Source organism: Spermophilus citellus (genome assembly GCF_964194105.1).
Source record: "Spermophilus citellus genome assembly, chromosome: 8".
NCBI classification, from domain to species: Eukaryota; Metazoa; Chordata; class Mammalia; order Rodentia; family Sciuridae; genus Spermophilus; species Spermophilus citellus.
Genome location: NC_138189.1, coordinates 136,284,675 through 136,356,763, shown reverse-complemented (window position 1 = coordinate 136,356,763; position 72,089 = coordinate 136,284,675).

Below are 72,089 nucleotides of genomic sequence, written 5' to 3'. Positions count from 1 at the left end.
GTAAGTTAAGCTCACAGAAATAAACAATAACTTGTCAAGACTACATATTAAGAAAAATAAATTATGAGTGTTATAATGACCTTCAATAACTGAAGAACAGTACTTACTACACAATTTCTCTGATCAATAACCCTACCCCAGTTTATCTAATATTCACATCAAAATACTAAAACAGATGGATCCATGAATCAGCTTATAAATTCAGCTCCCAAATCAACCCTCCCAAACACACAAAGTCAGGATCGCCTGTCGTCGTCTGATACTTTCCATTTGTACCCACAGGTGCTGGATATCTAACTCAAACATCTCATTGGAGACGGCAACAGAAAAATGATCACACAGTGTATGTTCTCCTTTTTTCTCTTCTTCTTCTTCTTTTAATAAAACCCAAAAAAATTCCTGCTCAGCACGTAACCCACCCAGACAGTAGGTATCTGTCTAGCCTCCTAGAAGTGAGGTGTGACTAACAGTAATATCAGCTGAAGATGTAGAGCGTGAGTGAGATATATGAAATATCTAGTTCATCTCCTTAGAGTCAATATTGCTCACTCTGAACATTTCTCTTTACCCTTCTCATTTCCTTAGAGACTGAGAATACTTGGACGAGGTTGGAAGACACAGAGGGAGAAAGATAGAGCCTTTTCTATTAGCAATAAACTCCTGTGCACTGGATAATTATATTAGAAATAAAGTTCTCTTTTGATGAAGTTGATGTATCTGAGGTGTCTTGGTTGCAACAATGTGGCCTGTGTTAACAGAACATCATCAAATGGAGAAAAATTGAAAGAATTCCCTCTAAAAACTGGAACAAAACAGGGATGTCCTCTTTCACCACTTCTATTTAACATTTAAAATTCTAGCCAGACCAATTGGACAGACAAAAGAAATTAAAGGAATACAGATAGGAAAAGAAGAACTCAAAGTAGCACTATTTTCCAACAATATGATTCTATACCTAGAAGACCTAAAAAATCCACCAGAAATCTTCTAGAACTAATAAATGAATTCAGCAAAGTAGCAGGATATAAAATCAACACCCATAAATCAAAGGCATTTCTGTACATCAGTGACAAATCCTTAGGAAGAGAAACTAGGAAAACACCCCATTTACAATAGCCTCAAAAAATATGGGAATCAATGAAAGAGGTGAAAGATCTGTACAATAAAAACTACAGAACACTAAAGAAAGAGTTTAAAGAAGAACTCAGAAGATGGAAAGATCTACCTTGTTCTTAGATAGGCAGAATTAATATTGTCAAAATGACTATACTACCAAAAGCACTATACAGATTCAATACAACTAAAATCCCAATGGCATTCTTCATATAAATAGAAAAAGCAATCATGAAATTCATCTGAAAAAATAAGAATCCCAGAATAGTCAAAGCAATCCTTAGCAAGAAGAGTGAAGCTGGTGGCATTACTATTCCGGACCTTAAACTATACTACTATACTACAGAGCAATAGTAACAAAAACAGCATGATATTGGCACCTATAGACCAATGGTACAGAATAGAGGACACAGAGACTAACCCAATTACAGTTATCATATATTAGACAAAGACACCAAAAACATATATTGGAGAAAAGATAGCCTCTTCAACAAATGGTACTGGGAAAACTGAAAATCCACATGTAACAAAATGAAATCAAACCCCTATTTCTCACCATGCACAAAACACAACTCAAAGTGGATCAAGGACCTAGGAATTAAATCAGAGATTTTGAGCCTAATGGAAGAAAAAGTAGGCCCAAATCTCTATCATGTCAGATTAGGTCCCAACTTCCTTAAGACTCCTATAGCACAAGAATTAAAACCAAGAATCAATAAATTGGATGGATTCAAACTAAAAAGCTTCTTCTCAGCAAAAGAAACAACCAGTAAGGTGAATAGGGAGCCTGCAGAATTGGAGAAAATCTTTACCACAAGCACATCAGATAGAGCCCTAATCTCTGGGATATATAAAGAACTCAAAAACCTTAAAACCAAAAAAATCAAATAACCCAATTAATATGGGCCAAGGAACTGAACAGACAGTTCTCAGAAGAGGGTATATAATCAATCAATAAATATATGAAAAAATGTTCAACATCTCTAGCAATTAGAGAAATGCAAATAAATACTACTCTAAGATTTCATCTCACTCCAGTCAGAATGGCAGCTATTAAGAACACAAACAACAATACGTGTTGGTGAGGATGTGGGGGAAAAGGCACACTCATACATTGCTAGTGGGATTGAGAATTGGTGCAGCCAATCTGGAAAGCAGTATGGAGATTTCTTGGAAAGCTGGGAATGGAACCACCATTTGGCCCACTCCTCTATCTATACCCAAAGGACTTAAAAACAGCATAGTACAGGGACTCAGGCTCATCAATGTTTATAGTAGCACAATTCACAATAACTAAATTGTGGAACCAACCTAGACGCTCTTCAGTAGATGAATGGATAAAGAAACTGTGGTACATTGGAGAAAATGTAATACACAATGAAATATTACTCAGCAATAAAAGAGAATAAAATCATGGCATTTGCAGGTAAATGAATGGAGTTAGAGAATATAATGCTAAGTGAAGTTAGCCAATTCCAAAACACCAAATGCCAAATGTTTTCTCTTATATAAGGAGGCTGATTCATAGTGGGGTTGGGAGGGGAGCTTGGGAGGATTAGATGAACTCTAGATAGGGCAGAGGGATGGAAGGGAAGGGGAGGATGCTGGGCGTAGAAAAGAGGGTGGAATGAGAAGGACAGCATTACACTAAGTACATGTATGAAGACACGAATGGTGTGAATATACTTTGTGTACAACCAGAGATATGAAAAATTTTATTCTATGTGTTTAATATGAATTGTTGTGTATTCTACTGCCATGTATAATAAATTGGAATAAAAATTAATTATAAAAATAGAACATCATTAACTTCAGAAAATAGAATAAATGAGGATTGAGTGTATAAATCAGTGGTTTTCTAAAAGGAATTAATTTTTCTCTTTCCAAAAATTTAATTGAACAAATTTTAAAAAATAGTTCTCATTCTTCTAATCCTTCAGGAGGGCTTCTACCTGACCACAAGACCTCAACCAATCCAAGTTTTAAGATTTCTAGTTTGGGAATATTTGCAGATACAGAATGAGATATCTTGGAGACCCAATCTAAATGTAAAACTCATTTATATTTCATCTATACACATAGCCTGAAGGTAATCTTATGCAATATTTTAGTGCACCTGTGTTCTGACCCATCACATGAAATCAGGTTTGAATTTTCCACTGTGGCATTAGATTAGTGCTCAAAAGTTTCAGATTTTTTCAAAACTACACTGAGATTCTATCTCACCCCAGTCAGAATTGCAATTATCAAGAATACAAGCAATAATAAATGTTGACAAGAATGTGGGGGGAAAGGTCCACTTATATATTGCTGGTGAGTTTGCAAATTGATACAACCATTATAGAGGCAGTATGAAGATTCCTCAGAAAACTTGGAATGGAACCACCAATGGACTTGGTTATCTCACAACTCAGTTTATACTCAAAGGACTTAAAATCTGCATACTATAGTGACACAGCCGCATCAGCTTTTATAGCTGCTCAACACAATAGCTAAACTATGAAACCAACCTAGGTGCCCTTCAACAGATGAATGGATGAAGAAAATGTGGTGTATATACACAATGGAATATTACTCAACCTTAAAAAATGAAATCATGTCATTTGCCAGTAAATGGATGGAACTGAAGGCTATTGTGCTAAGTGAAATGAATCAATCCCAAAGAACCAAAAGCCGAATGTTTTCTCTGATATGCAAATACTAATTCACAATAAGGGCAGAAGCTAGGGAAAAATAGAGGTACTTTGGGTTAGACAGAGGAGAGTGAAGGGAGGAGAAGAGGGATGGGGTAGGAATGATAGTAGAATGAATCAGACACTCTATATTGTGTACAACCAGAAGAATGAGAAGTTATACTCCATTTATGTATGATGTGTCAAAATGCATTCTACTGTCATGTGTAACTAATTAGAACAAATTTAAAACTTAAAAATTAAAAATTCAGATTTTTTAATGCTTTGTATTTTAGATTTTTGGGTTAGCCTGTAGTAGAATGACAACAGATACATGCAGAAAAATGGAGTAAAAAAATCATCAGCGAATGCTGATAGTAGGAAGAGAAAATTTGACTAAGGAATATTTTTATATATTAATATAATATCTTCCTATAAATTACTTAATTACAAAAAATAGAAAATTTACAGTGGAAAAAAAACTCTCATCAAACTGACATCATGACATTCATGGTACAATGGCTTAAGAAGTAGCCAGATAACCAGCATCTCTTTATTTGCTTTCTTGCCAAAAATGAATATATAAAAATATCTAAAAATGAGGAACAGCAAATTAAATGCTGTTCTACAAAATAATTAAATAACCAAATTAAATGTCATTTTACCAAATAATAAAATTATCAAAGTCAAGACAAACAAAGGCAGGCTGAGGAACAATCTAGAAAGATTAAAACTAGAGATGCAGGCACTACCAAGGTCCTAGGTTAGATCCTAGACAGGAAAAAGAAAAAACTATAAAGAACATGGATGATAAAATCAATGAAATTTGAATAGGCTGTAGATTAGGTACTACAATAGTATTAAGTTTCTTGATTTTGATAATAAAGATGAAGAAAATGTTCTATTTCTTAGGAAATAGGCACTGAATAATTTAGGGATACAGAGATACAATGACTCAACTTACTATCAAAGGGCTAAGAAGAAAAATCTGTGTGTGTGTGTGTGTGTGTGTGTGTGTGTGTGTGAGTGTGTGTAAGAGAGAGGGTGGAAGATGGGGCTAAATATATACCACTGATGAATCTGGGTCAGGTCAAATATACACCAGTGCATCTTATACAAGTCACACATTTTTCATAATGTTTGAAATTATATAAATAATCTCTTCTGCTTTTCATTAGTTTGCCTCTGACTCCAGAAATATTCTGGAATATATGTCTTTAGAGCAATCTCCATGTGTACCTGATTACATCCAATCATCATATCTAACCTCCCTGTTGGTAAATTCCTCTCCCTATTTCTCAAAAACCCATATATACAAGACCCAGACCAGGACAACTTTTCAATGTTGTTAATCTTTTCCTTTCCTTTAGCACCATCATATTCCACGATGTTACTATCTCCACTGACTTAGTATTTATACTCCTCTCTTTCCTTAATGCAGAAGGCTGTTTCATTGAGGGGAGGAGAATCTATAAATTACTGCTGGTGGACACAAAAGGGGACCTATGAGCCAAAATGGAAGCTTGAATTCACAGTCTGATTCTCAGGGCACAGGGCTCAAGAAAAGATCCAGTTGATTTCAGTTTAATGAAAAACATCTTAAAGAGTTGAAAGTAAGTGAGGACAGGGCTGTGGTATTATCTCCCTGAAATCTTCCCTGCCGGTTTGCTCTGCACAGGATGTTACCTCAACAAAAGGACCCAGCTCCTCATAGGTGGCCATCCCTATATAGCTTTCTCTGTGCCACCTGCTGACCGCTAGACGCCTAAAATTGGAAAAATGCCCTTTCTCGATTAGCCTTAGAGTAGTGCACTATCCTTAGTATTTTCCCTACACCCTACCCAACCAATCCTTAAATGATCCTTTTAAAAATGTTCTTCCAATTACCTAATTATAACTTGAAAAATTCTGGAAAGATGGTTAGCAGAACTGCATCAGTAATTAAATGGTGAACACTTCCAAATGTTAGGCCCTAATAACATAAGAGAAAGGGATGGGACCCTGAGATATGGGGTAGGATATTTGAACAGTTAAAAGTGAGGCTGGGGATTTTGAACCCCCAACCCTTAGAAAAATCCCTTGAAAATTTCAGAGAATTCTTTCCTTCAAAAGCATGCTCTCATTCTCCCTCTGAGGCAACTGGCTTAATTCTGAATAAAAGCCTTTCAGTGACTGACGAGGGAGAGTTACCTTCTCCTCAGAAACTAATGTGTCTTCTCAGGACCCACCCCAACCTCTCCTCAATGACTCTGGACCCGAACAAGAGTAAGAGCTCTACACATTCCACACTGAATGATACAAGGCCAACTCCAAAGGAGATGGTCCACACAGTAAAAAAAGACACAGCATATTCTGGCAGAGCTGGGAGCATGTCTGGAAGTAGATTCTAAGAATATTAGATCAAGAAGAATGAAGCATATGATTCAACACAGCTGAGTTGATTTACAAGTCTCTTCACTCAAGATTCAGGAATAATGTATGAGATCATAAGCATGGCAGAGGTGTTCAGTCTGCTAAGTTGGTTAATTGAAACAGGATTCAAATGTTATCAACATCAGGGGTCAGCCAGCCTTGGCCTGTGGGTCAAATCTGATTTTTTTGAATTTAAAGTTTAGCGGAACATAACTAAATTGATTGATTTCACTTTTATCCAAAGTTGCTTTTGAGCTAAAATAGTACAACTGAGCTGTTGAGACGGGGCCACAGGGTTCTTATTGCCTAAGATATTTACTATCCAGCCCTTTACTGAAAAGTTTGCTGACCCCTATGCTGAATCCTAGGGAGAAAGAAGTATCACTGGTAAATGGGAAGTTGGAATGGATCCACCTGTGATTTGCTCATTGTTCCTCGTCATATGCCATGGGCAGCCCAGAGAATGCTTCCTTTACCAGGGCATTGACAAAAAGGGCACCAAGATGAAACACCCTGCGCTGGCTGTGCTCTGTAAGCCAGAGATAACGATGGAGGAGGCTGCATTAAAATGTGGCTTTCGGATCTCAGTGGAAATAATGGAATCCCAGAGGGCTAGAGGCCAGATGTTGGCACTTCACCATCAATGATAAGGCGTTTGCAGCTCAACAATAAACCTCTGGGAAAAATGGAGCCAGACTATTTTGGTCCGGAGGGAATTGTGGGGATGGTGAGGTGATCATAAGATCCCTATAAATGTAGCAGATGGGCTGTAAATGAAGCTACTTCTATGCGTGTATCAGCGAAAATATTCTAGATCTGGGTGTCAGAATTCAGCTCAATGGAATGGGATCTATGGTCCCTGACTCAACCATACTAAATCCAGTACAAGCCCACAGGCCCTTTCTTGACTGACAGAGCGTCAAGAGCCCTTGGGAAAGGACTGTGTACCACAGCCAGAAGCAGTGGCCTTCCAGAGGAACCTGTGGCCATTTTACCACTTTGTGCAAAAGGAAAGTTACAGACCCTCTGAGGCTTATTAGAGCTTGGTTCTGACCAATCACTGTACACCACACTGTCCAGAGAGGGTATCTGTGACATCTTGGCCCAAGTTTTTCTAACAACTGGTCCAGTGGGGAGAGTGAGAATACCGTATTTTTTCCCCAACTCCTTGCCTAGAGTGTAAGCACAGGCTGCCCTCTCTTAACTCAAGTTCACAACTCTGGTCTTCAAATTCTTTCTCTTTCCCTAAGTTCCAGTATTCACTTTCTCCTCACTTCAGGCATAGGCATGGTTAATGCACCTGCCATTACTACAACTAAACTCTCACTTACCTAAACTATACCCACATTCATAACAGCACACCTTTGTAAAAAGCCCCCAATATAAATTCTCATGTTATCGTCACAATACCATATAGAAAACTCCACAAAACATTAACAGCACCCAACAATACATGTAATTTCTTGAATGTCCAGTATCAGCTGGACAGTCAGCTAGTCAATCCTTGGTCAAGTTCACATATATGTTTGACAGCTGGGTGATGGGTGATCTCAGACAGCCTCAACTTTGTTCCTCATGTGTCTCCATCTTCAGAAGGTGATCCTAAGCCTACTCCCATGATGCTGTTGAAAACACAAGAAAGGAAGCCCAAACACAAGTGCATTCCAAGCTTCCACTTGTATCTCTCTTGCTAATGTTTCATTGGCCAAAACTAATCACATAGTGTTTAGCCCGGAGCCAAAAGGCAGGTTGAGTGGGTGTGGCAGGTCACTCTGCCTAGAAAGGAAAAATTCTACACATCAAAGAAAACAAGGAGAAGAAAATGAAAAATAGAATCCATTATTTCATTAGTGCACTCAAATTAGCCAATTTGAATGTGCTATCTCTTCTAATTCTTGTAGAGAGGTTAAGAAAGTTTTTGAGCTTACTCACTATCAATTCAGTGTGGGCAAATAAACCAAGAAGTCTCTCTGGAGGTATCCATCATAGTAACCATCCCTTGTGCTGGGTACTAATACAGACAGAAGTAAGTATAGTTCAAGAACAAAGGCAAACAGCTTTGAACACTGGATAAGTTACACTTAGTGTCAGGTTCAATAGAGGAACATGGGAAATAAAATAGAAAATGAGGTGGTATCCTCATTTAAATGTGCATCCTCAGATTAATGTAGAATCAGGATATGAATAGAGAATAGAGCTATAAAATTGTTCTGGACTAAAGAATGTGAAACATTGAATGTACACCGGAGAAGTCCCAGAATTTATATTTATTGTCTCTAGCTCCATGTTGGTTCTTTCTGATCTAAAGTTCCAGGCTTATGTTGGACAATAAGAAATAGCCAAATTGAAAAGCACTATGAAGGTTTCAGAAAATCATTGTACCCATGGTTACTGGCTTGCTTCTTTATTATCCCTCTCTAACACTCCACTCTGTCTTGTGGACCTCTCTTCTCCTTGATGACCTTTCTTGTCCATGTTCTCATCTACTAGCCCTAAAGATACAACTAAAGTGAAGTAATGGGTGTGTTCCTGTCTTTATTTATATATCTCAGACACTATCCTGGTTGGTTGCCACCAGTTTCAATGAGTTCTTTTCTATTTTCTCATTAGATTGGAGAACTAGTCTAAGATTTCTTGTTAATCACTGTTGCCAAAAAGAGCCAAAGAGGCCAAGTGTGGTGGCATATGCCTATAATCTCAGGGCTTGGGAGGCTGAGGCAGCCTCAGCAACAGTGAGGCACTAAGCGACTCAATAAGACCCTGTCACTAAATAAAATACAAAATAGGTCTGGGGATGTGGCTCAGTGGCTGAGTGTCCCCAAGTTCAATCCCCGGTACCCCCCAAAAAAAATAAAGAGGCAAAGAAACAGAAGCCAAGCTGAACACAAGGAAAGAATAGTGTATACAATCACTGCTTTAGTACAGAGAAAATTCCTATGTAAGTACTATCTCACTTCTTATTATGGTAAACTGAGGAAAAATATGTATGTCCATGTTTGGATCAAAGTAAAAAGAAAACAATACCATCCTCTGCCCTTCTGGGTCAGAAGGGGTGGAAAGTGGAAATAGCAAGAGAAGTTGAGTAAGGCAGTATACCACTCACTACACATTACAAAAATGCAAACTGTAGAATTTTGGAGACGGCTTACATGAAGGTTTCTAAATTTCCTTTCATCATCAGAAAAACATACCTCTGCAAACATAACAGGCTACCATTCTCTCCAAGTCCTTGTTAATGTTTGACTTTTAACAGAATGCCAGGCACAAACTTCAATGAAATGTCACCTTTAACAATATAATGAGATTTAAAATCCTGTAGAATGCCTACATGATGGATCAACCTTCCTATGAAATCTCCTCTATAACAACAGTCTAGATGGTGTGGAATAGTGCATAATTTGCATTCCACAGTCAGTGTAACCCATTGGCAGTCAGAAAAACAGTAAAAATATTGCCAGCCATTAAACTTTTCCGGATACAAATGACCTCCTTTATTAACAAAATAAATCCCAGAACATTCGAGGCTGGGATTAGAAGAAGGTGCTTTGTGTAAATCAAACAGCTGGACATCACACCGCACATCTGTTTCCCCTGGAATCATCTCTTCCTTTTCTTAATTCCAGTGCCACCTCTATCCTGGGCTGGGGCATAAAACATTGTCCCCCATTTAATCTCTGGTCCAAACCCAGTGGTCTAAACCACAGCTGAAATCACATGGAGACAGTTAAATAAAAATTTTATGAAAGTTGAATATCACAAAAGGGAAATCTACTCAGAAAGTAGCATTAAACTAGATACATGTGTAATGGCTATAATATTTTGAAAATACTGTAACCATGTATTTTTAACTCCCTGTGGCTCTCTCAGGCATTGAATCAAAGGCTTTCATTGCTTTAGTGGAAAAGCCTATAATACCTAGAAAAAGGAATTGTCCAGCATTGAGTTTTCAATCAGATTTTTTAAGTTTAGTGAGAAAATTGTCTCAGATGCCTGGTTAATTTGAGCCAGAGCATTTTCTTCTCACAAGCCACGCCACACATATACCTCCACTCCCACCCCTTAATTTTCAAAAGCTTAATTTGCAAATACTAAGAAACCTAGCAAAAAAAAATTTTTTTGAGATACTGAGGGATTGAACCCAGGGGTGCTCTAGACTGAGTTCCATCCCCAGCCTTGCCTTCTATTTACATTTTTTTTAATTTTGAGACAAGGTCTCAATAAGTTGCCCAGGCTAGCCTGAAACTTGCAATCCTCCTGCCTAGCCTCCTAAGTCACTAGGATTATAGGCATGCACCTAGCAAATTGTTAAGCAGAAAATCAAGATGTGTACTAAGAAAAGTTCCCACCCAATGGCTAGACATACCTTTGGAGAAAAGGAAGAGGAGAGAAATGCAGGGTGAATAATTTTGAAGGGTCTTTCTCCCCCTCCCCTACCATTGAGGACAAACCTACTCTCTAATGAAAAAGTCCTTGGTGAAGGGACAGTGGCTGGAAAACTCACAGGAGATAAGGGACTTGTCAGAGTGGGAGGCAGCTTTGCTTCCCCTGCATACACGCCCCTCGGGGAAACCCTGGCTTCTTCCCAGTGAAGCTTCCAACACAGCTTCGTAGCAAAAGTGTAGCAATAGCTGAGGAAAGCTCCTGCAGTCCTCGTGGTGGACAGAAGATGCTTTTCACCAAGGAAGGGGAAACATCCCTGAGGATGTTAACTGGCACACCTGCTATGGGGTAGGGATGAGGAATCTCATCCACTTGGAAGAATGAAGTTCACTCTAGAGCAGACATCCTGGGAAAACTGCCTGGAGATTCCTGGCCACGCCACACAGGGTCAGTAACATCAGGAGAATAAAAGAAGAGGCTCAATCAGCAAGCAGGGAGCTTGGGCCTTGGTCACATCAAAAGGAAGACCTACCCCAGCCAAAAACATTCCGCAAAGGGCCTGCTGCCTTGCCATCCGAGGACACCCGAGATTCCTGCCTGGGGAAGCAGAAGGCAGAGAAACGTTCAATAGGGTGGAACCAACTTTTACAGGTAGTATGAGGTTTGCCATAAACAAATATTACCTGCAAGACCATAATACCTCAGTGGCTCCTAGTGAAAGGGGTTCACAACTCTCAGCCATGAATAGGAACAAGGAAGAGAGAGACATTGAGCCCAGAGACAGGAAACAAAGCTCCACTGTTTGCACACTCTTATTTATAAGTGTTAAATTTAGACTCTCTAACATAAAGAATGTGTGGCATGTGGCTTTTTAATGTGTAGCTTACATGCTACAGAAAATGTGGTAGTTTCCTCAGAGTATGCTACATGGTTCTTGGCTGGCCTGAATTGTCCTTTGGCCAGTCTCCTGGATCCCTTAAGAGAGCAAATAGCTAAGAGCATTGGTTTTGGATTCATGCAGACCTGAGCCCAAACCCTAGTTATCTCACATCAAACAGTTTGGTCTTCAGTTACCTTAACATATCAGACCCGAGTCTTTTGGGGGGGATGGTGGCAGTTACTGGGGATTGAACTCAGGGGCACTCGGCCACTGAGCCACATCCCCAGAACAATTTTGTATTTTATTTAGAGTCAGGATCTCACTGAGTTGCTCAGTGCCTCACTGTTGCTGAGGCTGCCTTTGAACTTGCGATCCTCCTGTCTCAGCTTCCCAAGCTTCTGGGATTACCGGTGTGTGCCATTGTGCCCAGTCAGAGTCTTCAACTTTAAAACAAAGATAATAATTGGGCTTGCCGAAAAGGCCAGGATCGCTGGAGTGGTGGCGCAGCTGTTTCCTTCGGATATACATCAAATTTTAAGAAGAAAGAAAATCAGGAGCTAAGGATTCTGTTTAAACCTATAGTTGCTGCTCAGAAAATAAGGATGCAGACTCCAAATTGTTGGTTTACATGTGCTTCAAGCAAGAGCAGTATACTAAAGGAGAGAAGTCTGTGTTGATCAGTGACTTTGGTGAAAACTGAGATAACTGAAACGAAATTGCAGATGATACATGACTTCTAAGGTAAGATAATATAATAAAGCTCAAGATCACAATTATTGCCAGGTGTGGTGGTACACACCTGTAATCCCAGTGACCTGGAAATCTGAGGCAAGAGGATCACAAGTTTGAGGCCAATTTCAGCAACTTAACAATGCCCTGAGCACTTATTGAGGCCTTATCTCAAAATAAAAATAAAAGGTCTTTGGTATTGCTCCATGGTACAGTACCCTTGTATTTCCCAGTACCACAAAAAAGAAAAATAATCATAAAACGTAACAAGGGGAAAAATCAAAATACTATGAGCAAGAGCTAAACAACAAACTGTACCATATCTACAGAGATTTCAGCTATAATAAATATCTAATACGTAAAATCAATATATTGAGGAGAGAAGATGGCGGCGGGAAGTGAGTAAGCCGCTCTGTGCTCCGCGCCGCCGCGTCTGAAAAGATGAGGTAAAGATCATTAAAGGAGATCTGTCGACAAAAACCCAGCACCGTGTCAAGAAAGGGGCCTAGGTGGAGTGAATCCGCCACTAATCCAGCCAAGGTGGAGGGAGTCCATCACGACCTCAGCGCGAGCAGTAAGGCTGCAGCCCCAGCTGCACGGCTCTATCGGCCCCATCTCCTTCTCCTCTCCGCCTCTCCGCCTTGCTTCTCCCCAGCTGTCTCTCCTCCCAAGCTCAGTCTCTAAATCTAGATCTCAATTTCTTTCCCCCACCCCGCCCGCTCTCCCGGGTGTCCGGTACCCAGCCGGCACGGCCCCGAGGCGCCGCCTCCCCTCCCCCAACCCACACCCCCTCCCCGGGGGTTCCAAAGGCCGCTGCTGCCGCCGCCGCCTCCCGCGGAGCACCATAGAGCAGACTCTTCACCGCTCGAATAAGCTGCCGAATTAAATGAAACAGCTGATAAGATGAGTGACAATTTAAAATCCAAGTGATCCGAGAACACGCACTGAGCCCTGATCCGCTGAATTCAAACTCCCGGTCACCTGCTTCCCACAGACAAACAGCCATGACTCGGCATTAATTCATCCGGCTGAAACAACTGGTCAGCCCTTCCCATCATCCGAAGGTAAATGCCTACCGAGCCTTCATAAGTAGTGGCCACAGGTTTGAAACGGGGCTTGGGAGAGAAGGACCCACCCATTGAATTGGTCGCCCGGCAAAGGGAAACGATGTCATCAGACTGCTGTGGAGGAGATAACTTCGTTGAAACCGGCAGATACAGGTGTGTGATCCCATAGCCTTCCCTCTCCACACATCAGGAAAACCTTAAGGGCCCCTCCCAGCTCTCCCGTGAGTGCTACAGCCAGCCCGAGGGAATCAGAGGTGGTGCGGACCCGCCTACCGCTCCCACCAGGGCTGACTACTGAGGTCTCTTGCACCAGCTACTGGGAAGTGGATACTGGAGGGCAAGTAAAATCCGCTGAGGATTCTCAGCCCCAAGCTCTACAAACTTAAGGTCTGAGGGAATGGAAAACTGGAAGGTTGTGCCCAGTCGTTCATGAAAACAGGGCTCCCGGGAGCAGCAGACCTGGCGTGTAGCCAGTATTGTGGTGAGAGGGGCCTGGCCAAAGAAAAAGTGGGAAGTGACTAGACACAAGAGGAGACCCTAGACACTCAGGAGTGGAGACTCGCCTAGTCTGGGAGGAGCTGCTGCACAGTGATTGGTTCCCGCGTATGGACAGGAGAAACTTGACCTGGTGGGCACAGCACCATCTACTGGAAGAGAAGTTAATCAAACTCTAAGACTGCATTTATTAGGTTTTTTTTTTTTCTTTTTTTTTGATTTGGGTTTTTCGTTCATTTTCATTTTTTTCTTTCTTGTTGTTTTATTAATTTTTTTTACAAAATATTTTTTTTAATTTTTTTTCTACTAATTTTAATTTAATTTTTTTAATTATTATTATTTTATTTTTTTTTATTATTTTTTGTTTTTTGTTAATTTTTTTCTTTTTTAGTTCCTATTTTTTTCTTCTTTAGTCTTTTCATTTTTCTTATTCCCCTTTCCTTGAATTCTACCTGCCTACTCTCATTCTCTTTAGAGACTTCTTCCCTTCCCTTCAAATACCTTTCCTCCCAAACATCAAATTAATTTACAGGAGTAAACAGTAACTCAGCAGTCAAACAGAACAAGAAGTAACATGAGCAGCTTCAAAAAACAAGGAAGAAAAGGAGTACAAACAATACAGGACAGCCTAAATATTCAGGAGGACCTAGAGTCATCAGAAAAATGGTCATATAAAGAACTCAAGGAACACCTTAGACAGATGGAATGGAACCTTAAAGAGGATACAAGACAGCAAATCCAAGCAGTGAAAGAACACATTGAAAATGAAATTCATAAACAAATAAAAGAAGAAGTTAAGCATCTTTATCAGGAGATAGAGATTATAAAAAATAATCAAACAATAATTCTAGAAATGAAGGAAATGATAAACCAAATTAAAAACTCAATTGAGAGTATAACTAACAGAGTGGAGCAAGTAGAAACCAGAACGTCAGATAATGAAGACAAAATATACCATCTTGAAAAGAGTCTAGCCAACTCAGAAAGGCTGGTAAAAAATCACGAGAAAAACATCCAAGAGTTATGGGATAACATGAAGAAACCAAACTTACGAGTCATCGGGATAGAAGAAGGTACAGAGATTCAAACCAAGGGAATGAGAAACCTGCTGAATGAAATAATTACAGAAAACTTTCCAGAAATAAAAAAGGAAACAGATATACAAATTGAAGATGCATACAGGACACCGAGCACACAAAATCACAGTAGACCAACGCCGAGACACATTGTTATGAAGATATCCAATATACAGAACAAAGAGAAAATATTAAAAGCTACAAGAGAAAGGAGACAGATTACATTTAGGGGTAAACCAATACGGTTAACAACGGATTTTTCATCACAGACACTGAAAGCAAGAAGGTCATGGAACAATGTATTTCAAACACTGAAAGACAATGGATGCCAACCAAGAATTCTGTATCCAGCAAAATTAAGCTTCAGGTATGACAACAAAATAAAAATCTTTCATGATAAACAAAAGTTAAAAGAATTTGCAGCCAGAAAACCAGCATTGCAAAGCATTTTGAGCAAAACACTACAAGAAGAAGAATTGAAAAACAATAACCAAAACCATCAGTGGGAAGTGCCTCAGTAAAGACAGAGGGCGAGGGGAAAGACAATCATGGAGAAACAAACTAAAAAATTTTTTTAAAAAAAGGATATACAATCAAACATGGATGGAAGTTCAAACCACATATCAATAGTAACTCTGAATGTTAATGGCTTAAACTCTCCAATAAAGCGACATAGGCTGGTATCATGGATTAAAAAAACAAATCCAACAATATGCTGCCTCCAGGAGACACATCTGATGGGAAAAGACATACACAGGCTGAAGGTGAAAGGATGGGAAAAAATATACCACGCACACGGTCCTCGCAAGCAAGCAGGGGTGGCCATCCTCATATCGAATAAAATCGACTTCAAGACTAAGTTAATCAAAAGAGATAAAGAAGGTAATTATATACTGTTAAAAGGAACCATTCACCAACAAGACATAACAATTATCAATATTTACGCACCAAATAATGGTGCTGCGACATTCATAAAACAAATTCTCCTTAAATTCAAGAATCAAATAGACCACAACACAATAATTATGGGAGACTTCAACACACCTCTCTCACCATTGGATAGATCCCCCAAACAAAAATTGAATAAAGAAACTATAGAACTCAATACCACAATCAATAACCTAGACTTAACTGACTTATATAGACTATATCAACCATCATCATATGGATATACTTTTTTCTCAGCAGCACATGGATCCTTCTCAAAAATAGACCATATATTATGCCATAGGGCAACCCTCAGTAAATATAAAGGGGTGGAGATAATACCATGCATTTTATCTGATCATAATGGAATGAAACTGGAAATCAATGATAAAAGAAGGAAGCAAAAATCCTACATCACATGGAAAATGAACAATATATTACTGAATGATCAATGGGTTACAGAAGACATAAAGGAGGAAATCAAAAAATTCTTAGAGATAAACGAAAATACAGACACAACATATCGGAATCTATGGGACACAATGAAAGCAGTTTTAAGAGGAAAATTCATCGCCTGGTGGTTATTCTTCAAAAAAAGAAGAAACCAACAAATAAATGAGCTCACACTCCAACTCAAAGCCCTAGAAAAGGAAGAGAAAAACAACAGCAAATGTAGCAGAAGGCAAGAAATAATTAAAATCAGAGCGGAAATCAATGAAATTGAAACAAAAGAAACTATTGAAAAAATTAACAAAACTAAAAGTTGGTTCTTTGAAAAAATAAATAAGATCGACAGACCTTTAGCGATGCTAACGAAGAGAAGAAGAGAGAGAACTCAAATTACTAACATACGGGATGAAAAAGGCAATATCACAACAGATGCTACAGAAATAGAGAAGACAATTAGAAATTATTTGGAAAACCTATATTCCAATAAAATAGAGGATAGTGAAGACATCGATAAATTTCTTAAGTCATATGATTTGCCCAGACTGAGTCAGGAGGATACACACAATCTGAACAGACCAATATCAATGGATGAAATTGAAGAAGCCATCAAAAGACTACCAACCAAGAAAAGCCCAGGACCGGATGGGTATACAGCGGAGTTTTACAAAACCTTTAAAGAAGAATTAATACCAATACTTTTCAAGTTATTTCAGGAAATAGAAAAAGAGGGAGCCCTTCCAAATTCATTCTATGAGGCCAACATCACCCTGATCCCGAAACCAGACAAAGACACCTTAAAGAAAGAAAACTACAGACCAATATCTCTAATGAACCTAGATGCAAAAATCCTCAATAAAATTCTGGCGAATCGAATACAAAAACACATCAAAAAAATAGTGCACCATGATCAAGTAGGATTCATCCCTGGGATGCAAGGATGGTTCAACATATGGAAATCAATAAATGTTATTCACCACATCAATAGACTTAAAGATAAGAACCATATGATCATCTCGATAGATGCAGAGAAAGCATTCGACAAAGTACAGCATGCCTTTATGTTCAAAACATTAGAAAAACTAGGGATAACAGGAATTTACCTTGACATTGTAAAAGCTATCTATGCTAAGCCTCAGGCTAGCATCATTCTGAATGGACAAAAGTTGAAGGCATTCCCTCTAAAATCTGGAACAAGACAGGGATGCCCTCTATCTCCACTTCTATTCAATATAGTTCTCGAAACACTGGCCAGAGCAATTAGACAGACGAAAGAAATTAAAGGCATAAAAATTGGAAAAGAAGAACTTAAATTATCACTATTTGCAGATGACATGATTCTATACCTAGAAGACCCAAAAGGGTCTACAAAGAAACTACTAGAACTAATAAATGAATTCAGCAAAGTGGCAGGATATAAAATCAACACGCATAAATCAAAGGCATTTCTGTATATCAGCGACAAAACTTCTGAAATGGAAATGAGGAAAAACACTCCATTCACAATATCCTCAAAAAAAAATAAAATACTTGGGAATCAACCTAACAAAAGAGGTGAAAGATTTATACAATGAAAACTACAGAACCCTAAAGAGAGAAGTAGAAGAAGATCTTAGAAGATGGAAAAATATACCCTGTTCATGGATAGGCAGAACTAACATCATCAAAATGGCGATATTACCAAAAGTTCTCTATAGATTTAATGCAATGCCAATCAAAATCCCAATGGCATTTCTTGTAGAAATAGATAAAGCAATCATGAAATTCATATGGAAAAATAAAAGACCCAGAATAGCAAAAGCAATTCTAAGCAGAAAGTGTGAATCAGGCGGTATAGCGATACCAGATTTCAAACTATATTACAGAGCAATAGTGACAAAAACAGCATGGTATTGGTACCAAAACAGGCGGGTGGACCAATGGTATAAAATAGAGGACACAGAGACTAATCCACAAAGTTACAACTATCTTATATTTGATAAGGGGGCTATAAGCATGCAATGGAGGAAGGATAGCATCTTCAACAAATGGTGTTGGGAAAACTGGAAATCCATATGCAACAAAATGAAACTGAATCCCTTTCTCTCGCCATGCACAAAAGTTAACTCAAAATGGATCAAGGAGCTTGATATCAAATCAGAAACTCTGCGTCTGATAGAAGAAAAAGTTGGCTCTGATCTACAGATTGTGGGGTCGGGCTCCAAATTCCTTAATAGGACACCCATAGCACAAGAGTTAACAACTAGAATCAACAAATGGGACTTAATTAAACTTAAAAGTTTTTTCTCAGCAAAAGAAACAATAAGAGAGGTAAATAGGGAGCCTACATCCTGGGAACAAATTTTTATGCCTCACACTTCAGATAGAGCCCTAATATCCAGAGTATACAAAGAACTCAAAAAATTAGACAATAAGACAACAAATAACCCAATCGACAAATGGGCCAAGGACCTGAACAGACACTTCTCAGAGGAGGACATACAATCAATCAACAAGCACATGAAAAAATGCTCTCCATCTCTAGCAGTCAGAGAAATGCAAATCAAAACCACCCTAAGATACCATCTCACTCCAGTAAGATTGGCAGCCACTATGAAGTCAAACAACAACAAGTGCTGGCGAGGATGTGGAGAAAAGGGTACACTTGTACATTGCTGGTGGGACTGCAAATTGGTGCGGCCAATTTGGAAAGCAGTTTGGAGATTCCTGGGAAAGCTGGCAATGGAACCACCATTTGACCCTGCTATTGCCCTTCTCGGACTATTCCCTGAAGACCTTAAAAGAGCATGCTACAGGGATACTGCCACATCGATGTTCATAGCAGCACAATTCACAATAGCTAGACTGTGGAACCAACCCAGATGCCCTTCAATAGATGAATGGATAAAAAAAATGTGGCATCTATACACAATGGAGTACTATGCAGCAATAAAAAATGACAAAATCATAGAATTTGCAGGGAAATGGATGGCACTAGAGCAGATTATGCTTAGTGAAGCTAGCCAATCCCTAAAAAACAAATACCAAATGTCTTCTTTGATATAATGAGAGCAACTATGAACAGAGCAGGGAGGAAGAGTAGGAAGAAAAGATTAACATTAAACAGAGACATGAGATGGGAGGGAAAGGGAGAGAAAAGGGAAATTGCATGGAAATGAAGGGAGACCCTCATTGCTAAACAAAATTACATATAAGAGGTTATGAGGGGAATGGGAAAATAAACAAGGAGAAAAATGAATTACAGTAGATGGGGTAGAGAGAGAAGATGGGAGGGGAGGGGGGATTGTATAGGATAGGAAAGGTAGCAGAATAGAACAATTACTAATAGCGCATTATGTAAAATTGTGGATGTGTAACCGACGTGATTCTGCAATCTGCATTTGGGGTAAAATTGGGGGTTCATAACCCACTTCAATCTAATGTATGAAATATGATATGTCAAGAGCTTTGTAATGTTGTGAACAACCAATAAAAAAAAAATAATTGGGCTTGCCTCACAGAAATATTGTGAGGAGTAAGTGAAATTATACATATAACAGAAGATGTGCTATACAATTAAAGCTGTGTGTGTGTACACTAAAATGCTACCAAAATGGATAGGATATATACAGTCCTGCACTAAGGGTCCCCATAGTTTCACATCCTCTGGAAGATAAGCTGTCTCTAGGATGTCAATTCCACAAATACAGAGATGCTTTCAAAGGCTACTGCAATCCCCGTGCTCTACACTTCCTGGATGTGGGCTGTCCCTGATGTTGGCTCCTCACCACAATGACTAATAACGGCTACAATTTCCAGAAAAACTTCACCGTGTGCTGCACAGGTATTAACTCACAATCCCACAACAGCCCTAGTAGGTAAAGGCTATTATTACCATTTTATGGATAGGAAGATTAAGGCAAAAGGTTGGGTAACATCCCCAATGTCATTAGCCAGTAAGCAGCTGAGCTGGGATTTGCAACCAGGTACTCTAGATTAATGTGCCAGGTTCATTACCACTTCACTCTTGCCTCTTCAGAAATATTTCTTCTCTCCACCCTTCTGGCCTCTGAGAATTCCTTCCCTATGGAGTACTCCCCGTATCTTGAATGGGGTCTTCTCTCTAGCTTTTTCTCCCTACTCTCTCTCTCTTTCGCAGCCAACCAATGAAGACAACACTTGCATGAATAAATCACCAGCCCATTCATTCAACTTTACCATCCTGTCTGGGTCCTCTAGGCAATATCTGCGCATGCTCTCAGACTTTTGTGGTTGCAGCTGAGTCTGCAACTCCTCCAAGCAGCTGAGCCAGATAACTATCTCTGAACCCATTTCCCTGTAGATTCAACAAAAAAAGCATCCAGATGTGTCAGATAGATGTAACTCTTGATCCCGAGCCCGTGAATGTGCTGATGCTCCGTGGACTTGCCTCCAGCTCCTCTCTTTGGGTTGACCTCCATGCAGATCTGCAGCACAGCACAGATGGCTCTGCCCACATCCCTGTCTGTTTATAAGGCCATCGCTGAGATCCTGCGGACACCTGGAGCCAAACAGACTTGCCTCACTGATTCAAGGAGCCAGAACAGCGTTATCTTGCACATTTGCCTGATAGTTAAGTGTTGTCTTATTTGTCGTAATTTATAAAGATGCCATAGATGGGGATTGGAGCGTTTAGGACATGTCACCCTACAGTTTCAGCAGATGGTGATGCTGACTCAGAACGGTTGACTTATGTCCAGGGCCTTGTCCTTGAGTAATCTTTGTGCCCGAATCATCCATAGATGACTGTTTTTGAAAAATTAAGTTTCAAACATTGGGGAAAGGGGAAGCCCAAACTTGGATGGTTTAAACTAAATACCTTGAATGGAAAGGAAAGATTTTCCTGAATTATCTGAAAAATTACAGTCGCTTTTTCTCTGACAGACTGTCTTGCGCCATCCTGAGGGGCATCTCTATGGTTTGAACTGGTCTGAGTTTGTTCCCCAAAAGGTTCCTGTGTTGGAAGCTTGGCCCCCACTGTAGCAATATCAAAGACACTAGGACATTTCAGAGGTGGGACTTAGTGGGAGGTAATTAGGTCACAGGACTCCACCCTCTGAATGTATTATTGGCAAATAATTGACAAAAGAGAAAGTCTGGACCCTTCCCAGTATCTTGCTACCTGGCTGGCACATGGGCTCCTGCGGCTCGCAAGCCAATTCCCTTTTCTATTTCTCCACCAGGCTGTGCCACAGCCAAACAGAAGTGCTGTGCTGTTTGATCTTTTCAGCCACTGGAATTGTGAGTCAAATACACCTCTTTTCTTTATATGTTTCCCTCTTTTCTTTATAAGTTTCTGCCACAGCAACACGAAAAGAACTAAGATAGGCCTTAAACTCATTTATATACATTTTTTAAAAAAGAAAAATTTATCCTCTGGATATATCTAGAAGACTAAGTAAAGTGCAGTTTTCCATTTTCATTGATAATTACACTTTGGATAGCTACTAAGGAAACATTTATATTTTCTCATAAATGAAGTTTATTTCTAGGTAAATGGCTAAATTTTTTCATGTATAAAAGTGCTTTAAAAGCTGAATACCTATAAATTCATTTCATGCTTTCATTTTTGAGACAAGGTAATTTCGAAGACAAATTCTATTAAAATGTAAGTAACTAAAATATTATTAATTAATATTTCTATGTCCCCTTAAGTGGTTTTTAATCCTTACTTCAGTGTTATAATTTTTTATTGCCAATAAAAATTAAATGTGCCCATTAAATATCTAACATATAATTATGATTTAAATATACTACAAAATGTTTATTATCATTTTAAATTCAACTAAAAATCAAAATACTTTGAATAGTTAAAGACAAACCTAAGGCCAATATTTGTTACCCATTAATACGAGTAATTTATAGCAACTAAGTTCAGGTAATTTGAAGGAAAAGAGCACATCGTATATACATTTTGCAGTAAAATTTCAATAAACCTCAGCATAGGAAAAAGATCCAGAAAGGAGAGTAAACTGGGATTTGTGAGCATCCTGGGGGAGGCTGAAGTCTGGAGGACCACCCAAAGATAGTGTAGAGAGTGACAAGAGAGTTAGAAAGGACACAGAACCCTGGGCGTCAACTTTGAAAGGCAGAAAGAGGAGGAAGGCATGGAGTCCATGAAACGTCCTGGTAAAATTTGGCAAAATGGTATAAAGAACTCCCAAGAGAAAATAGTGTCATGAACGAATGAAAGAGGATGAGAAAGTAGTGGCAGAGAAACATCTGCAACAGAGGACACAGGATAAGGAAGAAGGATCTTCATGTTGTTTAGAAAATGAAGAGACAGGTGGTTGTTATGTCATACACACGGGGCGTCGGCCTGTCCTGCGCCTACAGTTGTGCAATTAACATAGTGGGAGACGACTGTCCCGGGATAGGGAATTATCTGTATGTGTCGAATGGTGTCAGCATGTCAAGGAGGGGACACTGGTTTTGAGTGGGACATTTAAACTAACACCCAAGCCAAAACTGAGCATGTCACTTGTGTCCATGAAGGAAACTTATGGGGACACATTTAGGGTCAGGGTAGAGGGAAAGTATAGGTAATGACCCCCTGCTGGAGGCACACTCCCTGGGTTCATATTCTGGTTCACTTACTCATTCTCTCATTTACTTACTTGGAGAGTGCCATCTGCAGTGTGGGGGTAATAAAACGTACCAATCTGGTAAAATTGTAGTGATGATTAAATGAGACAATACATCTGAAGCCATTAGAATACTTCCTGGCCCATATCAGGTGCTCAGTTAATGCTAGCTATTGGGAATGAGATGCAATACACTACTTTTGCCAAGTATCTGTCAAATAAATTCATATGGTTTGGGCTCCGGTCTCTTCACATGTAAGTAGAGTGTTATTTTTCCACCAACCAGTAATCACTAGACACGCCACATTCCTATTTACACAGTAACTGTGTTTGGAGTCCGTCTGTCTGTCCCTTGTTCTGCACGTTTAGGAGTGGGTCCTCCAGCTTCCTGGTCAAGCCTTGTGATGCAGCACAGTTGTCAGCGAGCCTCCTGGGGGGTTCTTTCTCATTGCCTCCGTGTGGTAGGAGTACCGTGTGTCCGAGGCTGTAAAATCCAGGCCTGATCTATAGTCCCAGAATGAGGATGAGATAACACTTGCTCTCTGGGCCATGGTTCACTTTATCAGTAAAATCCCTGCAATTCCTTGCAAAGGACAACATCCTCTGCCAACCCTCAAGAAGGTACATGGGCACAGCTACTTCTTCCCTCTAGCCTCCTTTGATCACCTAGTTATCTTGCTGGTTTCTTTACATCTTTCCTCAGTCTGCTCAAGAAGTTGCTCTGATTTGTCTTGGTAGGCCCCATGGAGTATCTCAAAACTGCTGAGGAAATAGCCATCACCCTTCAGCGAGACAAAATGGGAACATTTTCATTTCTTAAGCGTGCAAGAACCTTAGGATCTCTGATCGTCAGGTGTTGGGCACTGTCTCTCCAGATTGGGAGAAATGTTGAAGATCTGCCCTAAACAATGTTGAGCTGCAATGTTCTGCAAGGTGCCTTGCTCTTGCCATCAAGTATGGTCTTCTCCCTCCATCTCTTTAACTTCCAGATATCAGAAAGAAGACTTAGATATTCCATCAGATAATCCTGTCCTGGAGACCCCAGCCAGGGGATACCTGGTAGTGCTTAGAATAAGGAATGAGAACCACAAATCAAAATTAATTTTCATAAATGTGATATTAGAAAGAAGGAAGAAAGCATATTAATACCTTCAACTGTAGACAAATTTGAGGTTAGAGGATATTCCACTCATTTCCTCATGCCTTCTGCAAATGCTAAGAATGTTCTGTGTTTCAGGCGCTGAGCCAGGCACTGGGGCAGCAGCCATGAGCAACAGCAGGTGCCCCTGTCTTAGCCTGGTTAGAGTCAATGTAGAGCTGGGGAGAGGCAGATGTTAATTAAGTAATCACGCCAATAAACACAAAATCAAGTTGTTAGCAGGGCTGTGAGGCAAGGACAAAAGGTTCCATGGGGGAGACAGCAATCATCCCTGACCTGCTCTGGGCATACAGAGGAAGGTTCCTGAAGAAAGCGATGCCCAAAGTGAGACATAAAGATTGGGAGAAGGAGAGAAAAGAGAGGATAAAACAGAGAACACGAAAGTCACATATTTCCCTAAATAAATTCTCTCTAAGTCCGGGTCAGCAGTGGTGTTTTATTATCACACGTGAGCGTGTTACTACGGATATTACTACCAAACGTAAATACAGAATATAGATTTGCTCATAGTGTGCAAGTAGAACTATCTTGTTTCAGAATCACCAATAATAATCGTATTTAATAGCTTAAAAGACTAATTCAGAGTCAATGGTCTTGCTAGGAAGAGGGCACTGAAGTCAATGTGAGATTGGGAAGGATCTCGAATCTGCCTCCACACTCCCAGAAGCCAGCACAGTCTTTCCAGGAACGGAACAGCCTGGAGCGAGTCACTCTGGCTGTTAGAACTTGTTCCTCAATCTGAAAATTGAGAATGTTGTGATAAATTATCTTGAATAACCTTTCAAATTCCAAAATGTCATACTTCTGTAATTATTGTTGGCAGTATCTGGAGATATAAATTAAGATAAACTAGTGGTCCAAAGACTTCTGTGGTGTGACTACCTATGTAAAACAGCAAGCGGAAAAATTTTTTGATCCTAGTTGGGGTTATGTATAGCTTATACCTTAAACTAGGCACTTGAAAAAGTTCATTAAGTTTTTTTAAAAATGTATGCATTTTGGAAAAACAGAATCCATTTTGAAAGTCTCACAGAAATTTATGCTGATGGAGGTACGGATGTGCAGGAACTAGGAACATCTTGCAGTGTTACAACTCATTAAAGTACTCAGTGGACCATAGAATACAGCATCTGAGTAGCAAATAGGACTCTGAACACTGTTTTTGTAATTAAAATTCTCTATTTAATTCACACGAAATATGTAATAAATAAATAGAAAATGCAAAGCAAAACAAACATTGGGAAGTAGTGTTTCAAGTCCTGGCTATTTGTTTTTCAACTTGGAGGGTAGTTCAAGTTGTATAATCATGATGTAGTTAAAAATATAATGAGGAATTGGTGCTGGTAGTTTATAGGGTTCCAAGATTGGTTTTTATGCATCAGGCTTTTTGTTATTTAAACTTTGTTACTGTCATCATTTTTCTAGCTGTTGGGTTTAACCTTTGAACACCACAGACTGCGGAACCATAGAGCATGCTTGCAAACAAATGAAAAATGTTACTGAGCCCAGTGATCCATAGGGCATGTCATTCCACAGTGAAGTTTCCATGAAATGAGGCCTCTGTATTTGCCCATGTGTTTTTAGGTCAAGCGTGAACTGCCCAATTTATAAGCTGCTGTCTATGAATTTAGTTGTTATGATTCCCATTATTAGAAAAAAATCATTTAAGACTAGTCTACACACATATAAGGTAGAGAATTACTGGAATAATCCTAGAATCTGAAGGCTCATCAGACCTCAGACTCTTCTAGATTGACATTTCCTCTATGAGCCTGAAGATAAGAATAAACTGGAATCTTGTTCAATTTCTTGAAAAATTAAGAACCGAAAAAAAGAATATTGTTGGGTTCCAAATCAATACAAGTAAGTTAGAATCCTTGACAAGAAAAGCCTTGATGTGTGTTCTCAGGGAACACATGAGAAAGTATGATCCGGTGCAACCTTATCTAAAATCTGGATCTCCGCCTTATATGATTCCTTAATATGTGCATTAAATGAACTGGAGTGTTGTTTGGTTTTGTTCCAGAAGTGAGTCCAATGCATCCTCCACAGATATGAAATCAAAACAGGGTACAGAGGTCAATTTTGTGCACCAACTGGACGGAGCTAAAGGAGGTCCAGATACCTGATACAGTATTGTTTCTGAATGGGTCCAAGAGGGTATTTCTGGAAGAGAATAGCATTTGAATTATCAGATTGAATCAAGGAGGTCCATCGTCACCAATGTGGGTGGGCATCATCCAATCTGTTGAGGATCTGAATAAAACAAAAAGTTGGAGGAAAAGCAAGTTTGCTCTTTTTGTTTGAGCTGGGACATCTACCTTCTCCTGCTCTGGGAGAATACAGCTCTTGGTTCTTGGGCCATCAAGCTTAGACTGACCACACTACTGGTTTTTCTGGTCCATCATTGAGCAAGCTCATCCCTAATAGCATATCTCTTCCTATCTGTCTCTATATATTCTATCAGTTTCTCTGGAGAACTCTGACAAATCCAAGGGTTTGTAACCTGGTTTTCTTTCTTTCTTCCTTTTTTTTTTTTTTTTGGTACTGGGAATTAAACCCAGAGGCATTTAACACTGAACCACATCCCCAGCCCTTTTAATATATTTTATTTAGAAACAGGGCTTGGCTAAGTTGCTGAGGCTAGCTTTGAACTTGTGATCCTCCTGCCTCAGCCTCCTGAGTTGCTGGGATTACAGATGTGCACCACCATACCCAGCAGTAACCTGGTTTTATTTTATTTTTTGGTGGTGGGGGGGTGGGTACCAGGGATTGAACTCATGGGCACTCTGTCACTGAGCCACATCCCTAGCCCTATTTTGTATTTTATTTAGAGACATGGTCTCACTGAGTTGCTTAGCATCTCGCCATTGCTGAGTCTGGCTTTGAACTCCCAATCCTCCTGCTCCAACCTCCCGAGTTGCTGGGTTTACAAGCGTGTGCCACTGTGCCCTGCTGTAACCTGCTTTTCTTGTTTGCACGTTTATTAATGTTTCTAAGACAATGCTAATGCCCAAGATGGTTTAGGAACAGTTGTAGCCTCACTTTCACTGACAGCCCATCTCTGCTTAAACACCTCTAAGCCAAGAGCCCAAGTCACTTCCACCTAATTTAATTATAAATATCTTGTTTTCTGTACATAGCAAAGCTTTCTCTATCCAATTTACCATTCTGCTTTTGCACATAGACACATCTAGTCTAGGAAAAGAAGTAGAGACTTTGATTCTGGCTGTCAATATATGTACAGTGAGTTGGAGGTAAGTTCTTTTGTTATGACATCTTCTCCAGAGCAAGATGGGAGGAATCGAAAAGGGAGGAGGGAAATATGACAATATATAATATGGTATTACACATTTTGAATATTATAAAATTGAGCTATTTGGGAATCCCCTTGAAGAAAATTGCTGTTCATTAAATGAGCACCTTTCATATTTTAAATTGATGCCACGAGCTTCTCTAGTACTCTGTCAAGTCATTAGAAGTACACCCGACTGAATTTTCACATTGCTGTCTTACAAATATATATTGAAGGCTTATTATTTTCAGGCACTGTCATTGACATTGGGGATACGGCAGGAAGCAGGACCAAAGACCCTGCCCCTTTGTAAACTTCCTTTGGCAGAGGATAGGAAGGAAACAATTTATAATGAAATAAAGATATATAATGAATATCTGGCAAAGATGAGGCTATGGAGAATATAAATCAGGCCAAGGGGACAGAGAATGACTGGAAGACTTTTATGCAACACAGCATCTAGCATATCACCATTAGCTGGCATTCATTAGCATGATTTATGGGTATGCATCATCTCCCTTCACATATGATTTTAATGATGCTGGCAATGTTACTTTCCATATTTATGGACATAGCTGTAAAAAAAAAAAAAACCCTGCAGACTGTTCCCAACAAAAATTTTACCAAGCCTGCTTCCTGACTGCAGGTACCAAGGCAAGGCCTGTCACTGTGGCTGACTGTCCTAGCCTCACAGGCTGCTCAATACCTTGAATCAAAATGAGCCACCCCTGTTACACTGCCATGTGCCGTGTCTACCCACAGAGAGTACCCCCCCCCCCATTCATCACCCCCTGGCGGCAGCCCGCTGGGCAGGTGTCACATCCACATTTCCAGATGGACTCCTCAGTGGATGCGTCTGTGCAGCTTTCTTGCACATCTTGCTGTGGAGCAGCCACTCCAGGGTCCTGCTGCCATCCATCCTCGGCCAGTACGCAGCCAGGCAGAGCGGCATCCACAGCTTCACGTGTGCAGGCTGGCTGCTCTCCAGGGCAGCTGGTAAAGCAAGAGTGGTGCTGTGTTGCTAAGTACTTACATAGTGATTATCACCTTGCAGCATGGCGACATGCAGATCCAACAATATGTTCAAATGAAACCGGGACAAGTTCATTCCTTCTCTCCACCTCTGGGAAAAGTGAGCCATGAATAGGCGTTAGCAATGACTGGGTTCTGAAACATGAAATTAGCAAGCTTAAAATGTCATGTGTAGCATTAGTGTGGTGCTGACAAAAATTCATGATGCAGAGACGCCTTGCTTGGTATGTGCCAACTTTTAACCCAGCGGTTGGGGAATAGCACCATATAGTATGTGTACAAATGCCATCTTTGATGTTTACAGCTTGTTTCTTTTAGAAGCTCCTTTATGTACATTACATCATTATATGTTCACTGGGTGTCCATTGAAAATATTTTTAAATGTGCTATACAAATTAAAAGTCACTAAAATGACATTTTACAATGTTTAAAAAATTCACTTGACTTCTCTAATCCACTTCATGACACTGCCCTGAGCACTTCATCCCAACTCTTGGATAACTACTCCTTTATTCCAAGATGGATATATCCTAAAGTTTAGCATGCCACATTTTTCCTTCCCAATATCTACTCTTTTCCCTAAGATGTCACTCATCTTCTTAGTGTCTTCAATTTCATCTCTTTCTGGGTGATTCAAAAATCTTTCCCTTCTACCTTAAGATTCACATACATCATCAATAGCATGAAATTATAGCATTTGCTGGTAAATGGAGGGTTCTGGAAAATAACATATTAAGTAAAATAAGCCAATCCCCCCAAACCAAAGGCCAAATGATCTCTCTCATATGCAGGGGCTAAGTCACAATAAGGTGGGGGTGGTGGGGGGAGAAGTTCATTAGATTAGAGAAAAGGGAATGAAGGGAAGGGAATGGGGAAGGGAATAGGAAAGGCGGTGGAATGAATCGGACATGACTTTCCTATGTCAATGTATGAATGCACAACCAGGGTAACTCCACATCATGTACAATCACAAGATGAGAAGTTATGCTCCATGTATGTATAATCTGTCAAAAACATGCTACCATCATGTATATCTAAAACCAACAAATTAAAAATTTTTAATAAAAGATTGGCCTATGTAAGCCCCAAATGGATTGCCTCATGGAGGGTTTTAGAACAACCAACCATTCATTTGGATTAAAATGTAGATAACTATTTTCACACTGCCTACAAAATTCAACTGTAGATGGATTAAAGAGATAAACATTGTTTTTAAAAGTTTTTCTATAAAATCAGAGTGGTCATGAAGTTTAGTGATGGATTGATGGACAACTGAATCTCTTTGATAACATCTTCTGAGATAAAAACATAGATCAGTGCCCTCCAGATGCACAAGCAGGGTCTGATGGAAACAAGGCCAAGGCACATTTATAATAACTTTGTAGTGCATTGAACTCTATGGCAATTGGGTCCCACACATGGAACATATCGTGAATGTCATTCAATAGAATATTGATATGCCTTTTATTATGCATATTTACTTGTCCTTCCAGATTTTCTGGCCACTCTATTTAAGGAGAAGTGATTATTTTATTTAACACCATGGGATAAGAAAGGCATTTCTATATATATAAAACTCAGAAACTGTAAATACTTCTAAATGCATTTTAAGGGTCCTCAAAGAATGCTCACTGATAATTTTTAGTGAGTAGGATATTTTTATTTATCTAAAAATGTTTTATTTTTTAATTAATGAGACTATTAGCATAGATTACTTGTACAATTTTTAAAACAATAAATGTCAAGCATGCAACATGGCACTTAAATGAGTTGTTAATAATCAGTATATCCACTGGAATGATGTGCATACATTTCTCTGTCATACACTTTGTAAAAGTGCTGACAAAAATACAAAATATAACTTGCCTATAAATTCTTCAACTAAACAAGAATAAACATGCAGAGAGGAATTTTTCTCCTCAAGTTACTGAAGTGGAAAGCCAGCTCTAGAAGTCTACAAGAAATGACAGAAACAAATATAACTATTTTGATTAGAAATGTCAGAAACAAGAAGCAGAAGCCCTGGGAAACAATAGGATAATAAATTATGGATTAAAACAGCTGTTTCCCAAATTTTTCCTTTGGAACACTAGCACTTCAGAATGTAAGTGTTCTGCAGGGGAATCAAACTGCTTCATCATCCAAAAAGTTTGGAAGAAATCTAGGCTAAGCATGAACATATTTCTTAACTTCCAGCCTTCTAGTAGAAGCCTTTATAATGTTCAGATACATGGCAAAGCTCTAACAGAGGGAGTATCCAGAGAATTTCATGATTTGAGCTCAAATCCTTTTTCTGTGCTAGCTATTAACAGTTCATGTTATGCAAAATGCTCAGCAATATGTCAAGAAAGGTGCTAAAGTCAAAATAATTAGTTCCAAATATGGAAATTACCAATGACACCCCTGATTTCTTAGCTAATCAAATAAGCTTATACCATACATATAGGCTGAGCCAAATGTTCCTTTGGTCCAAAAATCATGGCAGAAAATTTTAGAAATTCTTAGGAAATCTTTGCCTAACTGTTCATCCTCGCATGTACTCCACATACTCAAATGCATCTCTTATTAAAACAGGTACAGTGTTTTAAATGATTAATAAAGTTGTCTTCCTTTTGCTTAAGAGTTTCAGATCAATATCCTTTGAATTCAGAACTTGTATAGTCTGGATGCAATTATATTAAAAGACTGCACACCAAAAATATATAACAAAACTCCTATAATTCAATTTATACTGATTAATAGTGTCTATAATCACAAATAAAATTAAATATAAGTACATTATGGAGTTATATTCAAAGAGAAGAACCTGCTCTAAAATAGTTTACACAAATCAGATAACAAAAGATATGTAACATGTAAGGGAAATTTTCTTGCATATTAATGCAAACATGGATATATCTTCATATGAATATGCATGTGTATTAGGGATCTCATTTTCCTTCCCCATGTAATAAAAAAAATCAGTAAAAATACACTGGTGGGACATAGCCAAGAAATCTCTCTGTTGGGACCTGAATTCTTTCTCTTTGAGAGTAGACCACAAACACAATGAAATCAAATCTGATTGTTCCCTTGGGCAGAGACGGAGACACAGTTATACTTTCTGAACTACATTAAACATCCTCCCTCATTGTGGTGGCTTGGGAATTTTAACATTTAATCATCCCTTACTAGAATTAGATTGACTACAAGTAGAGTGCAATAATCTCTAAACATTGCCCTAGAACAAGAGGCCAGCAAGTGATAGCTCCTGGGCCAAATCTAGGCAGCACCTGTTTGTAAGTAAAATTTTTATTGGAGCATAGCCATGCCCATTCATTTAAATATTGCCTATGAATGCATATATGCTACAAAGTACTAGCAATAAAATTTATTTCCTGGCCAAGAAATAGTAGTAGAAAAGATTATCCTATGTGGATTTGACTTAGGGAAAAGTCTTCACAAAGTCTAGAATACTTACAATCAAGCCCTTTACAAAAAAAAAAATGTGTGACACATTCTGACAGATTTCTAAATAGGCAAATTCTCTTGCTGTCAATGTCATTGCTACTAGATTTGGTTTTTAAATTGAGTACCAGTCTAAATTGAATTTATCTGTAGTTTTGAATATTAGAGTCTCTAATTCTCTGAGCATACACAATTTTTATTAATGAAGTTGTGACGGAGTAGCCAGCACCCTGGCAGAGCAGGTTCCTGCTAGGAAGTATGAGCTGCCTGGGAAAATAAAAAGTCTGAAATAATCAGTAAGAAATAAAGACAAAGCCAGAGATTAAATTTAGGAAGCAGGATGCCTGATGAAACTGAACAACTGAAAAAGGCCCCAATTCTTTATTTAAGGGGATGTACATCAAAGGCAGGGATAAGGATAAGGGAGGGGTCTTGTTTCAGGGTGGCAGGGATCTTGCAATAAACAGGTTTTTTGGTGCTTGGCAGGTTATGCCCATCTCCAGGTGTAGGGTGCATTTGATTCTAAGGCTGTGAGTTAAGGCGGGGTGCCAGCATGATCTGGGCTTTCTCAAACCGGGGAATTTCACCCAGGAGTTCCCAGAAAAGCAGTTTCCCTGCCTTATGTTGGCTCAAACAAACCCATAATTCATATATGGCTTCCAATCATACGGCTTGTATTTTAAGGTCTTGATTGAGGCATTTATAGAAGCTATGGCTTTTCTCAGCCCTATCTCCTACTTCAACAATGTTTAATCTTCTGACATTAATGAGAATCTCTAGCTTCATAGAGAATCACTGGTACATTTTCTAGAGTAATAAACCTAATATAAGACATTTGAGGCTTCTCCACAGAAAACTACAAAACACAACTGAGACAAATTTTCAAAAGGCAGTAAGTAGTGGGGAGGGAGGAAGAAAGACAGAACACTTCCTTGAATTGGAAGACTCACTTTAGAAAGTTATCAGTTCCTTCCAGATTGATCTATATCTATAATGGAAAACCAATGAAAACCCACAAGAGATTTTGGTAGAAATTGACGAGTCAATTCTATGATTCCTTTGGGAATATAAAAAACAAAGAATACTCAACACAAATTTAAAGAGCAAATTTGGAGAGTTCATACTCCCCAAATATCAAAACAAATTATAATCCTAAGCAATGAGGAAAAGTTGTTTCAGCAAAGCAGAGATAATAGGCCAATGAATAGAAACCGGAATCTAGAAAAAGAAACAAACATATAAATTCACTTGATGTATGTCTTATAAACTGTGTTGTGTCAGTTATTTATCCACATAAAATAAAAATGAAGCTTAATCTATATTTCACAAAAAGATCAATTGCAAGGCTAAATGAGAAATATGCAATAGTAAGACTTAAAGAGGATTTTAAAAACTCCTCCAGACTATGGGATCAGACCTTATAGCAGTCCCAATGATTCACATCCCCAGGAGTTCTCATCATAGACAAGCCCATTCCCTTTGAGTGTTACCTATGCCTTGCTTCTAAGTAGTAGAATATGGCAAGATGAAGGAATTTCTAATGTAACTAAATTCTCAAATAAGTTTAGAAGTATTATCAAAGAAAGATTATCCTATGTGGATTTGACTTAGGGAAAAGTCTTTACAAGTGGCCTCAACCACCTGAGGATAGCCACCAGCCAAAACCAAACAGAAATCCCAAGTGCTCAGTGCAGACACAGAGAAATTAATTCTACCAACAGCCCAAGTGAGCTTGGAAGTAGACTCTTCTAAGTCAGGTCTCCAGATGAGGACACAGCCTGAGCAACACCTTGATTTCAACCTTGTGAGACCCTGAGCAGTGGTTCAAGGTCATGTTCAGACTCTTGACCCATGGAGATTGTGAAATCATGCTACTCCAATAATGTATTTAACAGCAATAGAAAATGAATACAATGACTTTTAGGTAGGGGAAGATTTCGGTAATAGGATCCAGCAAAGCACTAACTAGAAAAGCTTGATAAATTAGACTTCAATAAAATTAAGAGCTTCTTACTCAACAAAATCACCATTTTGAGAGTAAAAAGGCAAGCCATAAAGTGTGACTCAATTCCACAATATGCAATACTTTCCCTTTATCCATAGTCCTGCTTTCTGTATTTTCAGGTCCCTGAGACCAAAACTGGTTCAAAAATATCATGGAAAATTCCAGAAATAATTTGTAATTTTTCATAACTTATTTTATTATACTGTTAAAGTTTTTCTCATTTATTATTTGATATTATTGTTAATTCCTTATTATGCCTAATTTATAAATAAAAATTTATGACAGGAATAAGTATAGTAGACACAGTGTTTAGTACCATCGACAGTTGGCACCTTCTGGTGATCTTAGAACATATGTTCCATGGATAAAGGGATTCTACTCTATAAGGAATTACTATAAATCAATGAGAATACATAGACAACTCAATCTTGTAATGGGAAAAAGACTTACACAGGTGCTTCACAGAAAGTGTATCAAATAATCACCAACATGAGTAGGTGTTTAACACCATTATTCTTTCAGAAAAAAAATATTAATCCTAACAAAAGAATCACTGGGGATCTACCAGGTAACTAACAACTTGGGTTTTTTTTTTAACTATACCAAATAGTGGTCAGGCTATAATATAGAAAGAACTCTCATACACTGCTGATTGGTATACAAATTGGCACTACTTCTGAAAGTATCTCAATAGTATCTATCAAAGATGAATGTATACACATATTCTTATTATCCTCTGAGTCCACTTCAGAGTACTACGAAACAAAAATGTGCATGTGTCATTATTGAATATTCATATTTGGTTATACTAAATAGCCAAAGCCTATAAAAACAGTTGAAGTGTTCATAAATAACTATATGGACAAATAAATTGTAATGTAATCATACAGTAGGAAACTGTACAGCAACTAAAATTAACAAGTAATTGTTACATGTACAACACAGGTACAACACAGGTAAATATCTGAAACAGAGTTGAATGAAAGAATCCAAAAAACAAAAGGCTACACACTTTACAAACCCATTTTCATAAATATCAAAATAGTCAAAGCTAATCCATAGTTACACACACACACATACACACACAATATATATACTGGTTACTGTGGGCAAGTGATAGAAGCCTGGGAAAAGAAGGGTTTCTGGTTGCTACTAGATATTCCATTTCTTGATCTAGGTGGTAGTTACACAGGTATGTTCATTTCAAAAATTCATAGAGTTTAAAAAAAACCTTGGGATTTGTGTACTTCAATGTATGTATGCTATATTTCAATAAATGTTTAAAACAATTTAAAAATCAATCAGGAAATTACATATCAAAAAAGGATGGAAAGGATAGAGTTAGTTCAGTGTGGTTTTGGCACCAGGATAGACAAACAGATCAATGGACTACAATAGAAAGAGCATTATCACAAGCACACTTTATAGGGCCACTTGATTTATGCCCATAGACCTTACTTAGAAATTTTCAGGGCTCTAAGAAACAGAATAAAAGAGATAGTGAAAATACTATTTAAAAGAGGTGACAGTCAAAAGATACAGAGAAATGGGGTGGACGCAAAGCAGAGAGAATGGATATTCACCCAAAATTCTGTTGCAAGCTTCTCCACAAAGTCTTTCTGGAAAGTACAGACGGTGATATGTGAAAGCAGAAGACAATGATAAGTACAGTCACAGAGCAGACCCTATTCTCTGAAGGAAAGACTACTTTGCAATGCCTCAAAGAACCAGAAATCAATGTCACATGATTGACTCCACTGTATTGGGTGAATAGTAGAATAAAGACCTAAACCGTGAATTAAGGCATTTCCCTACTCCTGTGTAGGCCATCTGTTGATGCATAACAAACGATTCCAAAATTTAATGGCTTAAAACAAGTAATTTATTATCTCTTGTGACTCTGTGACTTGGGTAGGGCTCAGATGAGCATCTCGGGCTTCTTATGTTATCAACATATGTAACTTGGTGTTATTCAGATTGTGAATGTGCTTGTCTGCATGGTCCAAGGCGGCTTCACTTCCATGTCTAATAGCCTCACTGGGGTGAATAAAGTCTGACTGGACTGAGCTGAAACTATTCATCAGAATGCCCACTTGGGGCCTCGACTCCCTGGCATGATGGTCATGGAGTAACTGTCACTCCTTTCATGGCAGCTAAGGGTTTCAAGTGTTCCAAAAGTAAGCATTCTAAGAGGTTCAGGCCAAAACTTCAATACTTCCTACCGAGACTTTGAAGGCTCAGAACAACATTATTGCCTATATAATAGATCAGGAAATCCAACTGGTCAACCCTGATTAAGGGAAGATAAATGTTTTAGTCAGCTTTGTGTCACTGTAACCAAAATACCTGACAAGAACAACTTAAAGGAGAGAAAGTTTATTTGGGGCTCACAGCTTCAGAGGTCTCAGTCCATAGATGATCGATTCCATTTCTTGGGGCCCAAGACGAGGCAGCATATCAGAGGGAGAAGGGCCCATTGGAGGTAAAATGCTCAATTCATGGCAGGGACAGAAAGCAGGAGGTGGGGAGAAGGGGCCACGGGAGGCCTCCAGGGATCCACCTCCTCCAACCATACTCAAACCAGTCATTTTACCTCTGAGTATTCCTGAATCAACAGGAGCTTTGGGGGGACACCTGATATCCAAACCATAATAAAGGATGAAATAGACAGTCACTTACAGAGAGAATAGTTTGCATGTACAAGGAAGGACAGAGGGATGCCACCACCTTATACACATGTGGTCATACCCCCTCATTTGCTTATTGTATCAAGACATTCTTTACACTCAGTCTGTGACATACACTGCATCAGGAAAGGAATTACAAAGCATACAGAGAATGAAAGAGCTGTCAGATTTTCGCTTTTGCCTGAGGATGAAGACCAATAACTTGGAAGCAGCTGCTGGAAGATGGTAGCAGATGCCAACAAGGATGGGTGATTTCTGAGTAGATGTTCTGCCCCCTCTGCTGCTGCTGAACACTGGGGGGAGCCCCCCAGGAGATCTCTCTCTCTCTCTCTCTCTCTCTCTCTCTCTCTCTCACACACACACACACACACACACACACACACACACACTTGAGAAGAATGGGGAAGAAAAAAAATCATGAATGGCTTAATGAATTCTTGAATTGACTAAATTTGTCTTGGAGTGTCATTTGTGCCACTAGGCATAGATTGGGGTAGAAATGATGTCAACTGTAAAAAAATGAGATCATACTTTTTAATTCCTAAGTCTGTGGGAAAGTAAATTCATACCTGTACCATTGCTTGAAGATTTCAATTTCCTATGGTTTTATCATCTCAATTATTTGTATGCTATGATTCAAAAAGATTTAACTCTGATGAGCCATTTTTCCTGTCCCCTACCTATTTTAGCTTAGCATAGGAAAGGTGCTTTGACAGGAAACATGCATTCAAGTTTGCACCTAACCCTCATCCTGACTTCTTTCTGTTCTTCTACTCTCAGAGCAAAGAACGAACTGCCTTATTATTTGTTTCACTTCCATAGTCTCAATGACTTTCAAAATCCAATTTGTCTTAGACATAAAATATTTACTCTTTTAAACACTTAGTTAATTTCCATTGACTCTTCTAAGTATCACACTCCTGAGATCGTCTGCCCGTTGCTCCTAGAGGAGCCCATAATGTAATACTTTCCCAGGTTCATTATTATTTGTTTTCTGGGAAGCTTCTGTCCTTGAGCAAAGTTATAATATTTCTTTGGAGACAGATGGGCAAATATTCACTGAGATAAACCACCAGATATAACCAAGGCAAAAAAAAGTAAGACAAAATTTGAAGCAGAGACCAAAATTTCAGAGTTGGATTTCAAGGGGCAAGATAAATTCACAACTGTACATTTATTCACCATAACCATTCATAAAAGCTTATGGATTCAATAACAGAAGCAGACATAAACAAACTATAATCTTTTCACAAACAAATTCTGAGTTGTCTCTTTTTAAAAATTTTTTTTAGTTGTCAATTGACCTTTATTTTATTTATTGATATGTGGTACTGAGAATGGAACCAAGTGCCTCACACATGCTAGGCAAGCATTTTGCCACTGAGCTACAATCCCAGCCCTGAGTTGTCTCTTTTTAATTGTAGCTTCCCTTTTGTTCTGTTTCAACTCTACCATATACCAAATATTTGAGGCTTTTACTCACAGGGAAGGTTCTATGAATGCTCAAATTTGGATCCACAGTATAATCAGGCAGGTCTACCCATAATTTACTGTACCCAAATATTCTCCCATATGAAACACTAACATCTGTAAGGAACACATACACATAAATACACACACACACACACACACACACACACACACACACACACCCCAACTAAACATATAAAGATTTTCATCAAAATACTTTGTCTTGCTCTCTTAACTCAGCCAACATGAAAGAACCTTGTTGTAACATACTATTTCGCTTTTGATTATTTTGCAGCAACCTCAAACACTGTTGAAGACTCAGTCACTAATAAATTCAGTGAAGCCTTATTGAGTGCTTAGCATAGGAAAGGTGCTTTGACAGGAAACATGCATGCAAGTTTGCACCTACCCCTCACACAAAATACCCACAACCCTTTCAAACAGTCCCATTGTTGGCACAATTGTATAGGTGGGGAAATTGGAACTCAGGGAGTTTGAATAATTTGGCTAAGCTATAGTCAACCACAGTCTTGAATTTTTAACAATCCTGTTGACCCATCTTTCCACTTAACACTCTTGCTCATTCCAGTATATCCCCTACCAATAGCTAGAAGGGCCAGACTTCAGCAAGGACCACTTAAGGAATGGCCAAACATGTCTCTCCTCCAATGGTTCCACAGAATAAACAGCTCACTCAGAATAATTCCAAAGTCCTTACAACAGCAGAGAAGACCTTTGAAAGGTTTGGACCCCCAACACCTTTCTGCTCTTCTCTTCTATAGGAGCTCCATTCTCTTCACTTTAGATCATTTGCCTTCTTGCTGTTCCTACAAAGCACCCCTGGGCACTGTCACTGATGCCTGCAACAGTCTTACCTAGATGTCCACATTCTCTATTTTTTTTCAAATATTGCCTTAAGTACCCTCTTCTGAGACCTTCCTTTATTTCACCCACAACATACATTATTTTTCTTCACAGTACTTGATTACTTCATTACATGTTAAATAATTACCTATTTATTCTCTTCATTGTCTGAGAGAATTTTTAGTATTTAGTTCATTGATGTACCTTTAATCCCTAGAACACTGCCCAAAACATAGTAGGCCATTAATAACTATTTGTTGAGTGAATAAATGATAACACTTGTTATAGGTGTTGCTTCAAATAAAACAGCAGGCATCTGTTACATTGCTTTTCTTGGATGTGTTTCATTTTTAATCAGCAAGGGCTTCTGCTATTAATAGTAGCAGAGCAAATCTTCATCCCATCCTATACCCCAAACCCCATATTAGGAATTCTGGTATTCAATTTAGAAAGAACAGAAATAACATTTAAAACTATTTTTTAAATAAAATATAAATAGATCTTTAAACTTAGTACTTATGAAGTTTAGGCCTTGTGTTCACAGAATTTTACATAAACTCATATACATGAATGTTTAGGTATAAGAAGAAAGAATTATTTCAGCCCCATTACAATTTTATCTTTTTGTTCTCCTTGCAAAAAACACACTGAAATTTATTGCAAGGATCCTTATAAAAGTAATAAAATAATGTAAAATGATCATAAAACCAATCACATATTTTATAGAAAATAGCAGAATAAAATCACTTTTTGTGAGATGTCAGATGCAAAGAAATTTATCACTTAAGAAAAAAAACAACTTTCTGCCGTCTATAAGCATTTAATTGCTTCATCTTCTTGTGCCCTTGCAGGAGTAGGAAGCCATTTTATTATTGCCAGTTTGAAAAGAATACTGAATACTGACTATGGTTATAAAAACTTTCAGCATGGATTTTCTTAACTGAAAAATCTTCTTAATAGTTGTCTTTGTCTTGTCTTTTCAATTGTGTTTACTCACACTCTACCCCTCACACTGCAGCCAAATGCAAACAAACAGACTCATTTTGCCCATAATTTTCATATGTTTGAAAACAATAGCTATTATAATATGCTAAGTTCTACTAATTTTGGTCAATGTAGAAATATTAGAGAGAGAGAGAGACACACATACAGAGAGACAGAGAGAGAGAGAGAGAGAGAGAGAGAGAGAAAGAGAAAGAGAGAGAGAGAGAGGGAGAGAGAAATCTAGGGATCACAGGCATTCAGCATGTTTCTAAATTTGCAGATATTACTTAGGAGTTAATTAATAGAAATATAAGCAGATTAAATATAGCACTAGCCCAATTCAACTAGTGGAACTCACTCAGTTCCACTCAAGATAAAGGTTCAATAGGGACTTCAAGGAAGTTAAAGATAGACAAATATGATTTTGAGAAAGCTCACAAAATAATACTTAAATAATGGAACTGAATGGGAAACAGTGAAGAAAAAGTAGGCAAGAAAAGTAGGCAATGGGCTGGGGAAGTGGCTCAGCGGTAGCGCGCTCGCCTGGCATGCGAGCGGCCCAGGTTCGATCCTCAGCACCACATACCAACAAAGATGTTGTGTCCGCCGAGAACTAAAAATAAATAAATAAATATTAAATATTCTCTCTCTCTCTCTCTCTCTCTCTCTAAAAAAAAAAAAAAAAAAAAAAAAAAAAAAAAAAAAAAAAAAACCTTAAAAAAAAGAAAAGTAGGCAACACAGTGACCAGGTAGGTGCCCTCCATTTTCACTGGGAATGGATCAAGAAGGTCAACTGTAGCACTTAAATAGGTAAAGGGTGCTCATGACCTCTTGTTGGTCTTCAGGGAACTTCACATTCTGAGACTTTGTGCATTGTCCCTGCCTCCCCACTTATGACCATCCTCTTCCTTGTTCTGAAACATGACTCTCTGCTCTTATCCTACCTTGTTGATCATTCTTCTGTTTGCAGGATGTTCACAGTCTCATGGTCCTCTCATGGCCAGGGTTTGGAAACAAACTGAGTTAATCTCCGTGTAATTTTTTTTTGGGGGGGTGCAGTTACTGAGGATTGAACTCAGGGGCATTCGACCACTGAGCCACATCCCCAGCCCTATTTTGTATTTTATTTAGAGACAGGGTCTCACTGAGTTGCTCAGTGCCTCACTGTTGCTGAGGCTGGCTTTGAACTCGTGATCCTCCTGCCTCAGCCTCTTGAGCCACTGGGATTATAAGAATGCGCCACCAAGCATGGCTTCATATAATTTTTTGCTGTTACTCTTTCTTTTCCCTTTCAGTTTCTACTTCTTCTGACTACCTGTACAATGTGCTTGTGATTTAAGATCATTTCCTTTTTGATTCTCTCTTTCTTTTCTTTTTTTCCTCTTTTTCTTTCCTGAGCATTCTCATGCATTTAAATTGGTGACTCCTAAAATTATAATCCAGCTGTAATTCTTTTCCTGAGCTTCAAACTAAATTTCTCTCTTCTCTGTTGTTTTGATGGTGCGTATACTATTTCATCAAGTTGAAAACCAAATGTATCTTGTCTGTCTAAAAACCTCTCCTCTTCTATTTTCTGTTAATGACATTTCCATCAAAGCAATCCTCCAAGTTAGCAACCTTGAAATGACCTTCAGACCTAAACCCAGAATCCCTGCCTGCCACATTTTATGTATTTTGCTTTTCCCTTCTATGCTGGTGATGCTTTTTTTTTTCTTTTTGTGGTGCTGGGGATTGAACCAAGGGCCTTGTGCATGCAAGAAAAGCACTCTACCAACTGAGCTATATCCCCAGCCTCTTGTGATGCTTCTTGAAAGCAAGGATCTTTCTTTTTCATCCTTCTTATCTCTGCCTAGAAGATATTTAGCACATAGCAGTTATGCAAGATAGAAAGGAAGAAAGGAAAGAAGACAGGTTGGAGGAAGAAAAAAACATAGTGAAAGAAAGGGAGGAAGAAGAAATGTAGAAAAAATATATAAGGATGAAAGCAACTAAAATCACGAAGATATTACCCATTATTGCATAGTTAAAGGTCTAAAGACAGCTGACCTTGTAATTCTAAGAAGAGAGCTCTCTTTGCTGTAAAAACATAATGAGAGGTATCAAGAGTAAAATTTAAGCTTCGTGGGGCCTGGAAATCAACCAATGAAACTTTGGAGGAGGTTTGTATTACCCTATAATACAGAGTCTGGAGAATTCCAAGGTTAAAAAAAAAAGAGTAGAAAATAAACAAAGGGAGGTAGCAAGACAAGTATCACGTGTTCTCTCTCATACATGGAAGCTAGAGAAGTTAACCTGAATAGTGACTGCTAGAGGATGGGAAAGGTGAAGAAAGGAGGGGGAAAAAGAGGGACCTGATTTGATCCATGCACACTGTGTGCAGGTGTTGAAGTATCACACTGAGCTACATTAACATGCATAATTAATTCATGCCAATCAAATATAAAATATTTTTTAACAAGAAAGAAAATGAAGTGAACAAATCTAAGGTACAGTTATAAATTCAAGTGCTGAAGGCTGCATAAGACTTTGCTTTATTATAAATTCAAAGACACCAGGCTAAATCAACTTGAAATCCTAACAGGAACCTAAGTAATTCAACTTTGATCTTGGCCAATCTGTTCCTACAATTGTTAGGAATAGTGCTACAATCTCTAAAGAGCCATCCAGCCTTGAAAATAGTCTGTGACCCACACTGCTTGAATTTAAGAGCATCTGTATCAGTTAAGAGATTCTTTGGCAGCCCATGAACAATTAATGTCAATATGTCCTTTTTCCCCTTTGCTTCTTGGTGCAGGTAGTCGTGTGTTCTCAGAGGTGTGTGAACTGGGAAGCAGTAGGAGGAGATGACTATGTCTAATGGTTCAAAGTAGATTTATTTATTCATTTATGTCTCTCAATATCAGGTTCTAGAAATACAACCTTTCTTACCAGTAGGACACTATACCCTTCATACTTATTTTGATGATCTACAGCCTAGTTTATTTCCTTTACATTGCTTCAGTCTCAGTTTTATAACTTCTAATTGTATGTATTGTTGTTATATAAAAAAACGAAGGTAGCTACTTATTTTGACAGGCTGATGAGGTGCAGGAGTACAAAATGCTAGAAGTATGTGATTTTATAGAAAATTCTACTATCAGACTTGTTTTGTAATGAACCAAATGCAGACCTCCAAAGCATGCTGCTGTCTTATGATAAAAGCATTCACAGCAATAGATAAGTGAAGAGAATCCTTGTATAACCGATGTGATTCTGCAATCTGTATTTGGGGTAAAAATGGGAGTTCATAACCCACTTGATTCTAATGTATGAAATATGATTTGTCAAGAGCTTTGTAATGTTGTGAACATCCAATAAAAAAAAATAAATAAATAAAATAAAAAATACAATACAGAAAAAAAAAAGAGAGAATCCTTGCTTTCCAATCAGTGGGCAGTCACCTCTGCTAAAAGGAAAATGCTCTGGGTTGGTTTTTGAAGCAGAAAAATCAGCAGACACCCAAGAAACACTCCAAAAAACTAATGTTAGTCATCAAAACAAACTAGAAAAGCCTCAAAGCCATTTGAAAAATATCCACCTTGCAGAGGTTATAACAATCTTACAGCCTCTTCCACCATCAGCATTTACAGAACCTTTTTCCCCTTCACTAATTTTCTTGACTTTTGGCATTGTTCCCAGATAGTACCTTCTCACACTAAGATGCTCTATGCTGCGATTGTTCTTAAGTCAGAGACATTGTCTGGATAGTATACACTGCATTTCTCAAATGTATATTGCCTGCCTAAGGTCTGACTTTCCACGTTAGGCTGACACCATTTTCCTTGACCAAGAGACAACTTTTTTCTCTCTAATCAATCATGTTTATAGCTAGCTTTCTATGTTACAGAAGCAAAGAGAATCACTAATGGCCCTCCCTAAACTTTTCCTTTGAAAACTTTACCTCTGACATCCCAAAGACATGAAGCAAGATAGGTGAAATGGTCATCTATGTGTATTCCAAATCAGGAGCCAATGAGTGAGCTCCTATTTAGCCACTGTGGAAAAGAGAATGAATTGATTCCCAATCACAGTGACATCAGATGCAGAATCAATAACTCTTGATTTCTCCTCTGAGCCCCTGCTTTGCAATTCATCTATTTTTCATAGCATAGAACAAGCTCTCCCACTGCTGAAGCAACTACCAGAACAACTAAAGTTGCCAAAAACCTCACCTATGCAGAACTTGCCTGTCTTGCAGTTCAATCAGTGTGCCACGGAGCAAAGACAAAATGCTCTAGATAAAATGCTCTGAAGACCACGAATGCTATTTATATAAAATTGCCTCTTGCTTCTTTTCAAAATCTATTTGCTCTTAGTTCGAAGAGAATCTAAAGAAGCCTAAAGGCAATGCAGCATCATTATTAAGAACACAGGCTCCAGAGCTCGACTGATGAATCTTTGATTCTGCCATTTACTAGCTCTGAGACCTTGGGCAAGTGACCTCAAGGCAGTGCTCTGCTGAATCGCTCATAAGATAGGGAAAATAATAATATCTCTATAGGGTTTTTATGAGGATGAAATGAGTTAAAATATGTAAAACATTTAGAACTGTGCCATGCACATGGTTTTTGTTTAATTTTTAAGCCCATAAAATATAAACAGCAAGAAAGAAGAGGGAGAAGGGTTACTTCAGGCTATTGCATTGACACTGGCCAGTGGTGTCACTGGAGTCCCTTAGAAGGCAAGAGGTTTTATTCAAAAATACACACAAGAAATTAAGCCAATTGAGTATTGGAACAAAGCCTGGTGAGGTCTGAGAATGTTAATCTATTACAACACAACAGAGCAGTGGAAGTTTATCAACAGGATCCTGGTCTGTCATGTCCAAGCACAGTGCCATGCCCACTGTTTCAGCTGGGTAATGAGAGTTGATAAAGACGACTTTATAAAGATGTTTGTAAAGATGGCTGAGTTTTTAGATGGAATGGTTTGTAAAGGCTCTATAACTTAATTGAAGAAGCAATACAAAAATATTTTTGTTCAAAATAGCCAAATAAAAACTTTTTGTGCCTTGGTGTGGATACCTACTCAGATATTGAAGAAACGTGTTATTCAGAATGGTTCAATCTCCAAGTGCTCTTGTTATGAGAAAATAGTGAAAGTAAGAACAACATATAGCATTGCAAAACATTTCAGGAGATGTGGCAAAGAAGGCTAATTACCTCCTACTTTCCTTTCTCTGAGTCTTCTTTTGGAGAATAGAAATGTTCTGAGTATTTGGAGATATGACTGCATGTGCATGCACAGGCTACATGTCCCCACCTTGCTGGTGGCTCAGTGAGGCCATGTGACCAAATTCTCATCACTGATTATGAATGGAAATCTATTGTGTACCTTCTGTTGTGCTTCTTTATAAGAAAACTGCTTTTCTTCCCCCCACAATCTGTATCCAGAACATGAAGCAGATGGCAGTCTCATATCTCTTCCTGGATCCCATGCCTCTCTCGAGGCAATTACACTGTTTCATTTGAGTCAGAGTAATTTTCAGTCTTTTTGTTGTAGCAGCATAACATTATCTTAATAGACTTAAAGAAGATAATAGAAATTAAAATCAAACGTATCAACCATAAATATTGGGCAAATTACTGTGTTAAGCTCGACAAAGATACAGGATTAATTAGAGGCAAGTTCTGTCATCAGAAGCTTTATAATCAAGAAGAGATAAGTCAAGTATCCACATAACTACAGTACCATGTAGACTATATTGCTTGTTATAAGCCATGTGTTAGGGACTTACACGAGTAAACAGTTCTATCAACTTGAACCAGGAAATTGAGCAGGAAATTCCTCATGAACATGGCCTTTAAGAACAACCTGTAGTTGACAGAATTTCAAAGACAGAAATAAACATTAACAGGAAAAGAGAGAGGCCATTCCAGGAAAGAAAACAGAATAAATAAAAGCACTATAGCAGAAAAGTGGACGCTTGTTAGTTTGTTCTGTTAGAAGAGAGAGTAGAGTTACAGGACCTTGTAACACATAATCTGGAAGGGTAAGAATAGATCACACTGTAAAGAGCACCAAAGTATTATAATTACAAAATGTTTATTAGATTCTTTCTGTATGCAAGCATTGTTAGGTGCTTTATTTGTAGTTTTGTAATTTATCCACAAAATGATCTTCTATGTACCACCTCTGCCCTGAGCAGTCTGTATCTAATTCAGCAGGCAATAGAAATGTTGAAGAACTACAGGCAGGTGGTGGCACTCTCTCCCTGGGTTTCTGGAAGACTAAGCAGGTAGCTAGCAAGGGGTAGAACATGGTGCACAGAGGAGCAGTGACGACCCTTTGTCATGATAAGAAATGAGACAAGGTTTGAGCTACTGTAACAGCATTGAAAAAATGGAAAAGAAGGACTGGATTTAAGACATCATGAGGAATTTGGCAAGTAATTTGATGATTGTATGAAAGAGGAGATGAAATGAAAACCTGAGTTCCAAAAGTAACAGAATAAGGAGCTGGTGTTATGTTTAACAAAAGATAGGAGGCAGGGAGCATGCACTGGATATACTGAGATGTTTCTAGAATCTATGAAGAAAACCTTTGCTATATGTGACTTCCTATATGATTTGGGGAAGAAATCTTAATATCTCTAAGCCTGTTTATTCTCTAAAAAAATATTATTAATAAGATACAAATCATAGATTTTATGTGAGAATTAAATAAGATAATATTTAAAAAATGAAATGGAAAAGCACCTAGCTAGCATCAAGGATAGCACGTAATATATGCTTATTAAACAGGAGCTAGTACTATTGTTGACACTGCTGCTGCTCTTGTTTCTCCTGGGCATTATGAAAAAATCTAGGGGCAAAAAGTATATTAGTCAGATCTTTATCACTACAATAAAATGCCTGAGATACTCAACTTTTAAGGAGGAAAGGTTTATTTTGGATCATATTTTTTGAAGGTTTTAGTCCATGGCCACTTGACTCTGTTGTCTTTGGTCCTGCAGTGAAGCAATACATCACACTGGGAGCATGCTCACCTCAAGTCCACCAGGAAACAAAGAAAGAGACAGGAAGGGCCAAGGTCCCCAGATTCCCTTCAAGGGTCTGACCCTGATGAACTAACTTTCTATTAGGTCTACCCAAAGGTTTCACTACCTCCCAATGGCAAAACTGTGTGAACCAAGCCTTTAATATATGAGCCTTTGGGGAATATTCCAGACCCAACCTACAGCAAGAGATATAATTTTGAGAGATATAAATTGAAGACATGAGAGATGATGAAATTATCAAAGAAAAGGAAAACGTTTTGAGGAAACAACCTCAGGAAATTCCTCCTTTTTAAGACACAGTAGGAGAGAAGGGGACCTGGGAAGGGAAGAGAAGAAGAAATGGAAGGGAGTTAAGAAGAAGTAAAAGATGGGAAAAGACAAGTTCAAAGAGGAGAAAGTCAAGATGCCAAATGCCACCTAGAGAATCAAGAGTTGGGACCTGAGGAAAATAGCCTTGATCATGGTGCTGGCAGGAGATGGAGAGCTAAGATTCGTTTATCCTCAACTTTCTAAACCCAGCTTTCCAGCTATGTCCACTACATGGTGTCAGCCCCTTCATGCTAGTGCACATCGTATGTTGTATTAATTACATGTGTGAGACCACAAGCATCCTGAAGCTAGAGATTGTAGGTTGTTTTCATCTTTGTATTCCTTCTCTGGAAAACTGCTAAAATTCTGGCTGAAAGAATGAAATTGGATAAATTTCAGGTGGGGGAAAGCTGGTAGAGACAGAGACTGCATTTACTGAGGAGAAGAAAATCTTAAAGGACTCCAAAGAAAAATTAAAATCTCAGAAGAAGCAAAGGGAATTAGATCTACAACAGCACAGGTGGAAAGATCAGCCTCTGCCAGGAGGAGACACTTTTTTCATGGAAGGAAATGAGAGAAAGGGCACTTGAGCTTGAAGAACTGGAGACCCACAGGGCAGCTCTGCATGTGAGAGAGCTCACTTCAGCTGCAGTAAAGTAACGGGTTAGGTACTAGACTGAGGGGAAAAGAAATGGACAAATTAGACTTGGAACGTTCAGTTTGCTTCTCCTTCACAGGTAAAGGGCATTGATCCAGCAAAGAGCATTCTTTTCTCATATTTCCACTTTCATCATATTTTATCACAACTGTTTTTCTCATAAAAGCTTCATTTTCCTAGTGTTTGGAGAAAGTTTTCAGAGAAAAGCATCTTGATTGGCGACATGAGCCCTATCCCCACATGTGAAAGTGAAAGTGGTGGTGACGGTGGTAGATAGGGCTGTGTTTGAGTCAGCTTTTTCACTGCTGTGACTAAAAGACCCAACCAGAACAACTGTAGAGGAGAAAAAGTTTATTTGAAGGCTCACAGTTTCAGAGGTCTCAGTCCATAGACAACCAGCTCCATTCCTTGAGGCTCGAGGTGAGGCTGAACATCATGGAGAAAGAGGTTAGCAGAAGGAAGTGGCTCAAATGATGATCAGAGAGCAGAGAAAGAGATTCCACTCACCAGATACAAATTATGTACCAAAGGCATACTCCCAATGGCCCACCTCCTCCAGCCACACCCTCCCAGCCTTCAGTAAGTCCCATCAGGGGATTAAGTCACTGATTGGGTTAAGGCTCTGATGACCCAATCATTTCTCCTCCACACCTGCTTGCATTTCTCAAATATGAACTTTTGGGGACATCCCACATCTAAACCATAACAGGTCCTGAATTGTACAGAACCATTCTGAAGCTTTCATCTTCCTGTGGAATGACTGTAATAAAAGTTTTATGGATCTTTTTTCTACACCCACTATACTGGGGTAGATGTTGCTCCTCCCTATCCCCAGTCCACCAAAATGCGTCTTCACCAAGAGCCTCAGCATCTGACCTATTTTGGAAACAGAGTCTCTGAAGATATACTGGAGTAAGAAGTCCTACTGAAATAGAGTGAAATACAACAGGGCTGGCAAAGAGGAAAGAGAAAAGAAAGAGTAGAGAGAACTAGACACAGATGCCAAAGCAAGACGGTCACATGACAGCAGAGGCAGGGGTTGGAATTATGCTGCCAAAACTAACCAACACCTGGAGTTCTCAGAAGCTGTCAGAGCAAGGAAAGGTCCTCCCCTACAGGCTTCCAAGGCACTAAGGACCCTGACCATATCCTGATTTTAGACTTCTGACCTCCACAGCTGTGGGGGAATAAATTTCTGTGTTTTCTTTCCAAAGCATAAAACTAGTACACCTACCACAAGGAATTAAGGGGGCCAAGTCTTATGACTACTGGGTGCTTCCTCCTGAAGAGCTTACATAGATCAGAAGTACCCTTGAAGAAGATCTTCAAGATCCATTATATAAAAAACTTGTCAAGCACCATCAGTCCCAAGGTTCTACAGAAGAGGTCAGTCAAATGAGAATGAGAACAAATCACTTGGAATAATCAATGGGTAGGGGAAAAATAATAATAGCTTAGGTCCCTAATATGTGTAGCTTTAAAAAGAAAGACACCAATTAGAACACTATGCCTGGAGCTAGGTGCAGGCAGGGATGCATCCAGAACTCCTTGACAAAACATCAAAGGGATCTGCTGCCAGAGCGGGTGGAGAAGTCAAAGGCCCTCTCTGTGTTTGAAGACTGAGGTGCTGATTACCACTGATTCGGATGAAAAACAACCTGAATCCCTGGACTTTGAGTCTACGAGATATCACAGGAAAAAATAAGTCAGAATTCAGAGATCAAGGTCTGGGGCTGTGTTGCAATCCCTCTGGAGAAGTGAAGAAAAGATACTACAAAGAGCCATAGAACAGCAGAAATGAAGCCATAAACTTAAGCTTCTCCTTCTCCTTGAAACAGTGAACTTACAGGGGAGGTGAATGGATAACAATGTTCCTTTTACTTAGAGAATGCCTGGGAAATAGGCTGGATTCATATGCATAAAATGGGGAAAATGTGATGGAGGAGAGATGGTCACAGTAAGAAGTTATAGGAGATATTATTTACAAAGAACATTACATTTTGATTTGAAAATGAACTGGAATCATTACAGATTTCTAAGAACTTGAGTACCAAGGTCAAATCAACTTCAGAAAGAGGCTTCATACTGCTCTGAGAATGACATAGTTTACAAAATAAAGAAAGTGATAAAAAAAAAAAGACTGGGCTGTGTAAGTAAAAAGATCAAGACATAGAATCAAAAACATGTATTAAATGAAACAAACTTGGCTGTGTATTCCTTCCAAACACTCTTCAACCAAAACCTCCAATCTTCTCTTCCCCCACTCCCAGGTTGATATGCCATTAATCCTTCATCTACCATCCATTGATCCCAACAAACTTTTCATTCCCTCTCATTTCCATCCAGTCCTCACTTCTCTACCGACACAAGTTAAATTCCATACTTCATGGTCACTTCTGATCCCAGAGCAGCTTCCTTCCCCTCTCTCCTTCCCATATACCCACCTGGCTAAGTCGAAGGGCCCATTAAGCCCAATTCCGAAGCCCTTCGCCTTGCATCTGAGCTGAAGGAAGTGCACAACCGTGCAAACCTGCTTCCCAATGGGTTCATAATTCCTAACCTCAGAAGGGCCTGTGCCCAGCTACCCTTCTTTTTTCTTGGTCTGCTCACTGCCACATTTGCATAGATAGTTATTTCCTGCCTTCTTTGTCCTCAAATTTCCAAAGCCATCTCTTTTCAGCTGATGATCTTGACTCCTGTTTCGCTGAAGACTCAGTAAGATCAAAAGGGAATATTTTCAAACTCCCACCTTTCTTTTTGCTACTAAAATCTGACTCATGCGCCCAAGTTGAACCTTCCTCTTTTTTTATTTTTATTTTTTTTAGTTGTTGATGGACATTTATTTTTATGTGGTGCTGAGAATCGAACCAGTGCCTCACCCATGCAAGGAAAGTGCTCTACCACTGAGCCAGGACCCCAGCCCTCGAACCTTCCTCTTGCCCTCAATGCTTATCCCTCGTCCCTTTTAACATTATAAATTTTCCTCTTTCTTAGATTATTTCCATTAGTATACAAACATAATATTGAATCTGTTTGAAAAAATATTCTTCAGTTATTGTCTTTTCCCCCCTTTCCATTTCATAGACAACTTACTCTTTCATCCTGAAAATTGGTCCTTGTCCCGCCACCTGTTGCCTCACTGCCATTCATTCTTGGTCCTCTTCTCCTAAGAGTGTCATCAGCTTTGGCACAATGGATCCCTCCCCCTCACAAACACTTCCTAACAGGGATTCCAGAGCACCACTCCTCCAGGATTCTCCTCTTGCTTCACTGTTGGTCTCTTGCTTTTTCCCACCTCAGTCAAATACATATTGTAGGGTCTTAGGGCTCAATCCACTGACCTCTTCCCTCTTTTATCTTCCAAAGGTGATAAAATCCAATCCCTGGCTTTAAAAAAGTATCTGTCCATGGATAACTGCCAAATATATCTTTTTTTTCCCCGCTTAGACATTTCCTTTGATCTTTCAACCTCCATGTCCAAATGGCATATAATTCCATATTGTATGTCTATTATTGGTTAACAGCATATGAAATAGCATGTTTGCATTTTAATTAGGTGTCTATTATTTTAAAGATTAATGTGACCAAAACAGATTCCTTAATTTCTCCATTACTATCCTAAATTTCTTCAGTCTTCCCCATCCATTCTTTCTAGTTTTTCAACTAGAGACCATCCTTGACACTTCTCTTTTTCTCCCTTAATTCAATTCATTACCAAGTCGTTTTGTAGATATATATACATCTACTCTGGTTCCAGCGGTCATGTTTTCTCTTTAAGATTACTACAAGAGCCTGCCAGCCATTCCCCCTACTTCTTTCACTATATTTTCCACACATCAGCCAGGATGGTGCTTTAAAATGTAAGTCGGATCAGATCACTGTCAGGACAGGAACTGTGGGCATTGGGAGACCTTACCTTAGTAGTGTTAGAAATACTAAGGTGCCTCAAGAAATCAAATGCATGCTAGGAAGTGGGTCAGCAAGGCAAAAATTGTTCTTCTGCAAAAGGGTATGTTCCAGAGGGAATCCAAGCGAGGCACACCTGGGCAAGCAGGGCCAGCGCTGCCCTTAGTCCTGATTGGAGGAGCTCCAGGTTACAATCTACACGATTAGCTATTTTTAACATTAGGATAGGCAAAGGGGAAGGGCTATAATTAAAATGGCTACAACTGAATCCAATTTAAGGCTCAATACTATATTCTGACAATGGACCACCTAACTTTCTATTTCTCACAGCAAGCAACTAAGTTAGCCTGCTATAGTTTCAGATACTTGTAGAAGGAACAAGATCACTGTGCAGGCGACAAAAGAGACTTAATTACTCAGAGTGATAGCAAGGGTCAGTATAGCATTGTTGTGAAGCCAGAATTAGGCAGATAGGCAAGAATCCGATGGAGGAATTGAAATGTCAATGCCTTCAGAGCCACTTCCCCAAGCCCTGGTTCTCACAGGAAGAGGTGGAGGGCCAGGGGTGGCTGGCACAGGCTGAGGTGTGCTCCAGAAGAGGGGCACCGATGTTAGGAAGCCTGCACTAGCATAAGCAGCGGCAACACACTGCAATATGTATTTGACTGAGGTGGGAGACCAACAGTGAAGCAAGAGGAGAATCCTGGAGGAGTGGTGCTCTGGAATTCCTGTTAGGAACACACTGCCGCTCCTCCTCTCCAGGTGGAGCTATCTCCATCTTATTCCTCTTGGGCTGGGGGGCGGGGCGGGAAATCTGCTCCAGGAAAGAAAGCAACTCTGTCATTCAAGGCTGCTTGCAATGCAAACACTATTAAAAAGAACATTTCAGAGCAAATTATCTGTTAGTGCCTTGGATGATGTGCAGAAATATAAAGCATCCATGAGGAATGTTGTCCCAATAATCACGTCTCTGCTTAAAATCTTTCAATAGTTTCTCATTTTATTCATAGTGAAAGTCAAATTCCCTCTAAAGGCCTACAAGGTCTCATATAGTATCCCCTCTGTTCCCTATTAGGTCTCATTCCCTGACACTCTTGCTATCACCACTCTAGCCATGCCATCCTACTTACTCTTCCGGAATGCTCCCTGCTTGAGTAACACTTGGAATGCTCTTCTGGTTACCCACTGTGACTACTCTCTGTAGTCATGTCTCTAGTCTAGTGGGCCAAAGACAGGATGAGAGAGCAATGTCATAGACTATCCCAAAGTTGTGTGTCTGCAGGGGCTAAAACTCATTTTTTTTTTCTTGAGAACAATAAGTTTAAAAATCAACAAGCCAAATATAACTTGTTTAAAAATGTATTGAAAAGCTTATTTTGGGGAGGTGAGGTGATCAGGGATTGAACCCAGGTAGCACTTAACCACTAAACCACGTCCTGAGCCCTTTTTATTTATTTTTTTAGATTTTGAGACAGGGTCTTGATAAGTTGCTTAGGACCTCACTAAGTCACTGAGGCTGGCTTTGAACTTGTGATTCTCCTGTCTCAGCCTCCTGAGCCACTGGGATTACAGGTATACACCATTGCACCTGGCTTCTATTTTCAATCATTATTTCTCAAAGGGAAGCTTGCAAACTCCAGAGGATAAATGGTGATATCCCTACGAGTCTAATGATTTTCTAAGAAAAACTTAAACTTATTAATTTTTATTTTTGTAAAAATGAAACACATTTACTTAGCTAATTAAGATGATAGTAATAGTAATTTAAGCCAATATTGGTAATGCGTAAGTTTTTTCACTTTTAAAATCATCCAGCATTTCTTGAATATAAGAAATGAGTATCTGACTTCTTCACAGTTCTATATTTTAGATTCTGCTACTTTGCTCTACTCCTAAATTTTTTTCTACTCAGGAATATATCCATAAATTTAGGGGAGCTCAACTGTATGATCTTAATAAACCAAGACAATATGAGTCTTTCTTTACTATGTTCTCACTGTCCATCCTCTAACTTCAGTCAGACCATGAAAACCCTGAACATCAAAACTCCCACAATAATAAAAGTGTTCAGGATTTGAAGTGTTAAACTCACTATCAACAGAGTAACTGAATGTATTCTGTTATCTCCTTAATACCTTTAATAAGCAATAGCCATCCTTTGCCCACTCTGAGGTCAATACAGGCATCAGCCTTAGCAGAATGAATCACAAATTTATATCAGAAGATGACTATGGTTCATTACAGAGCTGAACCCAAGAGGTCGCTAACTTTTAATCAACCCTTATATTTTTGTGCTCAGGTTTCCTTAACAAAATAAAATAGACTGATTGATTTAAATGTCAGAAAATTTGCTTTCTCATAGTTCTGGTGGCTGGAAGTTGAAGATCAGTGCCAGCAGGATTGGCCTCTTGTGAGGATTCTTTTCCTGGCTCACAGTGTATTCCTGTCATACTGCCAAGAAAAAGAGAGGGCAAACTCTCTGGTATCTCCTCTTTTAAGGCACTAATCACATTGTGAGGACCCCATTCTTCATCTAATCCGAATTACTTCCAAAGGCCTCATCTCCAAATACCATCACACTGCGGGTTAGGCCTTCAACATTTAAATTTGGAGATGACACAGTTCAGTCCATTGCAGTCTTTAATAAGAAGGACATCATGGAGATAAAATCTCTTTCACTCCCTCTCTCTCTCCCCTGCCACCTGTCTTTTCCAGGTGGCTTAGACAATCCATTTTTCTACTTTCTAACCTGGTTTAATTTGTTTTTCTGAGGATCCCATAAGAGCAGGGTGGCCAGCAGTATTTTGGTTCAATCAAAAGATCTCAAACTAAAGTGGACTTCCTAAAATTTCTCTCTAGCACCAGTAAACTCAAGTTTAACAGGGATATATTTTCATTCGTAGAATATAAACATCAGGAGTCCAGGACTGCCTCCTTTCTTCCTGGATTCTCTTTCAGGCTGTCTCATAAAACAAAGGGCTTCTTTCCATCTGGAAGGCTGTGGATGCTTAGGCCTGGCTTACACTCCACTGTCAACCATCAAAATGGAAACACTTTTTAATCTCTGTGAAATATTTTGGGGAATAGAGTAATGAAAAATGTTTATTAGGGTAGTGACATGATAAACAATTTTTAATTCACTTAATGTTCACAAAGTAAGTATAATTATTTCTCTAACTCTTGACTCAACAATTGTCTCTTTCAAAAAGCTGACCCCAGAAATAAGTAAGGCAAACATATTTGTGACAAGGTGTTTACTCTCACTAGCAAATCAAAAATGTCAGGTTAAAATGAAGTACAATTTTTGAATATCAAATTAACATAGATATTTATAAATAAGATCGAGTGCTGGTGAGGCCGAGGTGGGAGTGTAAATTAGTATAATTTCACTGAATCTAGGTTTGTCAATAAATATTAAAGATCATAAAAAACATGGCTCTTGACTTATCATTCTCATTACTGATTTATCCTAACAAAATAAAGATGCCCATAAAGATTGAGTCCTAGGATAGTCCTAACTTCATCATTTATTATCTTAATCATTTAGGCAACACTCAAAATTCCAATGTCATGGAATTGGTTGAATAAACATAGTATATCTCTACAATAAAATGACAAACATTTTAGAATAACATGTAGTAACATGAAAGATGTCCGTCATTTACTGTTAAGTGGCAGGGAAAGTTTAACAAATAGTACATAGTGTATAACTTCCAGCTGCCAGCATTAGGGAAAGAGAGAAAGGAAATATGTGTGCTCAGAGTGGATCTCTCCTGTTTGTGTTATCCCCCCACACACACTTGTTTTTGTCTATTTCCTAAACTTTCAACAGTAAAAAATAATTTTTAAATGTGTAATCTTCTCTCTTTGAATCTACATCCAACTTTCAAAAACTCAACGACTAGCAAGGCGTGGTGGTGCATACCTGTAATCCCAACAGTTTAGGAGGCTGAGGTAGGAGGATCATGAGTTTGAAACCAACCTCAGCAACTTAGCAAGGCCCTAAGCAATTCAGTGAGATCCTGTTCTAACCAAAATACAAAAATGGACTGGAGACGTGGCTCAGTGGTTGAGTGCCCCTGGATTCAATCACTAGTACCAAAAAGAAAAAAAAAAAAAAATGACTTCTACACCTTTATAACTACAATATGAAAACTTTAGCTGATATGAATCCTCACAAATATGTTTTTGATCTTACACACACTTTTTATTCAATTTTCATAAAAGAATCATAAACTAATATGTTCCAAATGTCAAAGACAAGTACATCTAATTCTTTAAGCTTCCTGGAACTTAATAGTATAATGTACAAAAAAATTATACCAAGTTAATATTTCCCAAATCAAACCATCAATTTTTCCACGAACACTGCCCAGCTTCAGAGGTATTACCATTTGAGAATCTGTCCTAGCCTCAGTGTCTGAGTCCAAACTGTTACTCAGAAAAGCAGCACCTCATCTCTGAGTCCCCACAGCACCTTGGCCTGCCTGAAGATTTGATCGTAACTGGAAATCATAGTTCAACTGACTTTAGAATTTTCCTTCTCTTCTATTGACTGGCTTGGTCTCACAAGTTTTTGTGCTATTCTATTTAGGGCAAGAGGAACAGAAATTCACTCATGTTATTTAAAATAATGGATGGAGTCTTACAATCAGATGATTAAATAAATAAATTGAGTGTTTGACTTTGCTAGTCCCAGAGTGGGAAAATATTTTCTAAATATAACACAAAATTTAGAAGCCATAAAGACAAGTATTGAAAAATTCAATTATCTTGAAAATAAATCTTTTTGTGTTCTCTCAAAATAATTTTTTAAAAGAAGAAAATAATTTGTTACTTATGTGGCAATCAAAGGGATAATTTAATTAAAAGTTTGTGTGAGAGAGAAAGAAAGAGAGAAAGACTCTAAAATCCAAATCCAGTAAGAAAAAGACCAAAAATTCAATAAAAAATTGGGCAAATATAAACATAGCTCACAGAAAGAAAAGTACAAATGATTCTTAAACATACGCAAAAATGCTGAACTCCACTTCCAAGAATTTGAAACATAAAAACTATAATTAGATTCTATTGTTGCCAAAAAATTGCTGAAGGTCAAAAATTGAAACCCACAGGGTTAGTAAAGTATGGTGGAACAGGCACTCCTGTGTATCACGGATAGGAGTGAGAATTGCTTCAAAATCTACCAAGAAGCACTGCAAAATATGTATAAAAAAATGCAAACCATAATTAATGAGTTAGCCTCTGGTCCAATTATTCTACTTCTAGGAATTTCTCCTATATATGTTATACATGTGCTAAATGATTTATGTAAAAGATACATATTCCAGCATGGTTTATTTATAGCAAAAGCTTGGCAATAACTTAAATACCTATTAATAGATGAATAAACCAATTATATTTCATGTTTATGATAGATTATGCGCCACCTTTAAAAACAGCCATACACATACACACATACACACAGACATATATGCATGTATATACACTCACATATGTACTGGTATAGATGTTGTAAAGTGAGCAAAGCATATAATTACATGCATAGGAGGTAGCATGTGTCTAAATATGAGTGTGTATGCATAGGTGCATGCATATAATACCATAAAAGAAAATAAACACCCAAGGGAAGGGGAACTAGGTTATCAGGAGATAGAATGAGAAAAACATTTACTTTTCAAAATAAATTATTCTGGACTCTTTGAATACTGAATCCAGTGCATACATTTGCCTTTTAACAAGCACATAAACCAATGTGGAACATATCTTCTTTACTGAGTAAACTTCTCAGTAACGCAGGTGAAAGACAAGTAGGCACCTCAAGCCCTCAGGAAAGGATGCGGCATGACATTTATGGGACCAGGTGAAAGTCATACCTAGTAATCACCCTTAGAGTGAACAAAGTAAGCACCCAGAAGGTTATAAATGTGGAGGAAGTGAGAAAATTTGCACATAGTTCAAGGTTAAAGAACTCTGTGGAAACATAGACATTGAGATTTTGACTTGTTATTACCATTAGAAACTTTCTTATTGATCCATATAAGTCCACTGGCAAAAATAGTCCCTTGGAGAACTTCAACATTAGTGAAAGGCCTCCGGGCCCATGAATGCACTCTGCACCAGGACAGACGCTCATGGTAGAAGAGCTTCTTGCAGCAGAGCTGGGGCTGTGGCCTTGAGCTACCTCCCTGAGAGGTGCCCAGGTTTGAGTATAATAGCTATGTGTGTGAGTGTGAGGCAAAGTTGAACTTGGCAGCACAAGTCTGAAGCATATTTGCAAAAAACATCACACTGAGAGTGAGATCATTTTCTCTAAAAGTACCTCTGAAGCTTCTTGGCATCTGCCCCACTACTCATGGTTAATGAACATTATTAGTATTAGGAGCCTCATGCAATGTGATCACAATTGGGCTTAACAGTATGGGGAGGAACCTTTAGAACATCCCCTCCCTACAATGGAAAACTACTACTAGACCTGCAGGGATGGCCCTGCAGCAGTGAACTGAATGACAAAATTAAAAAAGCAGATCCTCTCTTTTTTTCCAGCAGCATGTAGCAGTGTTAGAATTAAAATCTCCTGTAAGCATTTAGAAGCATGGCTATGCCTTTGAAGAAAGTAAGCACTCAGAAGGTTATAAATAATTTTTTATTTGATGGAAGGGGAGAAAACCTCTGAATAAAATGTTGGACTTTCTAATAATTTGGGTACATGAATGCTCAAGCCAGTATTAATGTGAAAAATGGGTTGAGGACATAGTTCAGTGGTAGAGCACTTGCCTAGCAGGTGCAAGGCGCTGGGTTCCATCCCCAACACTGAAAGATAGATAGGTAGATAGATAGATAGATAGATAGATAGATAGATAGATAGATAGAAAATTTTCCTAAATACCTCAAACTGTTGAGACGGACCATATGAGGAACCTAAGAATGAAGAACTGTGTCAATGATGAGCTCCTGGGGTGCTCAGGAAAAGTCGAACAGCCCTCATAAAGAGCAGGACCGGTGTAAAGCTTGGAGCCTGGAACTCAAAGTCTATTCACTTAGAATCAGGAAATTAATGAATTTATTCAAAACCTTGTCAAAAGGAAAATGTTCCCTAAATTTACAAGAATTAAAGTTTCTATGCATCTCCTTCTTGCTCCTAAAACCACTTAACGTGCCCAGCCCTTTACTGCACGTATTACAGTATGTTATGATTAAATCAGAGTTTAATTATGCTCCCCAAACACCTTTGTTGTACGAACAGTCCCTAATGAGACTATGAGTTGAATATATTAAATTGAAGACCATTATGTTGAGAATGGAACAAAAAGATCATTAGTTATTATGCTAATGCAGTGATCTTCTAGACGTGAGCTGATTAGGGGACTAGCCTTCATTACAAAACAAGGATTAGAACTTGATTTAGTGGCTTCCTCTGCCATGCCCCAAGATTACAGCAGCAAACTCTAAGGGTTACTGGGCAAAGATAATGGGGGAAAACATCAAGAAGATTCACACTCTAGGAAGAGTGCCAAAATATATTTTTAATCTTAGATTTGAAATTACAAGGGTTTCAGCTGCTTGAAGAAGGTCAAGAGCTCAGCCAAATTGCTTGGCAACAGTGTGGCTGTATTATAAGTCAGTGGGTTTATTTTGTGACTTTATTTGCTCTCTCAAGAGAATATTGAGACTAGAGCTGTGTATACATACCTTATTTCAATTCTGAACCAAAATTTGAATTAATTTTTTTAAACAAATTATAGAGAGAAATACAAATTTTAGATCATTTCAGTTTTATCTAATTCTGTTGCATGTTGAACATCTTAGCAGATAAACCACGTGTGGGCAAAAAGAAGAATTTTAAGTATATGTATTCTATCTCATGTTATGTTTCATAATCCTTATTGATTTACTTTGCTCAGTAAAACATTTCACTGTACGCAGAAGCAAGATTGGAAGCTTTCTACAAATCGAATATTATGTTTCACTTACTAACTGCCCCTGGAGTTTTAAGCTATAATGATTTTTCTTTTGACCGCCCTCTTAATCGGTGAGGAAACATATGAGTTTGTAAATATATTTCTGTGTGCCTATCATTTGCACACTAACCTAAAACTTTAAAGGATGAGACATGACAGCACCTCTTCTCTACAATAAGTAAAAGTCAGGCTGTGTTATTACCACTGCTGAGATGTTTACTGTGACCTAGTCAAACATGTACCCAACCAAGAAATCCTCTTACCTTCCTTAGTTAGAAACTGTCAAAGCTCTTCAGGTACCCAAGGTACTATGGAAATGTCATATTCTGAGGTAGAAAGCTCTACCCCAGCTACGGCCGTCTAATATCTCCTCCTCCTCCTACCGGGGATGGAACCCAGGGGTGCCTAACCACTGGGCAATATCCCCAGCCTTTTTTAGATTTCATTTAGACACAGGGTCTCATAAAGTTTCTTAGGGCCTTGCTGAGTTGCTAAGGCTGGTCTTGAACTCACTATCCTCTTGCCTCAGTGTCCTGAGCCACTGGGATTATAGGCATGTGCCACCCTGCCTGGCTTGGCTATCTAATTTTAACAATTACAGACTATACAAGGTATATCTTCCAATACCATATTAATAATTAATGCTGGTAATAAAATTGGCTGATCAATGATAAAAGAATTAAAACAAATCAGATCACAATAACTAAGAAAAGATAAATGATAACAAAATAAAATCACAGTAACTGAGAAAATGAAAGGACAAGGTAAGCAAAAACAAAATGAAAAAAAACTAAAGCAAAAAATAATATTTTATAATGTAAACAGCTAAAAACTGATCCAACATAAAGTAGCTAACCCATCAGAAGAAAACACCAAGAAGGAGTTTTAGATACAGAGAAAGACAAAAAAATTCTGAAAAAATTCAAATTATGTTAATATACACAAAGAAAGGAAGATTTTTACTTTTTAAAGTAAAACACAGAGCAATTTAAAAATTGTTCTATACCATGTTAAGATGCATGTAAGTTAAAATCTCAGTGACAGTTAACCTTTATAATGGATTCATCATCTGCCACCAGCCATTAATATCCTGGCCTATATGTTAGGGTTCTATTCTGACTATTTTCCCTTGTAGTTATGATTAATACTGACTATGCAAGATGAAGTTCACTGATTATTAAATGTCAACTCATTCAATAACTCATGACTCATTTATTCTTTATATTATCAACATTTCCAAAAGAAAAGAGATTATACAAGAATTAAATTATTTTATGCATTTTTACAGAACTGAAAAAAAAAGAATAGAAATCACTGTAAGTTATCTAAAAAGAACTTTGTCATTAGTCTCCAGAGACCATTTAAACTGGGTTTATCTGCTCATTTTAAAGAGTGGAAGATGCTTATCAAAGTAAGAATATAACTTATTTAAGACATTGGTTTCCCTAAAAGAAACATAATTTCTGCTGGTCCTCTTCTTTCTCACCCCTTCTCACTCCACTTAGGGACACTTTTCATTGACTTGGCAGGCTGTATGGGTGAGGTGATAGTGTAATATAACAAAGATATATTCAGAGAAATAGATAATCTCTCCTGGGCTGATGTTCCTAAAGAATTTACTAAGTATTTGGAAGACATAAAGGGGCATGACAGAGAAGTACTCTTGTCTGTTTGTCATTGTTTGATTTAATAGTTTTGTTGGATCTTTCCCCTGGATACAATTTAGGAAGTTTTATAATATCTACATTTTGTTTAATTGCGGTATACTCATATTTACACACCCAGACATGTATGTACATTGAAATTCAAATGTGAATTTGCCAATGATTTTGTTATCTCAGGACTTCCAGCAGTGGAGATCACAGAGTCAGAAAGACAACCAAATTCAGTCAGCCAAAGGTGTGGCTTTGACAAAAGTTAGATGTCAGGTACCAAAGGAAGCTGGAAATGGATAACCAAGTTGTAAGTAGAGATCAAGCCACACGAGTACTTAGGGCTTATCCAGAATGCAGTTGTCAAAGACTAAGTCAGTTATGTGGAGAACTGGAGTTGTGAGAAAGTGAGAGACCAGCAGGAGGAGAGAGGGACTAGAACCAGGCCATAGAGGTCATCTCTGTGCTTCCTTCTAGAATGAACATCAGTTCCACAAGGTGATAGCCCAGGGCATATAAAACCAAAGTCACAGCTGAAATAACTGGATTCGCCTGATGAGCTGTGACATTCAAAGCCAGGGTAAATACACCTTCTCAGTTCCTAGGAATCCTTCTGCAAATCCTATAAAAGGTTACGCCTGAGAACAGTTGTGAGAGATGCATTTTAAAGTTTGAGGGAGATAATGGATTTGCATTAACCTGCTTGAAATGTTTATGTTTTTCACAAGCTTCTAATGCATTTTTGCCTTTGTGGGAATATTTGTTTAAAGACACTTAGTGACCATTTCCATACATTACTTAACTTCTCACAAAAGTTTTCAGGCATAACCTCTTAGTCCCACCATTCAGGGTGAAATACAAAATAGACTTCTATGAATTTTCATGAATACTCAGAGGATTTTCAAACAAAACAAATCTTTCCCACAGGCAATTAAACACCTTTGGGAATGACAGTTCTGTACGATTTTGAGCCCAAAGTTCACATCTATTCATTTTTTGTTTAATTAAAAAAAAAAGAAAGAGAACTTTTTCCCCAAAGCATAAGGAGGCTTAAAACAAAATTGAGGTGAAATATTCAAACATTTAGGTCACAGATGATGCTGACTGAAAGTGACATGCATGTCTTTATGTTCCAATAAAAAGAAAAAGAGAAAAATGATGAGAATTGTTAAGAGCGATAGAACAAGTGAAAAATCGATTGTTGATCAAGTATCTATCCCAACTACAGTTTCCATAGGTCATAAAATGTTCATGACAAGATCTCAGAGAAGAAATTCAGCTTTCTAGAGAAGGATGGAAAAAGACTATGATATGCCGGGTTGGTGCTCTTCACCTTCCTCCCTCTCCTTCCATGTCCTCTCCTGAAGCAACCAGGTTTGGTGTGGGATTCTGAGTACCTGAGAGGGGCTACTTCATCATAATCACTTGCTTCTTGGTGGTAGGTTCTTCCTTCAGTAAGAGCAAAGGGGAGCATCTTCTTATCAATTGTACTGGTTATAGACTATCTATATTATCCAATTTTCAAAATATCCAAAATAAATTTACTTTCTTATTCTATAAGAGCCAAAAACTGAGAAAAAAAAATTCTCCTTGTATGTAACAAAGCCATCCTAAATGGCTGTCTGCTATACAGCAGGAATTTTCTGGAAGTTGTTCTCATGAAGTTGGTTGCCAACTTAAAAGCTGGTAGGGGAATTCTAGCAATAAAAGTGTAGATAATATATACACTGAAAGAGAATGGAACTATCACATTACTTGACAAGTACCAGGCCCAGAGAAATATTCCCTCATTCAAGTTTAAGAAATCAGAAAGAAATGGGAAAAGGGGGACATAAAAACAAACCTCTCTGTGATGTGTAAGAAATAACTTAGCTATTACCCTGATATAAATGGAGATGTCTACCCCTCAATAATATTTATCTAAGAAATAAAATAAAAGTTTATAATATTTATGGCTTTTTATATCAATGAAATATAAGTAACCATGGACTCTGAGGTAAGAGATAAAACAAGATGAAAGTGTAGCTAGCAGAGAAAAATAAAAATACAGAGAAACATCCAAGGAAGCACCATAAAATACAAAATAGTTAAAATAGTCATTGGTGCATATAAATGATGCAATTAAGACTGCAAAAGAATTTCATCAGTAACAATCTAGAGCAATTCTCTTAAGAAAACAGATACAGTGAAACAGAAAATTCAGTATATGCATAATCACCATCACTGAGAAGAAAATCAGGAGACATAAAGATATATTAGAAAAAAAGTTAATGCCCTGAGGCCAAAAAAATAATGAAAGCATAGATGTTGACAGATCAAAAAGTTTTGACAAATTCTAGGCAAAATTAATATAAAATAAATTAAATTAAATGTCAACCATACAAAATTTTAATTCCAATGTTAGATTCTATAAAGCTTTGGGCAGGTAATAGATTGGTTTTAGAGAATCCAAAAAAAAAAAAAAAAAGCCAGTCCTGTCTCACTGAACCAGAATTATACTCAGAATTTAGAGAGAAAATAAAAAATACAACAAATATTTTATATACAGACAGGATAATACAATCAAATGGCTCTGGAAATGTTATACATGTGTAGCTACTGGAAAAATTAAACAACAATTATTCTTTAGAGTATGAGAAAAAATTAAAAAGCAAGAATGAGGAACTCAAGTTGTAAAAGGACCATGTTCAATGATTTAAAATATTATATAGTGGAAAATAAGGACCATCAGTAAGAGAACAGGTTAAGAAGCTAAGACAAAATACAGAAGCTGAACAAGACTTCAGTTTACTTCTCAAGAGGCTAAAGCTGGGAAGGCAGTAGAGACAGATGGCCCAGTAGGACCACATGAGCACTCACATTCCTTTGAGTGAGTGGTCTACTTGCTCTGCCATCTCTTAAGAACATCCTCTTCATGTACATGATGAAAGCTGGCATAGATGTCAAGTCCAAATTCTAGGATATAGAAATTGGGGAGTAGAGGAAGTGAAAAGCATGCCATATCCTTATATAAAATTGATCTGGAAATTATATGGCATCACTTTGCTCACATCGAATTGAATAAAACTTAGTTAGGTGGGCTCACCTAGCCCCAGGGAGAGTAAGAACTAGAGATCCCTGGTTGAGTGGACAACTGAAACACAGATGGCATACAGAGGTGTTGCAGAGTGAGACATGACCCCAAAGTCAAATCCTTGATGGTTTTCAGTCATCAGTTCTTGCAATCTCACAGAAAAAAAATTAAAACAAGTTATATGTAGAGGTAGGCTTGGGTTTATTAGAAAGATGGAGAATTCAGACATTTAGGACAGACCAGAGGGGTCACCTAGAGAGGTCGATGTGGGTCTTCCAGAGTTGAGGTTTTTTTAAATTCTGAACTGGGAAGCCCTTCTCCTCTAAAACTGGAAGACACCCATGCTGATCCCAGAAGTCTCTCCCTTAGACTTGATAAGGGGTTAAAATCTATGCAACTCCTAAAAGTGAAAAACCTGTGTCTTCTGTCCTAATGCATTCTGTTCCCCTTCTAGAACTTCCCTTCCTCCCAGAATTTTTGGAAACAATGAAGTTTGTTACATCTTCCCCTAAAGCTGGCTTTGAATAAAACCCACTCTCCTACTGTATGGAGCTGGGGCTTTCCAAGAAACTGAGGCAATGCGAAGACTCCCTCTTCAAATCCCAATTCTGTGGTCAAGTGAGAAGGATTTCAGACATGTCACTCAGGGTAGCAGGAATGAGTTCATTAAAGGATAAAAAAAGGGAAAGGGACACTCTCAAAGGAGAGAGTTGGTGCTCTTGGAGAGGAGAGGGACAATGTACCTCTCCTGCACTCCAGTTTTGGGGGGGATCCCAGAGAGTTCTGCCCAGGTCCACCTCTTGACTTTTGACTGACAGCAAAGTGACATCAGACTTTTAGTCCCCACTGTCATGGTAACTCTAGGTTACTTTGGCCCATGTTGACCAGTTCTAATTGGATTTTTAACCAGACATTTTTACATATTTGATGGTTAGGAAGAACTATCCTGATCAGTTTCAGGATCTGGTCACAAAAGTCTCCTCCTTCAGGGTAACTTATGTTCCTCTTATCAACAGTCTTTTGGGCCTGCATTCTTCCTTCAGTTAACAGGTAGTTTGTTGAGGAATGTGACATATCTTGTCCACTGAGGCCAGGCAAAGCTGCAGGTAAACTGCTTCTTGAAAAAGAAAGTATGTGGGGGTCAGCACAGGGGCCCATTTAATAGAGTTATTCTCTTAACTTCATGTTCCCACCATCCTCATGTGTCTGCCTCATAACTTCCAATTTGACTTTGAATATCGCCAGAGCAGAGAACACTGTGGCTTGGCTTCCTTCCTCCCAGGACTGTATGAGAGCTGCCAGGTGACAGTGTCTTCTGTTCTTGCCTGCTTTGATCAAGTTCTCGGTCATCCCCAATCCTGTGACCTATGGCCTATCTGTGATGCGTGTACCTGATTTCCTCTCTGTAACTTACTGCCCTTTTCTAACTTTTCTCCATCCACATCTCCCAGCTGACTAAACCACCTAACAGAGGGAAAACCTATGTAAAAGCAAAAGCAAGCTGAGAGGATAGCAGATACAGCAATTCAATGAGCTAACTACTATCATTACCACAAACGACAAAGCTGAAACTTGAAAGAGAGAATAAAATTGAAATCTGTAACCATATGAAAATAATAATTCATATTTCTAACTAAATTACATTAGGGGATCAATATATGGTGACAGAAGGGAAAATGTACGACTTATGGGATTCAAAAATTCCTACTCTTTATATAATTAGACAAAATTTAGTTTCAAGCATTTTTTTAAACTAATTTCTTTTAGAAGTTAAAACAAGATTTTATCTTTCAATCATTAAAAAAAAGGAAAAGGAAAATCAGAGAAAAAATTTCAATAAACATTTAAAATAAAAAAAGAAAGATGGCAAAAATAAGACAATCCAAAAGAGTTTGAACAAAAATAAAACAACTGAAGTTGCCTATTAAGACAAAAATCTAACAATGTCCAACTCTCATAACATAAAGACATCAAAAGGCTAAAAACAAAAAATAATAGATTTACTAGGCAGGGTCAGACCAAAATAAAGCAAATAATATTAATTTTTTTTTTTTTAGAGAGAGTGAGAGAGGAGAGAGAGAGAGAGAATTTTTAATATTTATTTTTAGTTCTCGGCGGACACAACATCTTTGTTGGTATGTGGTGCTGAGGATCGAACCCAGGCCGCACACATGCCAGGCGAGCGCGCTACCGCTTGAGCCACATCCCCAGCCCCAAATAATATTAATTTTAAACAAAGTAAAATTGAATGCAAAAAAAATTACTCATTTTTATTAGTAAGTGATTTAACTCAAATTGAAAGTAAAACTGTCACAAACTTCTATGCTATAAAAGGCAATACTGATAGAAAAATGATTTTTGTTAATGAGAATTTGAAACTTTTACAGAAAAAAGATTGACCAAAATCCCATAAGGGTTTGAATAGTATAATTAATGAGGTTATTTACTAGGTAAAGTAAACTCTATTCTACAGAGAACATTTGCCCCCCAAAACAGGTAGTAGTTCAAGAAGATAATCTCAACAAAGGCCAGGAAAAAATACGTTGTACACTTCACATTTTCTGACTGAAAATTAAAACCGGCAATTCACAACAACAAAATAATTAAACAAAAAAACACCCAAATCACTTGGAAATTCTTTTAAAGTGCCTTACTAAAGAATCCTAGATTGAACAGAAAAATCATAACTGTAATCATCAAGTAATTTTTAATTAAATACTCTGATTATTACATAAAATGAAAATAAATGAACTCAATTCAAATCAAAATAATAGAAAAGCCTTAGGAAAACAGAATGCATAAAATCATTCACTCTGTTCAATCATTATTCAACAAATATTTTGGTAAAGATCTATTACATTCCAGAGCCCACTGTAGGCACTGGGATATAAGTAACTTACCTTTTAGCAAGGCTACAAATAAGTAAATACATAAATAAGCCTGTGTAACAGTGTTACACAGAGATCAACACTGTACAGAAAAGCAGAGTAGGATAAGGGTTTAAAAATCACAACAGGGCTGAGGATATAGCTCAGTTGGTAGAGTGCTTGCTTAGCATGCACAAGGCCCTGGGTTCAATCCCCAGCACCAAAAAAAAAAAAAAAAAAAAAACATAATAAGGTAGGCAGTAGTGCCCATTTCAGATAAAAATGATCATGGAAGTTTTATCTGAAAAGGTGACATTTATTTCAAAAGAGACTTGAAAGAAATAAGTGAGCAAGACAAGCAAATGTTTGGTTGAAGTTTGATTTTAAAAAAAATGTAGATAATTGGTAGATCAGAAAACCAAGGCTGATCCTTAGAAAAAGTTGCAGACACACCTTCTAATATGAACAAGAAAAACAAAAAAGAAAGCATGCACACACAAGTACAGACCAGAACAGCAAACAGAAGAGAGACTCTTAGAAAATAAGCATGTGTATGATAGAGAAGAGCTCCGACTTTTGCTCTGGTTAGAGTATGTGACGTTCATGAACCTCCAAAATGATAAATACCTACATATTAACTCAGCTTTCCTCTAAATTGCACCTCAGTAAGAAGTCATGGGATTCCAGCACATCCCTGCCCAGTAATTGAGCTGTGCTTCAACGTGTGCTAAAGTTTTCTTTCCCTCAATAGCTGCTTTGCTCAAAGAAACCCATTTCATCACTTGCAGAGTTGCTGTCGATAAGTAGAGAACAGCTAAGCCACCTTGACGTAAAAGCACTGGACCCAGGCTTGCTCCATCCAAATTTCTTATCTCACAAAATTTCAATTTCCTTATGTCACTGCTAGTAAGGGCCAATTGTGAAGAACTGAAACCAAAACACATTAACTCCACTAAATAATTATGTAACACAGCTATGGAACACAAACACAGATGATATATAATTTTCTAAAAAAATTAAATATTTTAAAATTAAAATCAAGAAATAGAAAACTTAGGAAATAAAGTTTTAAATTACATTTTTCTGTGGTCTGGGAATTTGGGCTAAATGTTCAAAGAAACTGCACTTTAAAGAGAATAACCAAGGAACTGCCAAATATCCACTCTGGGGCTTATTAAATGAAATCAAAATCAGACCTGTTCCCTTCATCCCCATTCACCCATCTCCAGCTTATTTAAAGAGAAAGTGATGGTGACAGAAATGAACGTGGTAGAGAACTGACCCCGGATGTGGGCTGTCAGCAGAAGGGGAGTCTTGTGAGTAGTCCCCTCCATTTTCCCTCTTGGATCTAGGAGAGAATCCAGGAGAACCAGCCATAGGCTTGTCTGCACCTGAAAGAAGAGGAGATTGGCTTCCTTTCTCCCTCTGTGTGATTAGCATGGACTAGATGAAACTTGGTTCTGCCAAACACAGGATGGACCATGACAAGAACTCTCACGAAAACCTGGCACATCTTCCCTGTTGGTGATGAGAAGTTGGCAAGGAAAGTACAAGAAAAGAGGGCAGCAGAGGTGTGCCTTCATGTGGACCATTTCCAGCACGTGCTGTAATCTTAAAGGTACTCTTGAGAGGGCCGCCTGCAGACTCCTCTGCTACAGAAGTCAGGTTGGCTTCCAGGGTGGCAAAGAAGTTCTTGCAGTGCTCCAAAGGATCCACCCCTACAGTCCAGGGGCCACAAAGGTATTAATGGCAACAGTAAACTGTAAGACTTACCACTCTCCTGTAGGCCCCCTGCATCTCATTGCAAACCTGTGGAGTGAAGAGCCTCACATAGAGGAGGTGCCTGGGGGTTGGGAGTGGGGCAAAAGGAAGGGGAGATGTCAGTGAAATAGCAGATCTGGCCTGGATTTTTGCTGCTAGTCTCCAGCCCTAGGTCCTGCCTGGGACTGGGATATGAGGAGTGGTCAGAGATTGAGATATGAGGAGGGATGAGACATGAATTTAATACAGAATTAGGCCAAATAGTGGAACAACTGCTTGAAGATATTAATGTTACTCAGTTTTCTATTACTATAACAAAATACCTGAGATAATCAAACTAATTACTCAGTTTTTCATTACTGTAACAAATACCTGAGATAATCAAACTAATTAGGAGGAAGGTTTATTTGGTTCTCAGTTTTGGTGGTTTCAGTCCATGGTGGTGGGTCCTGTTACTTTTGAGCCTGTAGTACAGAAACACATCATGGTGGAAGCATGTGAGGAAACAAAACTTATTCACCTTGTGACCAGATTAAAAAAGATAGAAAGAGGAAGAGATCAGGGTCTCACAATCCCCTTCAACAGCATGCCCCCAATAACCTAAAGCCTAGTACATTAACCTCCTTTAGCATTACTAAAGCACCTCTCTCCAGCCCTCACCTCTTAAAAGTTTCCACTCACCTCTTCAAGTGCCAAGTTAGGGACCTACATATTCTAGAAGTCTGGGAGACTGAGAACAAAACAAAACAAAACAAACAAACAAACAAACAAGAGCTTAGGACGTGTTGATGAATCAGGAGACCCATCTGGAGGATCAAGAGGTTATGAACTCCTGAAAAGAAATTGGCAAATCCTTCCAGTTGAGATCTTATACACACAAGCCCAGAGAATATACATACAGAGGGAAGATTCCAGAGGCTCCCAAATATCTGGCTGGGCTGACAGATGATAGTCTTCTTCCATTCAAAGCTTGTCTCTGAGGACTGAGAAAGGTATGTTTTTTTTTTTTCCTAATGTGCAGATACCAACAGAAAAAGTCCAGGAAACTGATTTTAAAACAACAACAACAAATAAAAGCATGAGATAAATCTCCAGAAACCAACTCTAACCAATCAGACACGTATGTTGTACCTGACAGAGCATTCCAAATAACTGTCACGAAGATGCTCAATGAGCATAGGAAAAAAAATGCATAATCAAAACAAGAATGTATGCATAGAGGTAGAAAAATTTTAAAAGTATCAAACGTAAATAGCAAAGAAAAAGCCCAGCCAGATATTTGGGAGCCTCTGGAATCTTTTCTTTGTATGTATATTCTCTGGGCTTGTGTGTATATGATCTCAAATGGAGGGATTTGTCAATGTCTTTTTCATAACCTCTTGATCCTCCTGATGGGTCTCCTGATTCATCAACATGTCCTAAATATTGACTGAAAAATGCTCTAGGGGAACTTGCTCTGGTTTGGAGGTGGATTGCTCTGCTCACATAGTTGAGAGCTGGGTCCCCCAGTGTGGTGACATGGAAGAGGATGGACTTTTTCTACCAATTGGGCCGCACTCAACAAGGTAGAGGAGCTAGGGCCAGTGGCTAAAACAAAATTTCCTGCTGGATTTGATGCAGCTAATTTTGCACTAACCCAAGTGCAGGAGCTGCTGAATTGGTTTCTGGACTTCTCATCTCTCAGCCTGTGTATTGTTGTTGTATCAGCTTCTCAGTGGTAGAAGTCAGGGACTTCCTATTCCACTAACTTGGTGATGTCACTCTGAAACTTACTTTTAATTACAAATCCAGGAAGGCTTAAATTTTCTGAAAGCCTCTAGAAAAGTATTGTGTGGGAGGCCATCCTTGCACTTGATTTGAGTTACCTCCTTGGCTGGGTGAGAGGCGCTCAAACACAGCTGTGTCAGAGCCATTCCCCACTCTTTCCCAGGTCAGAGGCGTGCAGAGGCGTGCCTGGCCACTGACCTGAAGACCCAATCCTTGACCTTGGGATGCTGCCCACCCACCTTAACCTTCATTGGATGGGATTTTCCCTGGAATTTTTTTGCTCCCCAATAAAAGCTCACTCCCTGGCGTGCTCTGCCTCTCTCGCTAGTCTCTTCTGTTAATCTCGCCAGGCATTAGGTAGCTGGAGGCAGGAGCTAGGAGTAGGAGAAGCCATCTCGGAGTGTGTTAAAGGTAATGAGAGTCTGTCTCTTTAATTTAAAACTCACTAGCGATTTCTTATGAACCGAACCTTCTTTCATGAAGCTCGTGCTGGTCGCGTGGTAGAGTATTGTGATATGGTCATTTCAATTAGAATCCTACTTCATAAAAGAGAAGGAGAACAGCAGAGCTGCTTAAATGTCCATGATCTGTGAAGAAAATAAAAATTGTTGGATTTTAATTTATATGTACTTTTTAATATAGATTAAGACTTTATTTGACTCATCTTTATGAGGGTAAGTGGGATAAAATTAAATTAGTGTAACAAAGATCAAGTTTTAAATTCACAAAACTTTATTACACGCATATGTATGCCATATATATGCACAATACACATGCATATTATACATGTATAGATACTTATATATACACACATACATGTGTTGTTTGCATAGATTCACACATACTGAAGTAGCTCTTTTCCCTTGAGATTAGATAGCCAAAATATTTTAAAAATCAAAGGAAAATATCCTATGTGAATATTATTTTTGTGAATAAAATATGGATAGTCTTTCAACAAAATAAAAAGTGTATCTCTGACATGTCAAGTAAATACTGTGTCATCACATAGCTGTCACCCAGTTATCACATTTCAAGTGTTTGGGACATAGTTTGATATCACCTAAGAAGTTCAGAAGCCCAGAAAACCTTTTTTAATCATTGAATGACAGAAGAAAGATGACAAATTTTTTGACATTTCATTTTGTTTTGAAAGAATATAGAGGAGTTTAAACAATAGTAATGCAAAATACCTTTGGTCTTGAGAAATATATTTGTTAGAACTCTTTTGTTAACAAGTAACAAAACCCAAACTAGGGTAGCATAAATTTTTTAAAGGGTATGTATAATAAGAATGTAAAGGTCTTTCAATTCAGATGCAGCTGGGCCTCAGGACAACTGGAAACCAGGATCAAA